This window comes from Henckelia pumila, chromosome 1 (assembly GCF_033568475.1).
Source record: "Henckelia pumila isolate YLH828 chromosome 1, ASM3356847v2, whole genome shotgun sequence".
NCBI lineage: Eukaryota > Viridiplantae > Streptophyta > Magnoliopsida > Lamiales > Gesneriaceae > Henckelia > Henckelia pumila.
The window spans coordinates 149,435,975-149,508,063 of record NC_133120.1 but is presented as its reverse complement, the minus strand read 5'-3'; the positions used below and the strand labels follow the sequence as shown (position 1 = coordinate 149,508,063).

Here is a 72,089-nt window from a genome sequence, read left to right as displayed (position 1 = left end):
ATTATTGGGCCCTTATTGGACATGAGGTAAATACATGGGGGTTGCTTTGGAAGCAATTGGGCTCTACCTTTTGAGAATTATGGTTGGCTGATATTATTCGGGACCATAAGTTTGTCAATTGGACTCCATGTTCTCACTAAGGAAAAAGTTTCCCGTTTTCACTAGAGGGTGGTGAAATCGTTAAAATAGTGGGAGTGAGATTCATAAAATTAAATTCGCCTATTTTATGTCTTAGTAAATTGTTAAACAATCATTGATATATGTCTGTTTTCCTTTTCAGTATTTCATACAATGAATTCGCGAAATCCTTTATTCTCGATCCTCGAACAAAACAAGCTGACTGGCGCCAACTATACGGAATGGTTCCGGAAGTTGAAGATTGTCTTAACTTCGGAGAAAATGCTCTATGTGTTAGAGAAAGCACCTCCGAAGGAAGCACCAGCTGATGTTAGTCCGGAGGAATTGGCCAAGCTTGATGCATGGTGGGACCATGACATCAAGACCAAATGCTATATGCAAGCCTCGATGTCTGATGAACTCCAGAGGCGATTTGAGGACACGGTGAATGCTGCTGACATTCACGCGCAACTCAAGGAACTTTTTGGGGCTCAGTCGAGGGCTGAAAGGTTCTCTACTGTTAAGGAGTTGATGACGTGCCGCATGCGTGAAGGGACTTCGGTCCGTGATCATGGGGTACGAGTGATTTGGCTCATACAGAAGTTAGCGACCCTTGATTTGGTGTTGGAACATGAACTCAATGTGGACTTGCTGCTTCTATCTCTTCCTTCTTCATTTGATGGATTCGTGATAAATTTTAATATGAACAAGATAGAGGCCACCCTTGAAGAGATGGTCAATATGCTCGTTACATATGAATCCACACTTAAGAAGGATAAGCCAGCTTTCTTGGTGGGCTCCTCATCTTCTGCTAAGAAGGGGCCAAGTATGAAGGGCAAGAAACGTTCTGCCCCACCCAAGAAAGTGGAACCCGAGAAGAAGCAAAAGACAAAGGCTTCAAACAATGGAAAATCCAAGGATGTTTGCCATTACTGCAAGAAGCCGGGTCATTGGAAGCGCAACTGCAAGGAGTATCTTGAGCAGTTGGGAACAGCAAAGGGTATGTTCTATATCGAAATAAACATGTCACTTAATACAACTTCTTGGGTATTGGATACCGGATGTGGATCTCACATTTGCAATGATTTGCAGGTGATGACAAGAAGTCGCAGGCTTAGAATGGGTGAGACCCAGCTGAGGCTCGGGAATGGTTCCAGAGTTGAAGCTACGGCCATTGGAGATGTTTGTTTGATTTTGCAGGATGGTTTTAAATTATTGTTGAGAGATGTTTTATTTGTGCCAGATTTAATTAAAAACATTATTTCTATTTCTATGCTTGATAGAGATGGTTATTCTTGTAATTTTGTGAATGGGATTTGCAATATTTACAAGAATGAATGTTTAATTGGAAATGGACAACTTGAAAACGATCTATACAATTTAAAACTAAAAGACGTTCCAGTGAATTGTATTGACAAACCGGCGACAACAAACAAAAGGAAAATCGATAGTCAAAACCCGGCAAACCTTTGGCACGCTAGACTAGGTCATATTTCCTCAAGGAGGATGAACAAGCTAGTGGGAGAGGGCATGTTTGATATGTCTGATATTAACTCTCTACCTACTTGTGAATCCTGCCTAAAAGGAAAAATGACTAAATCTCATTTTAAGGGGAAGCCTGAGCGTAGTCAAAATCTGTTGGATTTGATCCATACAGATGTTTGTGGTCCATTTAGAGTTGGGACTCAACATGGCCACACCTACTTCATTACCTTTACTGATGATTATTCAAGGTATGGGTATTTATATTTAATGAAATATAAGTCTGAAGCATTTGAAAAGTTCAAAGAATTCAAGGCTGAAGTAGAAAACAAGCTAGGTAAAAGTATTAAAGCACTTCGATCGGATCGAGGTGGAGAATACTTGAGTACCGAGTTTTTGGACTATCTAAAAGAGAATGGGATTCTCTCTCAGTGGACTCCTCCTATGACACCACAGCTTAATGGTGTGTCGGAGCGTCGTAATCGAACCTTGTTGGACATGGTTCGATCCATGATGAGCTTCACTGAGCTTCCACCTTCGTTTTGGGGCTATGCGCTTGAAACGGCGGTATTGTTGTTGAACAACGTCCACACTAAAGCAGTGGACAAAACACCATACGAGTTATGGAATGGCAAAGCTCCTAAGTATTCGTACTTGAGGATTTGGGGATGTCCTGCTTACGTGAAGCAGACAGTGGGAGATAAGTTGGATAGTCGATCCAGCTTATGTTATTTTGTAGGGTATCCGAAGAATTCAATCGGATATTATTTCTATTATCCTGCTGAAACAAAGGTGTTTGTTTCTAGGAATGCCACCTTCTTGGAGAAGGAGTTCTTATTGGATAAGAAAGGCGAGATGATGGAACTCGAAGAAGTTCGAGAAGAACCCGAAATACAAAATAACGATCCTACACCTCAGGAACCATTGCTGGACACGCCTGAACCTAGAAGATCCGAGAGGACTTCTAGACCTCCTATTCTATATGGTCTTCTTCTTGAAGGGGATCAAGATGAACCCGACATTGGATGTGATCCAAGAAACTTCAAGGAAGCAATTTCTGATGCGGATTCGAATTTATGGCTTGAAGCTATGCAGTCAGAATTGGATTCGATGCATACAAACCAAGTTTGGTCTTTGGTAGATCCTCCCGATGGAATTGTTCCAATAGGGTGTAAATGGATCTACAAAAGAAAGCTTGGGCCTGATGGTAAGGTATTGACCTACAAGGCGCGATTGGTGGCGAAAGGTTATACTCAAAGGCAAGGAGTTGACTATGATGAAACCTTTTCACCAGTTGCTATGTTCAAGTCCATAAGAATCCTTATTGCCATAGCTGCATGGTATGACTATGAGATATGGCAAATGGATGTGAAGACTGCTTTTCTTAATGGAGACATTAAGGAAGAAATCTATATGAAGCAGCCTGAGGGGTTCACATCCATGGGAAGCGAGCATAAGGTATGCAAGCTTCAGAGATCAATTTATGGTCTAAAACAAGCATCAAGAAGTTGGAACCAGAAATTTGATGAAACAATTAAAGATTTTGGTTTCATCAAGAACCCGGAGGAACCTTGCGTGTACAAGAAAGTAGTTAAGGATGCGGTGACATTCTTAGTACTTTATGTTGATGACATCCTACTCATTGGGAATGATGTAGGGATGTTGCAGTCAACGAAGATATGGTTATCAGGTAGATTTTCGATGAAGGATTTGGGTGAGGCATCCTACATTCTAGGGATTCAGATCTATAGAGATAGATCTAAGAGAATGATAGGACTCACACAATCAACCTACATCGACACCATATTGAAACGGTTTTCAATGGATGGGTCCAAGAGAGGACATCTACCCATGTGTCATGGAGTTTCTCTATCCAAGTCTATGTGTCCCAAGACTGATGAAGAGATAGAGAATATGACACATGTACCATATGCGTCAGCTATAGGTAGTATCATGTATGGGATGATATCTACCAGACCGGATGTAGCATTTGCTCTGAGTGTCACGAGCAGATATCAGTCTAATCCTGGTCAAATGCATTGGAAAGCCGTGAAGGACATTCTTAAGTACTTGCAAAGGACTAAGAATATGTTCATGGTTTATGGAGGACGAGAACTCAAATTGGAAGGCTATACCGACTCTAGCTTCCAAAGTGATGTGGATGACTCGAAGTCAACCTCTGGATTTGTGTTCATGCTCAATGGCGGTGCTGTCTCTTGGAAGAGTTCCAAGCAGGACACCACAGCGGATTCCACCACTGAGGCTGAATACATTGCAGCATCAGCTGCTGCTAAAGAGGTCGTTTGGATGAGGAAGTTCGTCCAAGAGTTGGGCGTCATTCCTGAATTTGTTGGTCCAGTCCCGGTGTACTGTGACAACACGGGTGCCGTTGCTCAAGCAAAGGAACCAAGGTCTCATCAAAGATCCAAACACGTACTGAGGAAATACCACATAATCCGGGAGATTGTGGAAAGAGGAGACATCATTGTCGAACGAGTGGCCTCTGCAGACAATATCGCTGATCCGCTTACTAAGCCCTTGCCAGGACCATTGTTTGACAAACATCGCGAAGCAATGGGTCTACGTAGTATGACTCGTTGGCTATAGGGCAAGTGGGAGATTGTAAGAGTGGGTGCCCAGTGAGCCAACTGTGTGGCTATGGGCTTTAATGACTCTTTGTATAAACAATCTTTTGTTTAATATTATTTACACTTTTATGGCAATGACTTTATATTACTTCATATTGTTATATTGTGATATACTATTGTTGTTTTGATAAAGACCTTGAATATACTATAGTGTATGTAAGATGTGGTAGAACATGGAGATGTCTATCATGAAATACATCTTATAGTCACTGTATATTCTAAAAACCGTTCCTAGTCGATTGAGCCGTCCGATAATAAGGATAAGGATCGCTCGAGTTTGAGACTAGCATTTGCGATGCGGAGTACCACGTTTCATTGGTAGGGAACATGGAGATGTTCGAAGCATGCAAATGGATATTCATAGGATGAATAGTCGAACTACCCTATCCGGACTTTCCAAGTGGTTATCACTTATCGAGTGGATAAAGTCCGCGGTTTTGGTTGTACACCATTAGTCCTTACGACTTGAAACATCATGGAGACTCTATATGCTAGTGCTGTGCTTTGACTCGTTTACCGACTCTATGGGGGTCATCAGGTGTCGAGATTGGGTACAGTTACGACACATATAGGAGTCGATGCATTGTTGTCAAGGATTCACCACATACTTGCGAGTGTGGATATCCTATGCGATCTGAGGAGATATTAGTGTGACAAATCTCTGGCCAGAGTACTTGATGTGATTTAAGAAATGGTTTCTTAGTAGCACATGCGATGTCACTAATTTGATCTTCAAGATGTATTGCATAGTTATCGAATCTTGAGCGACTCTCGATATACCAATGGTTGTTGATTCGATCGGGATATATGGATGAAGGGACCGTACTGTACGCTAACCAAAATCTACTGGTTCTTGTAGGCACTATCAGTGATACCTAGGGAATCATGGGGCGATGTTGCTAGGCGCTTTACCATGATTCGTTGGGCAAGTCGGAAAGTGTTGTTCCGAGTCACAAGGAGTTGTGAGCCCACGGCTAGCTGTATCCCTGAACCATTGAGGGTCACACAGTGTAATGGAGTTTTAATCCCCGTTGAGATAGTTAAATTTAAAGAGTTAAATTTAATGAACTAAGGAGTTGGACTTCTTAAATAAGAGTAAGGGAGTAGGATTTCCTAAAATGACATAGGGATGGACATTTTTGGAAACCACTGAATTCGGATTCAGGAAAATTTATTTTGACTTTAAAATGTGCAGAAATGGTTTCTGTGCACATTGGTGAAATCAGTTCATCAATCGGAGTCACGATGAATTTTATATTAATTTCTGAACGAGCGGGCTTTGCTTGTCGGGCCCCAGCTTATGACTAATGGGCCCTAAGGTGTTAGTGGCCTGCATTATAAATAAGTTATTTTAGTACAGAAATTAGACACAACAGGTCATAATTTTTGAGACAGAGAAAATTTTCGAACCCTAGCTCTCTCTCTCTGTTCGGCCGACCCCTCCCCCTCTGCCCGAGAAAATTCCGGTCTGTGATTTTGAATCGCGGTCAGGAATAACGAATCAGATTCGTGTAATCTCTTCGCAGAAAACTTCTGATAGATTTTCTAGTGCAATCTATCAGAGGGATTAAACCTCTGTTCGTGGACCTGATTGAAGGAGTTCATCGGTTCCAGGGAGAGACAACAAGAGCAGATAAAATCTGTTGGTGTCCATTAATCTCGTTGCGAGATTTAAGGTAAAATTTAATTAATTGTTATTTGAATTTTACACACACAATAATTTAATCGTTGAATGGTTGATACCCACACCATGGAATTGTTCCATGATAAAAATTTTTAAACTTCCGCTGCACCGGGTATCAATCGTGATTGATCTGACCGCCAGTTTTCCAACAGTTCCGAACTCACCAAGATCGGAAGTTCCGATCCTGGATCGGTGGTTCCGATCCCACTCGAATCTTGGGACCCTCCAAACCTTTTTCGAGTGTTCTGGATCCATTTCTAGACTCCGTTAACTCTTCTGGAATTTCCTTAATCATATTTTACTTAATCCAAACATAATTACACGATTAAATACTATTAATCGTTAATTCTGGATACGGGCTACTACATTATTGTTGTTGTTTTATTTAGTTTTAGCATATTTCATGCATTTGTCTGCATAATACTCCTCCTGGTTCATTTTGTAGGAAAACTCAGAAAAATCAAGATTTTGGATAGCTTTACACTCACTCGAGCGGAAGGTTATGCTCGCTCGAGCGAGGCCGAGAAGACAGGAAAAAGTCCAAAAGTATACTCGCTCGAGCGCATATTGTGCTCGCTTGAGCAAGAGATGAGTCACCGAGACAGAGATGCGCCAGGAAATCTTCGGAGCAGAGTCATGCTCGCTCGAGCGCACTTTGTTCTCTCTCGAGCGAGCTGCGCATACAGAATTTTTATAATTGGAAACTCTTTCTCGGGAAGGATATTATATTTTTGGGATCTTGGACACTTATAAACCAGCTCATTCATCAGAGTTAAGGGTTACACAACATTCTTGAAGGCAAGGAGGCGGCCAACATCTTCTTCCATTCTATCTTTCTTCTTTTCTTTTATTTTTGATTTTCAGTTGATGTTTTGGATTAAAAACTCTTGTTTATGAATTATGTTGAACTTTGAGTAGTTTTTCTCTTTCAATCAAGGCCACATGATTGGGCCAGACAAATTTATGTAGAAAACTTGGATGTTTATTTGGGATTTTTCAGACTTTATTTTATTTTATTGATTGTCGAATTTATATTTATCTTGTGAATGATCTGGCCAGTTATTTGCTTGCATGTTAATCTATTTAAAGTCGACAGAGAAGGTATTGATTTTGATCACTTTGATAATCAACACATTGTAAAATTGACTAGAAATAGAATTCGGTTTCAGTGTGCGGTTTAGGTGTATACTGAATTTTCATCGTTCATCATGCATTCAAATTTGATTAGAATTACAAAAGATTAATCCGTCAATATTTGAATAGGTTTGATTATTCTAGAAATAGACCTTTGAACAAGGTAGGAGAATTTTCGTAATCTAAGATTAAAATCTGAATCATGAATCGACTATTTGTTACATAATTTGTCTGGTACTACGTGTGTCCTTGATCGAGTTTTTTCCATATTGAATTTATTCCAAAATCTCTGGTGTGTTTTTATTGAGTTGAATTTTATTTGCAATTTATGTTTTTAGTTTAAAATCTGAATTTTCATCACTCTTATTGATTAGTCTGGATTAAGTAGGAATAATCATATTCTGGTACTCATTCATATACAGTCCCTGTGGGTTCAACATCTGATTTTATTCACTATCTATAACTTGACCTGATGCACTTGTCAGTAGATTTTTTAATCACACCGATTTAAGCGGTCACCATGCTTCCCAAACCCTTCAAGACTTGTTGACACTCTTTTAAGAACTTCGTGAGAGTTTATCATGAATTCTTGAAGTGCTTCTTTGAAATTTTTGATCCGTTCCCTCGTTATTGCTCCTCCTGGCAACTTTAACAGATCCCTTGTCTTCTTATAATATTGATCATTTTGAGAACTATACGTGATCCCATCAAGGGAAATCTTTCAATGGTCTAGGAAAATCACACTCGGGGGCAACCGATTAGCCCAGAATTTTTTGTTCTTCCCAATGTGCAACTCGATGGAAAGTGGTATATGGTGCGGAACAAGAAATTTCCTTTGTCACTCACACATACTCAAAAGAGTATACTTTTTAGGGAGAGGGAAATGGTACGAGGAACAAATAGTGAAACTTCAATGTCAAGCAAGAGCAAGTTTGGTAGAAAGGCAACCGAGGACAAAGAGTTTGTTGATGATGACTTGTTGTCTGAGGAAGGACCAAGTACCAAGAAAAAGGTTAATTTCCAAGTAGGTGAGTTCACCATATCAACGGACTGTGCCACTGGGTTTGTAATTCTACCTGATATGTTCAAGTCCAAGGAGGAAGCTGCCAGTTTAGTGGAACCAATGTAGAGAGATGGTAATGAAGAAAGTGCCTAGAAACTATGCAGTGGTGTGAGTATACAAGGATAAGAACCACATAAGCCAAAGAAAGTGGTGATATAGAAACTTGCCATCGAGATGACCAAGCATATCAGACTCTTGTACTTAAAGGCACATGTGAATAGTCAACCGACTTCAAGCGTACTGATTGATAATGGTTCAGTGGTAAACACTCTATCCCTAAGGGTATTCAGAAACCTTGGGAAGGAGGAAACAGATCTCATTCCCACTGAGGTCTTTATGGTAGCTTTCACAGAGGAAGCCACCAAAACTATTGGAGTGTTCCTTGCAGAGAAATTTTTGGGGAGTAAGACTTCTATCTCAGCATTTTTTGTGTTGAATTATTCTGCCAATTTTTAGGCCTCATTAGGTCGAGAGTGGATACATGCAAATCATTGCATACCCTCATCGATGCATCAGTTCCTGATGTTTTGGAAAGGAGATGATGTGGAGATAGTACAAGCAGATTCTCATCCTTTCCAAGCCAATTCAAGTGTGGTTGGATCCATGTATTACAATGGTGATTTTGGTATAATCAAGTTCTATGGGAAGAAAAAATATGGTCAACCCAAATCAATGTACATGGAGACAATGGGAACCAGTGAAATATTTGGCAGAATCTTAAAGACAACAGTCATTGCGCCTCCTAGGAAAATGATCCAACCACTCATAGAGGGTGTTGATTATTGAATTCCAAAAGAATGAGATGGAGGCAGCTGCAGCCGCCATTAATAAAGCACATGTGCAGCAGATTGTAGACTTTGTAAGAGGGAATTTTTTGTGGGAGATAGATGGTTTAGAGATCATCTATGAATAGGAACCGCATTCTTCCGAAGAGTTGCAGTTTGAGGATGTAGCATTGACACCATCACAGATGGAGGATCACCAAACCCAAGTACAGGATCCATTGGAGGAGGTGAACCTTGGAAACTTGGATAGTACACAACCTATGTACATAAGTCTAGATGAATTGAAGATCAGACTGAAGGAATTGTTGAAAGAACTCAAAGATTTATTTTCTTGGAGTTACGAGGACATGCCTGAGTTAGATCGAAAGCTGGTGTAACATCGTCTCCCCATCAAAAACGATGTCAAGCCATATAAAAACCCTACGAGGAGAATGTATAAAGAAGTTGAGGTGAAGTTAAAAAAATAAATAGAGAAATTGGTGAAAGCAGGGTTCATTAGACCAATCAGATATGCAGAGTGGCTCTCAAATGTGGTTAATGTGGTGAAAAAATGGGAATTTTAGGGTTTTTATTTATTTCAACGACCTCAATTGAGCCACTCCAAAGGATGTTTATGAGATTTCCATCGCTGATATGCTCGTGGATTCAGTTCCCAACAATAAAGTGCTGTCATTCATGGATGGCTACTCAGGGTACAAACAGATTAATATTTCTGAGGGAGACACGACAAAGACTGCATTTAGATGTCCAGGAGCTATTGGCACTTTGGAATGGCTTGTAATGTCATTTGGTCTAAAAAATGATGCAGCAACATAATAACAAGCGATGAATGTCATCTTACATGATATGATTAACCACTTTATTGAGGTATATTTATGATACTATGGTAAAGTCCAAAAAGTCATAGGATCATGTGGATCATTTGAAAAAATATTTGAGCGAATGAGGAACGATGATCTCAAATTGAATCCATTGAAATGTTTCTTTGGGATTAAATCAGGGAACTTATTGGGTTTCTTGGTGCACCAAAGAGTTGTAGAAGTGGATCAAAATAAGTTCAAAGCAATCTTGGAGGTCAAACTCCCAAGGAACAAAAATAACCTGCAGCAGTTCCTCGGCCAGGTTGTTGGAGAACACGGCGATCAGATCAATCAGAATTGATACCCGGTGCAGCGGAAGTTTAAAAATTTTATATGGAACGATTCCATAATGGGTATCAAAACTTTACGATTAAATTGTGTGTGTAAAAATTAAATAACTATTATAAATTTTTACCTCCAATCTCGAATCGAGATTTTGGACACCAACAGATTGCTCTGCTCTTGTTGTATATCCCTGGAACTGATGGACGAACTGTTCTTCAATCAGTTCCACGAACGGATAATTAATCCCTCTGATAGATTGCACTAGAAAATCTATCAGAAGTTTCTACGAAGAGATTAACGAATTTGATCCGTTAAACCAGACTGTAATTCTTAATTCACAGACTAGATTTTGCCGAGCAGAGGGGGAAGGGGGGCGGCCACTACTGAGAGAAAATCACTAGGTTTTCGAAAATTTGTAACTTGTTGTGTGTAATTTCTGTACTGCAATAACTTATTTATAATGTAGGCCGCTAACAACTTAGGGCCCATTAGTCATAAGTTCAAGCCCGACAAGCAAAGCCCGCATGTTCAGAAATTAATATAAAATTCATCATGACTCCGATTGATAAACCGATTTCACCAATGTGCACAGAAACCATTTCTGCACCTTTTAAAGTCAAGATAAATTTTTCTGAATCCGAATTCAGTGATTTCCAAAAATGCCCATCCCTATGTCATTTTAGGAAATCTTACTCCTCTACTCTTAAATAAGAAGTCCAACTTCTTTGTTCATTAAATTTAACTCTTTAAATTTAACTATCTCAACGGGGATTAAAAATCCATTACTCTGTGTAACCCTCAATGGTTCAGGGATACAGCTAGCCGTGGGCTCACAACTCCTTGTGACTCGGAACAACAATTTCCGACTTGCCCATCGAATCATGGTATGAGCGCCTAGCAACATCGCCCCATGATTCCCTAGGTATCACTGATAGTGCCTGCAAGAACCAATAGATTTTGGTTAGCGTACAGTACGGTCCCTTCATCCATATATCCCGATCGAATCAACAACCATTGGTATATCGAGAGTCGTTCGAGATTCGATAACTATGCAATACATCTTGAAGATCAAATAGTGACATCGCATGTGCTACTAAGAAACTATTTCTTAAACCACATCATGTACTCTGGCCAGAGATTCGTCACACTAATATCTCCTCAGATCGCATAGGATATCCACACTCGCAAGTATGTGGTGAATCCTTGACAACAAAGCATCGACTCCTATATGTGTTGTAACTGTACCCAATCCCGACACCTGATGACCCCAATAGAGTCGGTAAACGAGTCAAAGCACAGTACTAGCATATAGAGTCTCAATGATGTTTCAAGTAGTAAGGACTAATGGTGTACAACCAAAACCGCGGACTTTATCCACTCGATAAGTGATAACCACTTGGAAAGTCCGGATAGGGTAGTTCGATCATTCATCGTATGAATATCCATTTGCATGCTTCGAACATCTCTATGTTCCTTACCAATGAAACGTGGTACTCTGCATCGCAAATGCTAGTCTCAAACTCGAGCGATCCTTATCCTTATTTTCGAACGGCTCAATCGACTAGGAACAGTTTAGAACATACAGTGACTATAAGATGTGTTTCATGATAGACATCCCCATGTTCTACCACATCTTACATACACTATAGTATATTCAAGGTCTTTATCAAAACAACAATAGTATATCACAATATAACAATATGAAGAAAGATAAAGTCATTGTCATTAATAAAAGTGTAAATTATATTAAACAAAAGATTGTTTATACAAAGAGTCATCAAAGCCCTTAGCCACAAGTTGGCTCACCGGGCACCTACTCTTTCAATCTCCCGCTTGCCCTAAAGCCAACTAGTCATACTACGTAGACCCATTGCTTCGCGATGTTTGTCAAATAATGGTCCTGGCAAGGGCTTAGTAAGTGGATCAGCGATATTGTCTGCAGAGGCCACTCTTTCGACAGTGATGTCTCCTCTTTCCACAATCTCCCGGATGATGTGGTATTTCCTCAGTACGTGTTTGGATCTTTGATGAGACCTTGGTTACTTTGCATGAGCAACGGCACCCGTGTTGTCACAGTACATCGGGACTGGACCAACAACTTCAGGAATGACGCCCAACTCTTGGACGAAATTCCTCATCCAAACGGCCTCTTTAGCAGCAGCTGATGCTGCAATGTATTCTGCCTCAGTGGTGGAATCCGCTGTGGTGTCCTGCTTGGAACTCTTCCAAGAGACAGCACCGCCATTGAGCATGAACACAAATCCAGAGGTTGACTTCGAGTCATCCACGTCACTTTGGAAGCTAGAGTCGGTATAGCCTTCCAATTTTAGTTTTCTTCCTCCATATACCATGAACATATTCTTAGTCCTTCGTAAGTACTTAAGAATGTCCTTCACGGCTTTCCAATGCATTTGACCGGGATTAGCTTGATATCTGCTCGTGACACTCAGAGCAAATGCTACATCCGGTCTGGTAGATATCATCCCATACATGATACTACCTATGGCTGACGCATATGGTACATGTGTCATTTTCTCTATCTCTTCATCAGTCTTGGGACACATAGACTTGGATAGAGAAACTCCATGACACATGGGTAGATGTCCTCTCTTGGACCCATCCATTGAAAACCATTTCAATATGGTGTCGATGTAGGTTGATTGAGTGAGTCCTATCATTCTCTTAGATCTATCTCTATAGATCTGTATCCCAAGAATATAGGATGCCTCACCCAAATCCTTCATCGAGAATCTACCTGATAACCATATCTTTGTTGACTGCAACATCCCTACATCATTCCCAATGAGTATGATGTCATCAACATAAAGTACTAAGAATGTCACAGCATCCTTAACTACTTTCTTGTACACGCATGGTTCCTTCGGGTTCTTGATGAAACCAAAATCCTTTATTGTTTCATCAAATTTCTGGTTCCAACTTCTTGATGCTTGTTTTAGACCATAAATTGATCTCTGAAGCTTGCATACCTTATGCTCGCTTCCCATGGATGTGTACCCCTCAGGCTGCTTCATATAGATTTCTTCCTTAATGTCTCCATTAAGAAAAGCAGTCTTCACATCCATTTGCCATATCTCATAGTCATACCAAGCAGCTATGGCAATAAGGATTCTTATGGACTTGAACATTGCAACTGGTGAAAAGGTTTCATCATAGTCAACTCCTTGTCTTTGAGTATAACCTTTCGTCACCAATCGCGCCTTGTAGGTCAATACCTTACCATCAGGCCCAAGCTTTCTCTTGTAGATCCATTTACACCCTATTGGAACAATTCCATCGGGAGGATCTACTAAAGACCAAACTTGGTTTGTATGCATCGAATCTATTTCCAACTACATAGCTTCAAGCCATAAATTTGAATCCGCATCAGAAATTGCTTCCTTGAAGTTTCTTGGATCACATCCAACATCGGGTTCATCTTGATCCCCTTCAAGAAGAAGACCATATCGAATAGGAGGTCTAGAAGTCCTCTCGGATCTTCTAAGTATAGGCGTGTCCATCAATGGTTCCTGAGGTGTAGGATCGTTATTTTGTATTTCGGGTTCTTCTCGAATTTCTTCGAGTTCCATCATCTCGCCTTTCTTATCCGATAAGAATTCCTTCTCCAAGAAGGTGGCATTCCTTGAAACAAACACCTTTGTTTCAGCAGGATGATAGAAATAATATCCGATTGAATTCTTCGGATACCCTACAAAATAACATAAGGTGGATCGACTATCCAACTTATCTCCCACTGTCTGCTTCACGTAAGCAGGACATCCCCAAATCCTCAAGTACGAATACTTAGGAGCTTTGCCATTCCATAACTCGTATGGTGTTTTGTCCACTGCCTTAGTGTGGACGTTTTTCAACAACAATACCGCCGTTTCAAGCGCATAGCCCCAAAACGAAGGTGGAAGCTCAGTGAAGCTCATCATGGATCGAACCATGTCCAACAAAGTTCGATTACGACGCTCCGATACACCATTCAGTTGTGGTGTCATAGGAGGAGTCCACTGAGAGAGAATCCCATTCTCTTTTAGATATTCCAAAAACTCGGTACTTAAGTATTCTCCACCTCGATCCGATCGAAGTGCTTTAATACTTTTACCTAGCTTGTTTTCTACTTCAGCCTTGAATTCTTTGAACTTTTCAAATGCTTCAGACTTATATTTCATTAAATATAAATACCCATACCTTGAATAATCATCAGTAAAGGTAATGAAGTAGGTGTGGCCATATTGAGTACCAAGTCTAAATGGACCACAAACATCTGTATGGATCAAATCCAACAGATTTTGACTATGCTCAGGTTTCCCCTTAAAAGGAGATTTAGTCATTTTTCCTTTCAGGCAGGATTCACAAGTAGGTAGAGAGTTAATATCAGACATATCAAACATGCCCTCTCCCACTAGCTTGTTCATCCTCCTTGAGGAAATATGACCTAGTCTAGCGTGCCAAAGGTTTGCCGGGTTTTGACTATCGATTTTCCTTTTGTTTGTTGTTGCCGGTTTATCAACATAATTTATTGGAACGTCTTTTAGTTTTAAGTTATATAGATCATTTTCAAGTTGTCCATTTCCAATCAAACATTCATTCTTGTAAATATTGCAAATCCCATTCACAAAATTGCAAGAATAACCATCTCTATCAAGCATAGAAACAGAAATAATGTTTTTAATCAAATCCGGAACAAATAAAACATCTCTCAAAAGTAACTTAAAACCGTTCTACAAAATTAAATAAATATCTCTCACAGCTTTAGCTTCAACTCTGGAACCATTTTCGAGCCTCAGCTGGGTCTCACCCATTCTAAGCCTGCGACTTCTTGTCATCACCTGCAAATCATTGCAAATGTGAGATCCACATCCGGTATCCAATACCCAAGAAGTAGTGTTAAGTGAAACATTTATTTCAATATAGAACATACCCTTCGCAGTTCGCAACTGCTCTAGATATTCCTTGCAGTTACGCTTCCAATGACCGGGCTTCATGCAGTAATGGCAAACATCCTTGGACTTTTCCATGTTTGAAGCTTTTGTCTTGTACTTCTTCTCGGGTTCGATTTTCTTGGGTGGGGCAGAACGTTTCTTACCCTTTGTACTTGGCCCCTTCTTAGCAGAATAAGAGGAGCCCACCAAGAAAGCCGGTTTATCCTTCTTTAATGTGGATTCATATGTCACAAGCATATTGACCATCTCTTCAAGGGAGGCCTCTATCTTGTTCATATTGAAATTCACCACAAATCCGTCAAACGAAGAAGGAAGAGATAGAAGTAGTAAGTCCACGTTGAGTTCATGCTCCAACACCAAATCAAGGGTTACCAACTTTTGTATGAGCCAAATCACTCGTACCCCATGATCACGGACCGAAGTCCCTTCACGCATGCGACACGTCATTAGCTCCTTTACAGTAGCGAACCTTTCAGCCCTCGATTGAGCCCCAAAAAGTTCCTTGAGTTGTACGTGAATGTCAGCAGCATTCACAGTGTCCTCAAATCGCCTCTGGAGTTCATCAAACATCGAGGCTTGCATATAGCATTTGGCCTTGATATCATGGTCCCACCATGTATCAAGCTTGGCTAACTCTTCCGGACTTATTTCAGTTGGTGCTTCCTTCGGAGGAGATTTTTCTAACACGTAGAGCATATTCTCCGAAGTCAAGACAATCTTCAACTTACGGAACCATTCCGTATAGTTTGCGTCAGTCAACTTATTTTGTTCGAGGATCGAGAAAAGTGGATTACGCGAATTCATCTTTATGAAATACTGAAAAGAAACAGACAAATATCAGTGATTGTTTAAGTAATTTACTAAGACATAAAATAGGCGAAATTTATTTTATGAATCTCACTCCCACTATTTTAACGATTTCACTACCCTCTAGTGAAAACGGGAAACTATTTTCCTTAGTGAGAACATGGAGTCCAATTGACAATCTATGGTCCCGAATAATATCAGCCAACCATAATTTTCAAAAGGTAGAGCCCAATTGCTTCCAAAGCAACCTCCATGTTTTTTACCTCATGTCCAATAAGGGCCCAATAATATGACGTCGTTTATTGTGACATGTCAAGATGACCCATCAATATTAAGTTGTGATGGACGGTCATCATGTGAATTCCCCAATAATATGAGCCGATCCCATGGGAGTTCCACCCAACTTACAACATGTGTCGATCCAATGTACAGCTTTCCGACGAACGGGCCCCCCCAATAATATGAGTCGGACCGTATCCGCGGGTAGCATCTCATACATTGATCGTTGATGGAAGGTAGGAATATTTAAACAAATTTAAATTTCCTTTATTAATCTTGATATCAATTTTAAATCATATTTAAAATGAGGGATTTTAATTATGAAAATTTGTCTCATCATTTTTAAAATTTTGTATGCTTGCCGGATTCACACAATTTTGTCTAAAACATGCATACAACAATAATATCACATATTATATAGGATGATCGATTCCATTTCTAATCGACCCGTGGTTGCCAATCACGAGTCTTAGTCCAATCCTAGGTAATATGCAGTATGCAATGCAATCCTATTACATTGATCTTCCAATTTACACTTCTTCTGTCTTTATTGTCTGTTGGGCCCACCTCCATCTTCAAATCTTCATCTCCCACTAAATCTAATGTATTTACAATAAATAACAATGACAAGTAGGGGATACATTTTTAAGGGGTGGAAACGGGCCATAAACCAAGCCCACTTTTATTACATATGACAATTCATATTGGGCCATAAACCAGGCCCATTAATAAATCCAACAACAATAAAAACAAATGTAAATTCCTAACATACACCTACAAAATTGGTCATGGCAATCGATCATCCTTATCCAATAATATTTAATTTAAAATTAATTTATTGGATAACATGCAATGGCAATTTAAATTTAAAAGGATAAAATCATATTTCATATATAAAATCTTATTTTACATACAAAATCATATTTTATCTTTTTATCAAATAAAATCATATTTTATCTATAAAATCCAATTTTATACATAAAATCATATTTTACTTAATATATCCATAAGATCATATCTTATCATCAATTGTACCAAAAATAATTAATTTCAAAATTCAATTTAACGGATACAATATTTAAATTTTCCAAAAATTCAAATTTATCCAAAAATCAATTTTAAAATTTTCGGACTCGAACAATTCGATCCGACGCCTCGTGGACCAATCAAAAACAATTTTCGATCGGACCAAAAATAGAATTTTAACATATTAAAATTTAATTTAAAAATTAAAAAATTAATTTTTCCGTGGGCCGCCCGGGACATTCCCGGGCTGCCCGCGCCCCAATGGGCTCGGGCCGGGCAGCTCGGCTGTCCCTAGGGCAGCGACGATCGCTGCCCTGGGCAGCGCACGGGTTTTGCCCGAAAAAAAAAAAATTATTTTAAAATATTTATTTTGTTTCAAAAACCGAGGCTTAAAAATTTTTGTACAATCGATTAATTTAATCGCTTGATCTGAGAAACCTGGCTCTGATACCACTGTTGGAGAACACGGCGATCAGATCAATCAGAATTGATACCCGGTGCAGCGGAAGTTTAAAAATTTTATATGGAACGATTCCATAATGGGTATCAAAACTTTACGATTAAATTGTGTGTGTAAAAATTAAATAACTATTATAAATTTTTACCTCCAATCTCGAATCGAGATTTTGGACACCAACAGATTGCTCTGCTCTTGTTGTATATCCCTGGAACTGATGGACGAACTGTTCTTCAATCAGGTCCACGAACGGATAATTAATCCCTCTGATAGATTGCACTAGAAAATCTATCAGAAGTTTCTACGAAGAGATTAACGAATTTGATCCGTTAAACCAGACTGTAATTCTTAATTCACAGACTGGATTTTGCCGAGCAGAGGGGGAAGGGGGGCGGCCACTACTGAGAGAAAATCACTAGGTTTTCGAAAATTTGTGACCTGTTGTGTGTAATTTCTGTACTGCAATAACTTATTTATAATGTAGGCCGCTAACAACTTAGGGCCCATTAGTCATAAGTTCAAGCCCCACAAGCAAAGCCTGCATGTTCAGAAATTAATATAAAATTCATCAAGACTCCGATTGATAAACCGATTTCACCAATGTACACAGAAACCATTTCTGCACCTTTTAAAGTCAAGATAAATTTTTCTAAATCCGAATTCAGTGATTTCCAAAAATGTCCATCCCTATGTCATTTTAGGAAATCTTACTCCTCTACTCTTAAATAAGAAGTCCAACTTCTTTGTTCATTAAATTTAACTCTTTAAATTTAACTATCTCAACGGGGATTAAAAATCCATTACTCTGTGTGACCCTCAATGGTTCAGGGATACAGCTAGCCGTGGGCTCACAACTCCTTGTGACTCGGAACAACAATTTCCGACTTGCCCATCGAATCATGGTATGAGCGCCTAGCAACATCGCCCCATGATTCCCTAGGTATCACTGATAGTGCCTGCAAGAACCAATAGATTTTGGTTAGCGTACAGTACGGTCCCTTCATCCATATATCCCGATCGAATCAACAACCATTGGTATATCGAGAGTTGTTCGAGATTCGATAACTATGCAATACATCTTGAAGATCAAATAGTGACATCGCATGTGCTACTAAGAAACTATTTCTTAAACCACATCATGTACTCTGGCCAGAGATTCGTCACACTAATATCTCCTCAGATCGCATAGGATATCCACACTCGCAAGTATGTGGTGAATCCTTGACAACAAAGCATCGACTCCTATATGTGTTGTAACTGTACCCAATCCCGACACCTGATGACCCCAATAGAGTCGGTAAACGAGTCAAAGCACAGTACTAGCATATAGAGTCTCAATGATGTTTCAAGTAGTAAGGACTAATGGTGTACAACCAAAACCGCGGACTTTATCCACTCGATAAGTGATAACCACTTGGAAAGTCCGGATAGGGTAGTTCGATCATTCATCGTATAAATATCCATTTGCATGCTTCAAACATCTCTATGTTCCTTACCAATGAAACGTGGTACTCTGCATCGCAAATGCTAGTCTCAAACTCGAGCGATCCTTATCCTTATTTTCGGACGGCTCAATCGACTAGGAACAGTTTAGAACATACAGTGACTATAAGATGTGTTTAATGATAGACATCCCCATGTTCTACCACATCTTACATACACTATAGTATATTCAAGGTCTTTATCAAAACAACAATAGTATATCACAATATAACAATATGAAGAAAGATAAAGTCATTGCCATTAATAAAAGTGTAAATTATATTAAACAAAAGATTGTTTATACAAAGAGTCATCAAAGCCCTTAGCCACAAGTTGGCTCACCGGGCACCTACTCTTTCACAGGTAAACTACTTGAGAAGATTCATTTCCAACTAGGCAGGAAAAACTCGGGAGTTCTCTCTGTTGCTGAAGCTCAAGGACACCAGAACATTTGTGTGTGGATCTCATCATCAAGAGGCCTTTGAAAATATAAAGGAGTATTTATCCAAGCCACCAGTCCTAATGCCTCCAAGGGATTGGGTTCCTTTAAAATTATATATTTCGTCCACTCCAAAATCAATAGGGTGTTTATTAGCCCAAAATAATGATGATGGAAAGGAGTAGATCATATATTATTTAAGTCGTTCACTCAATGATGGAGAATATAAATACTCTACAATTGAAAAGTTATGTTTATCGTTGTTCTATGCATGTACTAAGCTAAGTTACTATTTGATGCAGTCAACAATGTTTGTTGTATCAGAAAAGATTTGTTAAAATATATGCTCAATAGACAAGTGTTGTCGGGTAAAATAGGAAAATGGTCATTAGCTTTAGTAGAGTTCACTTTGGTTTATTATCCTCAAAAATCTATAAAAGGAAAATTCATTGCAGATTTTTTAGCACACCATCTAGGTGCAGATGAATCAATACCAGAGGAAATGGAAATCCCTGTATACGGGCTAGAAGTGAATCCATGAATATTGAATTTTTATGGATACAGTATGGAAGGAACTTCGAGCGCTGAAGTGGTGATTGATAGGTGGTTCTTAGACAAGTTGCGGGTGAATACAAGTGTGACAGTTTGTTTTTGACCCTATATTTTACAGCCACTTCACAGCTGGCTGATGAATTCGAGGAAATTAATTTCCAACATGTGCCAAGACAACAAAATTGGAAGGCCAATGAACTGGCAGAAATCGCCTTTGGATTGAAATTTTTTGAGGAACTTACCCACCGATTGGTGTTAGTCCAGAAGAATAACCATACCTCCATCACCCAAATGGGATTACAAGAAGAAACTTTAAATTTGGATGTTAATTTGGCAGGTGATTGGAGAGAAGAATTGAAAGTGGCTCTACAGTCTCTTGAGAATATGATCCCATATGGTATGAAGATGAAGTCTCTCAATTATTTATTACTTGAAGGAGATCTATACATAAAAGGGATGGATGGGTTGCTGCTACGATGCATTGGATTCTCCGATGCATTGGAAGTCATGACACATGTGCACGAATGGATTTGTGGTGCTCACCAATTGGGGATCAAAATGTGATTGCCCGTTAGAAGGAATGGATAATATTGGAAATCAATGTTGAATGATTGCATTAGGTCTTCCAAAGGATGTAAACATTGCCAAAAACATGGCAATATTCAACGGGTCCCCGCGGATGAAATGTATGCAATCGTTAAGCGTCACGCTCCGCTCTTGGGGTTGGGTGACATCGGCGTTGCTTTCAAATAAAATTCAAAAACAACCAGTATCTTAGTATAGAATTTAACTAAAACCAGTCTATTTCATAAATAAACTCCAAATAAATCTTCTACACAACTCAAAATTCCTAAATATGGAATAAATTTGCGGAAGCATCTTACAACTTAAAAATCAGAATAATAAGTATAAAATCTAAAAAAAATATCTTCTTCACCGTCTCCGAAGCACGTCACATTCTTTTCTCTTCTACTTGTTCATCGGTATCATATGGGAGAAAAGTAAGGGGTCAGCGATTTGGGTGTCGCTCTGCAAGTGGGGGCCGATCGATCATAGATTAAAATATATATACATATATATATTTGACAAAAATTCATACTTGGAAGTTGCATTCAAACATGACATCTTTCAAAACATATTTATACCATACCATGTCTTATCATAGCAAAACATCATAACAAAACTTGACTTATCATAACATGACTTGACATGACTTGACACAATTTGGTCAAACAATGAAATTCATCTCATTATTCGTGGCTAACTGATCAGTCCACTATATGTAATTATTCTAATGGGTGAGGCCATTGGTCGTTTATTATCGCCCACCGCATCAGGGCCTTAACATAATATGGTTCAAAAATTTTCTTTCCACTCTTAATTCGATTCATAACAGTGCCAAAACATACTTTTAACAAAATCGTATCAAGAATAGGAGTACTTAACAAGGATTTCAAAATATTATGAACAATCAAAATTTTAAAGCATATATAGGATTTTAAAACGTAAAGCCCACTTACCGAAAATTAAATCAATTTTCAAAAAGGTCAAAGATATATTGAACCGTTGGATCGACATTGAATTTAGTTTGGTCATTCATAAAGATGTTATCGAAATTTTGAATGGTGGAGATCTGGTTTGGAAGTCATTTGATTTCGTTTATGATCCACGAACAGAAGCTGATTCATTCCCGAGTAGAATCTATGCAAAGCTGCTTCCCCAGTAGAATCTATGCTAAAATATGAATGGTGGAGATCGGATTCTGATCTCGTTAGCATTGCCAATAATTTCTGGGCCAAGGCTGCTTTTTCGAACTTACGAAAATCTCTGGAGCGTTTTGCCTACTCTTCCCTCTTGTCTCGCACGAAATTTGAGAGAACTTGTGGTGTGATTTTTCTGAGGGTTTGAGAGTTTATTTATAGGCTCTAATAGTATTCAATATCAGATAGGATAACTAGATTTCAAATTTTGAATAGGACTCTATCTCCAAGATTTGATTCTTTCAATATCTCAGATAATCCAATCTACTAATCTTGCATATATTTTATCTTGATGTGAAAACTTCAAAATCTAATATTCTTGATATTAATTTACCTTGGTAAAATCAACTTCAAGATAATCATAGAAAAATCAAGATTTTAATATATTGTGTAACGCCCCGTTTTTATCTTAAATGAGTTTATTTGAGTTAATCGGAGATTGCAGAGTTCACGAGCCGACTTGATTTTGATCAGGGTCCTTTTTGCAAATTTTGGAAATTTCAGGGACTAAAATGCAAATTTGGAGTTTAATATATTATCTACTCTTGTTTTGACTTTTCTCATCATCCTCCCTCCTCCTCCCAACCGAGATCCACCATTAGAGGCGCCCAAAACCTCTTCCAAGCTTTGTGATTTTGATTTTCGGTCTATCCGTCCGTTAGAAATTATTTCTGAAGGCAGATTAGCGATCACTGCAACGAGAGCTCCGTTATATCGTAAGCTTTTCTACGATCGGATACATTCAAGTTTTTGGATGTTGTTAGAATCGTTCTAGATTCGATTATGTCGTTCTCTACAGAGTTCTGGTCATTTATTATCTGTCAGTTTTGAAATAGAGCGACGTTCGGATTTGTTATGATTTTTGGAAGCCATTTTCGAAAGTTTGAGTTTTGAGATTTGTTGGGATTGCCTTGTTGTTGTTGTATTAGCATTGTTATGAGATTATATCGGTATTGAACTGCTGTCTGCGTTTCCGGTTTGTTCAGTTTATAGCCGTCGGTTTGAGTTTTGGGGATTTCGAACCGTCTTTGAGTTTTGATCTTGGCTTGTAAGTTGATCGTGGTTATTGATCATTTATTTGTATCTGAACAGATTTGTTTGGAGCTTGTCAAGCCCAGGGTTAACAGCATTTTGATCGTCAAGAGTTGGACGAAGAACGGTAAAGAGATTACCTTGAACCGTTGTCTTGTTGTTGGATTGTTTAGTTTTTGATTAAACCTTTTGTTGTAGCTTATTCAGAGTTGGAAATACTGCATTGAAAGGTAAAAGCAGTCATCGTAGCGGGATAGCATACTCGGGACTGTTGGTTCTCGAGTTTTCCTTTCAAATCACATATTGCTTCAATACTAGTTCTAGCATAAGGAACTTGTATTTTGGTTGCTATTTGAGTTGTTTATGTGGCTTATACTTATGTTTCTATTATGCATTCATCTTGAGCCTACTTGATTTCAGCGGGCAGAACCGCCCTTTTTGTTTAGACGTTTGGGGACTATGACTGAGTGGCTTAGGTTGTAGCCGTTCGCCTAATGCTAGCATACTCATTATAGTTGCTCAAAGTCTAGAGGAGTGGGATACGTGGCACCACCTCGATTGGGAGAGTCGGTGAGTGGTTACGTGATCTCATCCTCGGGATCCCAAAAGCACAGCAGAAATCCCTCGTTTATCAGATTTGATATCCCGGTCTAAAGACATGCATTTCATTACGTTGTTATTGATTTCGTTGTTGTTTTGAAAGCATGTTTGTTGTTGTATTGCTTGTATGTTGCTTTTACTGGGGTTATCAATCTCACCGGTCATCCGGCTGTTGCTTTTTTTTGTATGTGTACTTGGAAACAGGTGGGGCAGGATCAAGTCAGAAGAGGCATGGTTAGCTTTGAGGGAATGATGTAGAAGTAAGACTCGGTTTAGAAGTCTTGTTAGCATGACAATCTAGTTTATGTTTTGAAGCATGTTAAGAACTTGAACTTGGATTGGAAGTGGTCTTGCTTGTGGTTAGAACTCTTGTATTCTGTATTCGGCTTGTAATAGCTAGCATTGATGCGTGTGAAAGAGTGGGTGCCCGGTGAGCCAACTTGTGGCTAAGGGCTTTTATGACTCTATGTATAAACAATCTTTTGTTTAATATAATTTACACTTTTATAATGGCGTTTACTTTATCTTTTATCATATTATTATGTTGTGACATACTATAAGATGTTTAGATGAAGACCTTGAATATACTATAGTGTATGTAAGATGTGGTGGCACATGGGGATGGCTATCATGAAACACATCTTATAGTCACTGTATATTCTAAACAGTTCCTAGTCGATTGAGCCGTCCGTTAATAAGGATAAGGATCGCTCAAGATTGAGACTAGCATTTGCGATGCCGAGTACCACGTTTCATTGGTATGGAACATAGAGATGTTCAAAGCATGCAAATGGATATTCATACGATGAATGATCGAACTACCCTATCCGGACTTTCCAAGTGGTTATCACTTATCGAGTGGATAAAGTCCGCGGTTTTGGTTGTACACCATTAGTCCTTACTACTTGAAACATCATTGAGACTCTATATGCTAGTACTGTACTTTGACTCGTTTACCGACTCTATTGGGGTCATCAGGTGTCGGAATTGGGTACAGTTACGACACATATAGGAGTCGATGCTTTGTTGTCAAGGATTCACCACATACTTGCTAGTATGGATATCCTATGCAATCTTAGGAGATATTAGTGTGACGAATCTCTGGCCAGAGTACATGATGTGTTTTAAGAAATGGTTTCTTAGTAGCACATGCGATGTCACTATTTGATCTTCAAGATGCATTGCATAGTTATCGAATCTCGAACGACTCTCGATTTACCAATGGTTGTTGATTCGATCGGGATATATGGATGAAGGGACCGTACTCTACGCTAACCAAAATCTATTGGTTCTTGCAGGCACTATCAGTGATACCTAGGGAATCATGGGGCGATGTTTCTAGGCGCTCTTACCATGATTCGATGGGCAAGTCGGAAATTGTTGTTCCGAGTCACAAGGAGTTGTGAGCCCACGGCCAGCTGTATCCCTGAACCATTGAGGGTCACACAAGTAATGGATTTTTAATCCCCGTTGAGATAGTTAAATTAAAGAGTTAAATTTAATGAACAAAGAAGTAGGACTTCTTATATCAGAGTAGAAGAGTAAGATTTCCTAAAATGACATAGGGATGGGCATTTTTGAAAATCACTGAATTCGGATTCAGAAAAATTTATCTTGACTTTAAAAGGTGCAGAAATGGTTTCTGTGCACATTGGTGAAATTGGTTTATCAATCTGAGTCACGATAAATTTTATATTAATTTCTGAACATGCGGGCTTTGCTTGTCAGGCTTGAACTTATGACTAATGGGCCCTAAGCTGTTAGCAGCCCACATTATAAATAAGTTATTGCAGTACAGAAATTACATAACAGAGGTCACAAAAATTTTCAAAAACCCTAGCTGTTTTCTCTCTAGTGGCCGCCCCCCTCTCTCTCTGCTCGAAAAATTCCAGCCTGTGAATTTTGAATTTGCAGTCTGGTTTAACGGATCAAATTCGTTAATTCTCTTCGTAGAAACTTCTGATAGATTTTCTAGTGCAATCTATCAGAGGGATTAAACTTCTGTTCGTGGACCTGATTGAAGAATTGTTCGTCCATCAGTTCATGGGATATACAACAAGAGCAGAGTTATCTGTTGGTGTCCATAATCTCGTTTCGAGATTCAAGGTAAAAATTTAATTGTTATTTAATTTTTACATGCACAATTTAATCGTAAAGTTTTGATACCCATGATATGGAATCGTTCCATATAAAATTTTTAAACTTTCGCTGCACCGGGTATCAATTCTGATTGATCTGATCACCGTTTTCCAACAGCGTGTTCTTCAGTTTTATGTATTTAAATGCTATGTTGTTGGATATATATTAGTTGGATCATGTTAGAGTTCTTTTGGTTATGTTATTGCACTTTTGGAGGCTTGTTTTGAGTCAATTCAGTAGGCCATGCGCGCCCGTGCCTCGGGTGGCGCGCCCGCGCGTTCCGCACTACGTTTCGGAAGTTTTGGGCAGAGCTTCAGGAGCACCCATGCCTCGGGTGGCGCGCCCGCACGAGGGCTTGGGCAGGACGCCATGTGCGCCGGCGCCTCAAGCGGCGCGCCCGCGCCCCCCTTTAAAAAAAATGATCTTGGCTTTTAATTGCTTACTTATTGAATTACTCCTTTAATTGTTGTTTAGAACCGAGGTCTCACATTAAGTGGTATCAGAGAGTTAAGATTTTTGGTCGAACTAGAGTGAGGGGGGTAGATCGAGTCTGCGTGTATTGGCTCCTCGCATGTGTTGAATTATTTAACTGTGTACTTAATTCCATGCGAGCATGCTTTATTGTTAAGAATTATTGAATTACATGGTTTTGTGATTTAATTTATAAAGCATGATTTACTTGAGATATAACTGTTTCTGTTATCGACTGGTATCCGGTATTCCAAGCGGTTGTAAGGGCACTGATTGTAGCTATTGAGATATCTCGTGTCCTAACCTTTGATTATCAGATGGGTCCTCGTCGAGTGATAAAAAGAAACATACCGCCAGTTATCCCTACAACTGAGCAAGCTAGTACTGAAACGGTTGAGATGGATGCTACAACGACGCCTATGGAAACCTTGCTGAAGAGGTTTCAGTCGTCCAATCCGCCGTTGTTCATGGGTTCAAAAAATCCAATTGACTGTGAGAGTTGGTTGGATGATATTGATCAATTGTTCGATTCCATTGACTACACCGATGACCGCCGAATCAGGTTAGTCATTCATCAGCTTCGTGGGGTTGCTAAGAGCTGGTGGATCATGACAAAGAAGGCAATGGAGAGCAGAGGTACGGAAGTTACTTGGACTCTTTTTAAATCTGAATTTTATAAGCAGTTTTTCCCAATCTCGTATCGCAAGGATAAGGGAGCAGAGTTTGCCAATCCGAGGCAAGGGAACCTGAACATTGAAGAGTACGTCGCCAAGTTTGATAGTTTGTTGCGTTTTGCACCGCTAATTGCCAGAGATGAAGAAACTAAGGCAGATCAGTTCATAAACGGGTTGAACCCCGATGTCTTCACGTTGGTTAACACCAACAGGCCTAGCAACTTTGCGGATGCCATGAATCACGCAAAGGGAGCAGAAGCAGGCTTGTGGAGGCAAAGAGGTAATCAGGTAGCACCTCAGCAGCAGAGGTAGTATCAGAACCAACCATCTCAGTATCAGAATCAGCCACCTCAGCATCAGAACCCGCAGCAGAGGTATGAAGGTGGTAACAGTGGGGGAAACAGAAAGGATCAGTACAAGGCAAGAGGTAAACAGTTCAAAAGGCAGGGGAACAGTTCGTCTAGTTCCAGTGGTTCCCGACAGTTTGGTTCAGGGCAGAGTTCTGGATCATCATCCTTGTACTGCAGCAAGTGTGGAGGAAGACACTCACCGGATCAGTGTGTGGGAGTCTTCGGTAATTGTAACACCTGTCAGCAACCGGGACACTTCTCTAAGGTGTGCCCTCAGCGTAACAGAGATCGAGCTCAGAGTGGGAGTTCATCTCAACCTACAGCTCAGCCGGAGAGGCAGTCTCCTGCAGTTCACTCCTTCCAGCCCCAGCAGCAGAACAGACAGGGAGGTAACCCTACTGCAAACCAGCCCCCGAGACAGCAGGCACGAGTTTTCGCCTTGACAGAGGATCAGGCACAGGCCGCACCTGATGATGTTATAGCAGGTAACTGTTCTATTTTTGGTTATTCTGCTCATGTCTTGATAGATACGGGTGCTTCCCATTCCTTTATCTCTGAAAAATTTGTGTTATTACATGCTTTGCCAACTGAATTGTTGCCTACAGTAGTAGCTGTTACTTCACCTTTGGGTGGAGGAATTGTTTCTGTCAGATTAGTCAGGAACTGTGAACTGTTTTTTGAAGGAAATTTGTTAGAATTCGACTGTATTGTACTTGGATTGTCAGATTTTGATTGTATTGTCGGTATAGATGCTTTAACCAAGTACAGGGCAACAGTCGATTGTTTTCTGAAAGTTGTCAGGTTCAGACCTGAAATGGCAGACGAGTGGAAATTCTTTTGTAAGGGTTCTCGATCTAGAATTCCTTTGATTTCAGTGTTATCTATGACCCGTTTGCTACAGAAAGGTGCAGAAGGATTTTTGGTGTATGCAGTTGATGTACTGAAATCTAGCCCAGCTTTGGTAGATTTACCGGTGGTTAGAGAATTTGTTGATGTGTTCCCAGAAGATGTTCCAGTTTTACCACCTATTCGAGAAATCGAATTCAGCATTGACTTAGTGCCAGGTACTCAACCTATCTCAAAAGCTTCGTATCGTATGGCACTTATTGAATTGAGAGAGTTGAAGGAGCAGCTTGAGGATTTGATTGCCAAGGGATACATCAGACCTAGTGTATCGCCTTGGGGTTCTCCTGTTCTTTTTGTTCGGAAGAAGGATGGTTCTATGCGGCTCTGTATCAACTACCGTCAATTGAATCAGGCTACAGTTAAGAACAGGTATCCTTTACCCCGAATAGATTACTTGTTTGATCAACTGCAGGGTTCTTCTATCTACTCTAAGATTGATCTGAGGTCAGGTTATCACCAGTTGAGAGTGCGAGAGGAAGACGTTCCTAAGACCGCATTCAGAACAAGGTATGGTCATTTCGAGTTTATAGTCATGCCGTTCGGTTTGACCAACGCTCCAGCGGTTTTTATGGGTTTGATGAACCTTATCTTTCAGCGTTATTTGGATGAGTTTTTCATTATCTTTATCGATGATATTCTTATCTACTCGAAGAACCGTACTGAACATGCAGAGCACTTGAGGACCGTATTGCAAATTTTACGAGTTGAGCAGTTGTTTGCCAAGCTATCGAAATGCGAATTCTGGTTAGATCGAGTTGTCTTTCTCGGTCATATTATTTCTGAAGATGGGATTTCTGTCGATCTCAGCAAGATTGAAGCGGTTATGAATTGGCCTAGACCGACATCAGTACCTGAGATCCGAAGCTTCATGGGTTTAGCGGGTTATTATCGCAGATTCATCGAGGGTTTCTCGTCTATTTCCAAGCCAATTACCCAGCTGACTCAGAAGAATGCGCCTTTTGTCTGGACTACAGATTGCGAGGCTAGCTTTGTTGATCTGAAGAGGAGACTGACCAGTGCTCCAATTCTTTCTATTCCGAAGGGTACTGGAGGTTTCACAGTGTATTGTGATGCTTCTAACCGAGGCTTGGGTTGTGTTCTTATGCAGAATAAGCATGTGATAGCGTATGCATCGAGGCAGCTGAAACCGCACGAGACTCGTTATCCGGTTCATGATCTAGAACTAGCTGCGATTGTATTTGCTCTGAAGATCTGGCGTCACTATCTTTATGGTGAGTCTTTCGAGATCTTTTCTGATCATTAGAGTCTTAAGTACTTGTTTTCACAGGCAGAGCTGAATATGAGACAGAGAAGATGGTTAGATCTGTTGAAGGATTTCGACTGTGAAATCAAGTATTATCCGGGGAAGTCAAATGCAGTTGCAGATGCCTTGAGCCGAAAGCTTTGTTCTTTATCTCTTTCTACTATCGGTGTTTCTCAGTTGATCGATGATTGTTGCACTTCTGGTTTAGAGTTTGAAACAGATAGGGAGACTATCAGAGTGTTTGCTATTCAAGCCGAGCTAGAGTTGTTTGTTGCAATCAGAGAAGCACAGAAGTCTGAGCCGAGCATCCAGATTTCAGTAGAGAAAGTCAGATCGGGTCATCAACCTGAATTCCAGGTTAGAGATGATGTTTTGTTCGTGAATAACCGTAATGTTATGCCTGATATTTCGGAGTTGAGACAGCATATTCTCTGAGAGGCTCATTGCAGTCGGTTTAGTATTCATCCTGGAGGTCGTAAGATGTACAACGATCTGAAGAACCAGTTCTGGTGGAAGAAAATGAAGAGCGACATTGCTAGGTTTGTATCTCGGTGTTTGAATTGTCAGCAAGTGAAAGAAGAATGGAAGCAACCAGGAGGTCTGTTGCACAGTCTATCTGTTCCTGAATGGAAATGGGATCACATTTCTATGGATTTTGTCACGAAGCTATCACGATCCGTTCGAGGATGCGATGCTATTTGGGTAGTGATCGACCGATTGACGAAGTCTGCTTGTTTTATTTCGTACAGGATGATGTAGCGTCATGATCAGATGGCTGAGTTGTATGTTAGCAATGTTGTGAGATTGCATGAGGTGCCGAAGTCGATCGTTTCAGATAGAGACCCTAGATTCACTTCGCACTTCTGGCACAGTCTTTAGGAGGCACTTGGTACTCGATTGCATCTGAGTACAGCTTATCATCCTCAGACAGATGGACAGTCAGAACAGACTATCCAGACGTTAGAGGATATGCTACGAGCAGTAGTGCTAGACTTTGGCACTAGTTGGCAGGATTCTTTGCCTCTTGTTGAGTTTTCTTACAACAACAGCTTCCAAGCGAGTATCGGTATGGCGCCTATTGAGGCATTGTACAGTAAGAAATGCCGATCTCCGTTGTTTTGGGATGACTTGTCCGAGTCACCAGATTTGGGACCGGATATGCTTAGGGATATGGCAGAGCAGGTTAAGATCATTCAGACCAGAATGAAGTCAGCTCAAGATAGACAGGCAAAGTATGCGAATGTCAGGCATAGACCTCTGAGTTTTGATCAGGGAGACCGCGTCTTTCTGAAGATTTCACCTTTCAGAGGCACTGTTAGATTTGGGAAGAGAGGGAAGTTATCTCCGAGATTCATCGGGCCGTACGAGATTCTCGAGAAGATAGGCGATCTTGCCTACAAGCTTGCACTTCCTCCGTCTTTATCTGGTATTCACGACGTTTTTCACGTCTCTATGCTGCAAAAGTATCATCCAGATCCTTCTCATATCCTTCAGTCTGATGAAGCCGAGTTAGACGAGACTCTGAGCTACTTTGAACGACCGATTCAGATCCTTGATCGGAAAGAAAAGCAACTCAGAACCAAGTTGATTTCGTTGGTGAAAGTGCATTGGAGCCGTCACAGAGTCGAGGAAGCGACTTGGGAGACAGAGTCTGACATGAGACAGCGTTTTCCAGAGTTATTCGGATGACGTGAGTTCTTCTTACTGTCTTTAGTTCTTTATTCTATCTTATGAGTTGTAGTTCTTGTTGATTTCGAGGACGAAATCTCTTCTTAGTGGGGGAGAATTGTAACGCCCCGTTTTTATCTTAAATGAGTTTATTTGAGTTAATCGGAGATTGCAGAGTTCACGAGCCGACTTGATTTTGATCAGGGTCTTTTTTGTAAATTTTGGAAATTTCAGGGACTAAAATGCAAATTTGGAGTTTAATATATTATCTACTCTTGTTTTGACTTTTCTCATCATCCTCCCTCCTCCTCCCAACCGAGATCCACCATTAGAGGCGCCCAAAACCTCTTCCAAGCTTTGTGATTTTGATTTTCGGTCGATCCGTCCGTTAGAAATTATTTCTGAAGGCAGATTAGCGATCACTGCAACGAGAGCTCCGTTATATCGTAAGTTTTTCTACGATCGGATACATTCTAGTTTTTGGATGTTGTTAGAATCGTCCTAGATTCGATTATGTCGTTCTCTACAGAGTTCTGATCATTTATTATCTGTCAGTTTTGAAATAGAGCGACGTTCGGATTTGTTATGATTTTCGGAAGCCATTTTCGAAAGTTTGAGTTTTGAGATTTGTTGGGATTGCCTTGTTGTTGTTGTATTAGCATTGTTATGAGATTATATCGGTATTGAACTGCTGTCTGCATTTCCAGTTTGTTCAGTTTATAGCCGTTATGTCGTCGGTTTGAGTTTTGGGGATTTCGAACCGTCTTTGAGTTTTGATCTTGGCTTGTAAGTTGATCGTGGTTATTGATCATTTATTTGTATCTGAACAGATTTGTTTGGAGCTTGTCAAGCCCAGGGTTAATAGCATTTTGATCGTCAAGAGTTGGACGAAGAACGGTAAAGAGATTACCTTGAACCGTTGTCTTGTTGTTGGATTGTTTAGTTTTTGATTAAACCTTTTGTTGTAGCTTATCCAGAGTTGGAACTACTGCATTGAAAGGTAAAAGCAGTCATCGTAGAGGGATAGCATACTCGGGACTGTTGGTTCTCGAGTTTCCCTTTCAAATCACATATTGCTTCAATACTAGTTCTAGCATGAGGAACTTGTATTTTGGTTGCTATTTGAGTTGTTTATGTGGCTTATACTTATGTTTCTATTATGCATTCATCTTGAGCCTACTTGATTTCAGCGGGCAGAACCGCCCTTTTTGTTTAGACGTTTGGGGACTATGACTGAGTGGCTTAGGTTGTAGTCTTTCGCCTAATGCTAGCATACTCATTATAGTTGCTCAAAGTATAGAGGAGTGGGATACGTGGCACCACCTCGATTGGGAGAGTCGGTGAGTGGTTACGTGATCTCATCTTCGGGATCCCAAAAGCACAGCAGAAATCCCTCGTTTATCAGATTTGATATCCCGGTTTAAAGACATGCATTTCATTACGTTGTTATAGATTTCGTTGTTGTTTTGAAAGCATGTTTGTTGTTGTATTGCTTGTATGTTGCTTTTACTGGGGTTATCAATCTCACCAGTCATCCGGTTGTTGCTTTGTTTTGTATGTGTACTTGGCAACAGGTGGGGCAGGATCAAGTCAGAAGAGGCATGGTTAGCTTTGAGGGAATGATGTAGAAGTAAGACTCGGTTTAGAAGTCTTGTTAGCATGACAATCTAGTTTATGTTTTGAAGCATGTTAAGAACTTGAACTTGGATTGAAAGTGGTCTTGCTTGTGGTTAGAACTCTTGTATTCTGTATTCGGCTTGTAATAGCTAGCATCGATGCGTGTTCTTCACTTTTATGTATTTAAATGCTATATTGTTGGATATATATTAGTTGGATCATGTTAGAGTTCTTTTGGTTATGTTATTGCACTTTTGGAGGCTTGTTTTGAGCCAATTCAGCAGGCCATGCGTGCCCGCGCCTCGGGTGGCGCGCCCGCGCGTCCGGCACTACGTTTTGGATGTTTTGGGCAGAGCTTCAGGCGCGCCCGCGCGAGGGCTTGGGCAGGACGCCATGCGCGCCCCCTTTAAAAAAAATGTTCTTGGATTTTAATTGCTTACTTATTGAATTACTCCTTTAATTGTTGTTTAGAACCGAGGTCTCACATTAAGGTGAGTATGGCTAGGCTAGAGCAGAGCCTGAGAGATGGCAGAGCAGAGGCCCAGTCCATTACATATTGTGACCCTTAAAAATTCAGGGTTTCACTCATTAAGACGTTGCCATTTTGAGGGTGGGCCATGGATTTAATTGATAAAATCTACTCGTCATCATCTAAAGGAATAGTTTTATTATTGTGGCCATTGATTTCTTTACTAAATGGATAGAAGCGATACCATTGAAAAAAGAGGAGCAAAAAGATGTCGTTGATTTCATCAAAGAACACATCATACATCGATTTGATATCCCAAAGTCTATCATTACAGATCAAGGAACTATGTTTGTGTGGTTTGAGGCGAAAAACATTGCAATGGATTACGACATCAAGCTACACAGTTCCTCGCCATATTACCCTCAAGCCAATGGACAAGAAGAAGCGTCCAACAAGTTGTTGATCAAAATCTTGTAGAAGATGATGGAGGATAATCCAAAGGACTGGCCTAGATTATTGTATGGAACTCTATGGGCATATAGAACCTCAAAAAGAAGTGCAACTGGGGCAAGTCCCTTCGCATTGTCCTTTGGCCCCAGTCCCTTCGCATTGTCCTTTGGCCCCAGTCCCTTCGCATTGTCCTTTGGATACGAAGCTGTGTTACCCATGAAAATTATGGTCTCATATATCTCTAAGAGTAGCCATGCAGAACCATTTGGTTCCCGAACTGTACAATGAGTCCATGATCACAGGATTGGAGGACCTAGATGACATGAGGACACAAGCACTTAACAACCTCTTGATTCAAAAGGAAAAAGTTGCTCAAAGTTATAACAAGAGGGTAAGGAGAAAATCATTCCATGGAGGGTATATGGTTTGGAAGGCTATACTACCTATATGAGCAAAATACAAAGAACTTGGTAAATGGTCCCCAAATTAGGAAAGGTCATTCAAGGTTCATCGGGTTCTTGACGGGAATGCATACTAACTAGCATGTTTTGAGGTGGAACTATATAAAAGGTGCATCAATGGAAAGTATTTGAAGCAATATGTTCCCAGTATCCGTGAAGAAACTAAACTGGAGTCAACGAAGATGGCTAGGAGGGTCATCTTTGTAAATATTAAGCCAAAACATGATTATGCACTCTTGTAAATAAATAACTAAAGAGTGGGCTAATAGCTACTTTTTGTGCTAGTGTGCATCTGAAATACTTCAAAGAGAGTAACAATCAACAAAATCCATAATGGGCCACGGTGGTTCTCAAAGCCCGACCACTCAGTTCATCAGAGTTCATTGTGCTCCATTCTCCCAAAGAAAGCCCAACATGAATCGAGGATTACAATCCAGGCCTGATGTCCCATTAAACCATCAACCTGCAGGGGCAATATAAAATTACTTTTCGTCCCAGATTAAGAAAATGCACTAAGCCCAATTGCCGAGAATATATGGATGGCCTAGGCTGAAAGAAACAAAAGCCCAAGAAAAGAAAGGAGGTAGCCCAAGCAGAAACCAACGGATAGAAAGTGGAAGGGAAAAGTGGAGAACGTGTCATGTAATGGAGAGAGTGGAGAAGTGGGAAGTTGCTCCAAATTGCAAGAAAAGAAGACGACAGACATTCAATCTACAATCACTCACTCGAAAAAATTCAAAATTCTCTCAAATGCTCAACAGCTCATCTGTAGAAAATTTTCGAAGCTTCAGTATATTTCGTATTTTCCAGAATTCCAGTCTATATTTCCAGCATATATTTCTTTGGTTCCTCTACATTTCCAGCACTGTATTTTAGCATTTTATGACAATCTTTGTCAATATCTAATTTCTTTTTGGCAAAGTGAATTCTCTATTGTTGATATGAAATTTTACTCAATTCATTTTTGTGTTTTTCGTCATTTAAACTAACGATGAAATCGAGGCTCATAATTATTTGTTTTAGAAATTGGATATATTTTTTCACATTTTCTCATATTTTGGTACGGAACACCCACTCGCCAATTTTTTCTTGCAAACACTATGAATTATAATATATAGATTTCTATTTTATTGTTTGAATAAATTTATGTTGGATGAATTTCAAATTCTCTCTTGCCAACTCATGTTGATGTAATGCATGTACATATTCAAGATAGATTTGATATACACTCAAGATGGATGTCTATTTCAAATTCATCCGTCATCAAATTTAAAAAAATAAATAAAATCCGAGTCAAATTCTCCATCTAAACGCAAAATAAAAATATATTTTTTAAAAAAAAAATTACATGCGTTTTTGGTTTTATTTATAAAATAGGATTCTAATGTTTTCTCAATCAACTTCAGAAATTCTCATAAATAAACCTTAAAAACTTAAAATAGAATCAAAATGTTATTATTTTCAACCATTTTTCTTATTTCCCAAAATATAATCGGCGATGAATTGCTCATTTTCAATCAATTTTCTCAAAATGTATTTTTATCAATTTCGACGCTTCCGCACATATAAGTATTTAATTAAACTTTTTATCATTTTTTCCACAAGTATTACATTACTTCGAAATATTTTTATCACATATACTATGTTAAATTTTAAAATACCTAATTTTTTAATATGATTTTCTTAAAAAAAATTCTAACATGATTTGCCGTAATACCAAACACACTTTCTAATCCCAAATTTACTTTTCTGTTTACAAATAAGTAGTCAAAACTCAAAAGTATTATGTTGAGAGATATCTGAAAGATGGAAAATGTGCTTAGGAAAAAGAAATTAACAGTGATGTGTGTGGGGTTGTGTGTGTGTGTGTGTGTGGCCATTCAGTAAAATTAAATTTCGGAAATGGAACGAACAAGTCTCTTTACTTCTGTTCTTTTGCCTAACATCAAGGAACAGATCCGCAGCAGACTATTCTGTCACGAATCAGAACTTAACGAACTGAATCTAAAAGTTAAAATTATTTATGTTTCAATCACAAAAGATTACAGGATCTAAAAGAGTGAAAGGACATTTGCAGATCACAACTAATAAATATCTACCTGATTTATGCTAAGATACAACATATATTGATGTTATTCCGAGGAGAGCGAGAGACACAGTAAAGTATGATGTACATATACGCAAACAGACGGGATATAAATTCAAAGATGAAATAGCATGAAACCTGCCGTAAGTTTTTGATGATCCAGGTCTGTCAAACGAGAAGAATTTTTGACATGGAAACCCAAAGAAGATGTATACTTGCTTCCCCTATGTGCAAAAGCTAAATGAGATGTTGGAATTCAGGCCACCACTTTGATAGCCTCATCAAGGGAATCGACTGTGGCATTTTGTTGTGCCCAAAGTTGTGCATATCTCCCATTCTTCGATAAAAGGACTTCGTGCGGTCCCTGTTCTAAAACCCGTCCATTTTCCAAAACTACAATCTGAAATCCATTGAAGAAAACATTTGACATAATGCTGATTGTTAAGGAACACTAGCAATGAACATGTGAAATAAATGAATAAGTTAAGAGGAATCTAACAAGGTACCCATCATAGATTGCAAAATTACGGTAAGATATCTATGAGGCATATGGTAAGGAACCACAAGAGATTGCCCGTAAAATATCTGTTACCCACGGTTACGACATCGTGTCAGCATATGAGAAACCATGGATAAATTTACCACAAAAATATTTTCTTATGTTTTAAAGTGTGGAAAATGATCATACTTTCCAGCATCCAAGTGGGAAAAGAGTTCATACTCACAAATTGGTATATTGCGTTGGGTAACAATCAACTAAAAAAAAACGTAGTAAATATATGGGTACGTTAAGTAAGAATTGGTGCAGCATATGTACCTGATCACACTGCATTGCCGTTGTAAGCCTGTGAGCAATAAATATGGAAGTTCGGCCATTAGCTAGGGATTTCAATGCACTTAAAATTTCTGCTTCTGTTGTGCTGTCAAGAGCACTCGTAGCTTCGTCACAGAACCTAAAGGCAAAAAAGTGAAATAAAAAGAAGCACTCAACATCACTTGTGGATTCGTCAATCCTCATGAAAGCTTTATTTTGTGTTAATAAAGAGAGAAGGCTCTACCGAACCCCATCACAATGCTAGCATTTTTTGGAAACAAAACAAAACATTTAAGTTCTCATGAAACTTCAACATGTAGTTCATTATATTATTGAAGTGTGAATTACTTTTACCTCATACTCATAAAACTTACCACACAACTTTTACCTCAAACTCATAAAACTTACCACACATTAATCATAATTCATATAAACTCCCTTAACGCTATTGACTGTTAGAAAAATAAAAAGACCTTTAATTTTAGAAACAAGAAGATTTAAAAGATTTAAACTTGGAAAAATGCCTAATAGTCAGCCAGAAATTGATTTGTTACCAACCCAACCCCAAACCTTAGCCGGTAGCCCTGAGCACCAATAATGCCATAATTAGTTTATCCTCTATGAATAGGGTAAATCAAGAGAGAAAATATTTTAAAAGAGAGGCTAAAAGCGGGTCGTTAAATGAATCGGGTCATGTAAAAGTTAGGACTTCGGAGGCACTGGTCTGCAATTATGATACCAGTCGTGGTAGAAGCAGCATGTGGTGATGGATCCAGCTGTACTGGTGAGCAAAATAAGGAAGAAGTCACAGGCAGAGGGCATAACGATGGTGCAATTAGCTGATGTGAGGCTAGACTTGTCCAAGGAGCAGAACAGAGGGAAGGAGGAAGAAGTGAAATGGTTGAATCATGATGGGTCAAGGTTGGTACCATAGTTGTTAAGGGCGCAAGGCGCAAAGGGTCCTGGAGCCTGAGGCGCAAGGCTCAAGGCGAGGCGCGCGCCTTATCGAAGCAAGGCGTAATATTAATTTTTCAGAAAAATATATTTATTTAATGATATTATATGACAAAAAAAAAAACTATTATTGAAATAACTAATCTAAGCAAAAATATATCATATCACAAAAAATATTTATCTATTACTGCTATTTCATAGTAAAGTACATTTATTTTGATAATGTAGTAAGAAAACCTTTCATTATTCGTATATTTATGCCTTACTTTTACTTTTCTAATCCAGAATACTGATATATTATTTTTAGTATGATGTGTGTAGTTAAGAAATCTGTTATTACTAGCAGATTTTTTCTTTACTTTTATTTTTCTTTTTTGCCATAATAAGTGTAGGGATTTTCTCTACTAACTTGTCCAGTGAATTAATTTAGATTCTAGTTTAATGCAGATTGACAATTTAGATCCTAGTTTATAGTTGTTATCAATCTATCAATATATCTAAATTTGAATATTTTAGGAAATAGAACCTCAATTAAATGTTTTTTAAATTAAAAAGGGAAAATATGCGACTTTCCTTAGGCCCATTTATTTTATTCTAGGGTTTGATGGACTTTCCTTTCTTATCTTAAAATTTAAAACACAAAAAAAATTATAAAAAACAGAAAAAAGACTGAGGCGCGCCTTAGGTGCGCCTCAGTGGGCTTCATTCGCGCTGCGCCTGGGAACATCCCAGGCGCAGGGGCTGAGCCTTGAGGCGAGAGGCGCTCGCCTTTGACAACTATGGTTGGTACGATCATTCCATGTGGCAGTCTTGATGCCTTGGGATGTTTTTGTGTTTGCGACCATAAGCAGAAAACAGGGGAGAAAAATGAAAGGGTGGTGAATGGTGATAGAGCGAAACACAGAGATGGTGGTGGAATTGGATATAGGTAGGTTGATTCACAGTTTGCAATGGACACCTCTTTGGCAGATGATTTCTAATGAAGTGGAGGACATAGAAAGAACCGAGGCAACCGAGAAAGAGATGGTGGTGCCAGTACCAGCAAAAGGGAGGAACGAGTGAATGAAAACATGGAAAAAGGTTATATATTCCAAAAAATTGTAACAACTGACATAAAAAGATAAAATAATTTGCAAATCAAAATAATTAATTAACTTCAGAAATCATTAAACATACACACATAAACGTATCTTAAGAGGTGTCCTCCCCACAGACCCTAGCAGCTTAATCATAGTCCCCAAACTCGTTGGGTTTGGGCACATCTATTAGAAAGTAATCCCCCCGTGCTCCCAAGTTACTTCAGCCAAGCATACATTGTCTAAAACAAGTAACAGTGATTACATCATTTTGGAAAATATGAGAACAACTTAGAAATAAAAATTTATTTCACTCTTTTGAATTCAGCAAACCAAGAATACTATAAGAAAAAAATTGCACTTGCCTTTTTCTAAATATAATTTATATTTTTTCAAAAAAATATATATGTAATTTATTTAACCCACAGCACTCTGCTAACTCGTATGGAACAAGCATGTCAAACAATGGGTATGCATGGACAACTTAATTACTGAAAAGTGGTGCAATTAAATTGGCATGTCAAAAATGTCCTCCTGAAATGTTGGAATTATTTGCAATAAGATATGGCTACAATTGAAAAAGGTAACTGGAGCAGGCTACCATGAGATAAGATCTTCTTTCTGAAGAGATTATATGGGTCCGTGCAGCATTTCCACGATATTTTTATGATCAATTAATGGGGCTTGGTTGGAAGGTGCATTTGCACGTATGTAAACCAGGTGGAAAGTGAGCATAATCATGATTCTCAGTAGTGGGATTTTGGAAACAACCTTGAAACGTTTAGAGAGAGAATTTCTCTCACTTCTCTCCCCTTGAGAAATAATGTGGGTTTGGAGTTTTTGTGTTGATTCGGTGGTATAATTTCTGGTGGTGGACAACTTCAATGTAATCGTCCGGCCACTTTCGTCTCCGGTAGCAGCTGCGGTGGGTCTTCTCCGGCGAGCTAGGGGTTCAAAATTCAAATTTTGAAACTCCCGCCTTTCTGTTCCTTCACTTCTTCTCGGTTGCACAGGCATGGGGTAACTGAGCAGGAGTCTTGCGGTGCTTTAGGGCTGCTTTAAAATCTTGCATTGGTGTTGGTCGAGCTCGTTTTCTGTTGGGCTCTGGTTTTCTTCACTCTCCGCTATTTCGAGATTGCTTTCAGTACTATTGAGGTATTTGGCTGATACTATTTCCTTATCTTAGCTTCGGCTCAGGTTTTTTTTTTTTTTTCTTGTGTGAACCTTCTTCTCGTGTGATTGGTTCTTGCGTGATTGTGGTTGGTGTTTGGTGGCTGGAGAGGTTCACCGAGCAAGGTTTATTGTGGTGATTATAAAGTATTCGACAAAATGACTGTATCCGTGAAGCAAACGAATTTGAATACAATGGATGATGGTCCAGTGAACACGATGGGTGATGATGTTGTTACAGCTGATATCTCTGTTAACCAGACAAATACTGAGAACTTGAATGGGCATAACAATCGACAGAGTGATGCTAAAAGAATGAAACAGCGCCGATCGACACCATTTGCTAACTTGTTCAAGTCAAATCGATTCTCTGGGAAAAATCAGAAGTTGGAATTTGTTGAGTTCAATGCTGAGGAAGATATTCATTTTGACTACGATGTTATTGATACGGTGGACAAAGCGTTTGGCATCTGTTTGTTGGGATTTGTTGTAGGAGGAAGGCCACCGACTCCAGCTCTTGTTGATCTTGTGCGGCGATGGGGTGAGGGTATTCAATTCCAAACTTATGACTCGGATTGGATTGTATTCACGTTCCCGGATGCTAGTGCTCGTGAGCGTATTATTCATGGGGGCAATTACATGGTATATGGATTTCATCTTTACTTGAAAGAAATGCCACGTTGTTTTCGTTTCCGTGAAGAGGACATGATTGGGATACCAACTTGGGTTCAATTTCATGGGTTACCTCCGGACTGTTGGAATGCTCACATCTTGAGTAGGTTGGCTTCGATAGTTGGAACCCCTATACATACGGATATGCTCACAAGTAGTAGGAAAAGAACTCGTTTTGCTCGAGTGTTGGTTGAAGTGGATCTTGGGAAGGAACAACAAATTGAGAGGTTGAATGTTAATCTACCAATTGGGTTGGTGGAAGTAAAGATTGTCTATGAAAACAATCACTTGATTTGAGAAACTTGCAAGAGGGTGGGTCATGACAAGAACTCTTGTGTGCTTGAGGCTGTGGATGAGGCTCATCGTAGAGAAAGAGGTAGTGTTTCGCAAAGAAGATTCCGATCTAAGAGTGTTACGTGGAAACAAGTTGGGCGAAGGGGTCGATCCATGCATACTAAGCCAAGAGGACACATGGATAGGCTACGTGACAGTGGAAATAATGAGGAACACAAGACCGTTGAGGATGTCGAGATTGCGCAGATTGATGATGATATAATAGAAAGTGGTGATCCTGCAACCAACAAAATTGATAAAGGGAAGTCTATCATTGTAGAGGAGAGTGTACCAGGTGGTTACATTCCTTAGGAAGGGACTTCGAGGAGTGCTGAAAATTTGCATGAAAATGTAGATGAAGAGGGCTTTAAAAAGGTCGTTCATAAGAAAAAAAACAAAAGAAAAACTCGAACAAGAAAGGGGGATACATCCTTAGATGAAACTTTAGCCCAATTCCTTGAAGGGCTGTATGATAACGACAGTGGAGGGAAAATACCTTCAAAACCAGATAAGAAGGTCACTTGAGGGAGTAACAACAACAATAAAAAAAATGAGGATAAGAAGAGTAATAAGAAAGGAAATGGGGCTGATGGTGGGGGTAAATCGGGTTATCAATAAAGGTAGCATCTTGGAATATAAGGGGATTCCACAAACCCCTGAAACAAAAGAGTGTATCTACTTTTATGTACACTCAACATGTGGATGTTTTTGGTATATTGGAGACTAAGTTGGAGGAAAAAGATTTGCATCTTGCCATGAGACTCCGGTTCAGTGGCATGAAGGTCCTATCTAACCTTCTATGTTGTAATAAGATTCGCATTTTGGTTATTTGGAACCCGAATAATGTAAGAGTTGAGCTTTGTGGGATGGGAGAACAACATTTACACGTTCTCGGATATTAGGAGTAACAAAAATTTTTTGGCCACCTTTGTTTATGGGATGAATAAGTTGGTGATGAGACGTTTACTTTGGGAGGAGCTTTGTCAATTTGGGCACAACCTGAATGAACCTTGGACGGTTCTTGGAGACTTCAACAATGTCTTGTCCTCGGAGGATAAATGTGGAGGACTCTCGGTTCGTAATTATGATACCAAAGACTTTGTGGACTGAGTGAATGAGCTCAATTTGGTGGATTTGAGATATACCGGGAACCGTTATACTTGGATGAGTCCGAGTGTCAAATCGAAGTTGGGTCGTATTCTTGTGAACCCAACCTAGTTCGCTGGTTTATTTGGGGCGGAAGCGGCTTTCTTGGCGCCGGGTTGTATATCCGATCACTTCATTGGTGTTGTATCTTTTGATAAAGACAATCATAGCAGATGTACTCCTTTCAAATTCTTCAATATGTGGACTTTAAGTGATCGGTTCAAGGAGGTAGTGGAAAGCAATTGGTATGCGAAGTTAGTGGCACGGCACAATTTATGTTGAAAAAGAAATTGAATAGATTGAAGATACCGCTTAAATCCCTGAACAACAAAGAGTTTGGACATATCTCTTCTAGGGCACACAAAGCCAAGGAAGATTTGATACTCATACAAAATCATATCTTACAAGGAGGTAGTATGGATAGGGAGTATATGGATATGAGAAAGAAAGCGGAGGAGGTACTATTGGAGGCGGAAAGACTTTTTGTGGCACAAAAAGTGAAAGGAGATTTCATCAAGCAAGTTGATCGATGTACTAAGTTTTTCTATGATTTGATTCGAAGGAATAACAAGCGAAATGCAATCTCCTATATTCGAACTCAAGATGGGGGTGAGACTCGTGAACCCGATGAAATTGCCGAAGCATTTGTTAATCATTTCAAGGGATTGTTGGGTACTACTAGTTAGGGAAGAATGGAATTGGATTTGGATGCTATGAATGAAGGTGCCAAGGTTGATACAAGCAAACATGACTTGCTTGTTGCCCCGGTTAAATTGGATGACGTGAAACATGCTCTGTTTGATATTGAAGGTGAGAAAGCCCCGGGGCCGGACGGTTTGGATCACATTTCTTCAAAGAAGCTTGGGATATTATTGGGGGAGATGTATTCAAAGCGGTGCAAGAGTTCTTTGTGAATGGTAAGATACTTAAGCAATGGAATCATGCCAGCATTGCACTTGTGCCCAAAACACAAAGTGCGAAGGAGGTGAATGACTTTAGACCTATTTCTTGTTGCTCGGTGTTTTATAAGATTATCTCAAAAATCATGGTGAAATGACTCAAGGAGCTGATAGGGGACCTAGTGAATCCGGCACAAGCGGCTTTTGTCAGGGGAAGATCGATCGTTGATAATGTTCACTTGGCCCAAGAGTTATTACGGGGGTATACTAGGAAGAAGTCCGCAAAGAGATGCACCATCAAAATTGATCTACAAAAGGCTTATGATATGGTTGAATGGGACTTCTTGAAGGAGACTTTGGAGGTGTTAAATTTTCCAATGAAGTTCATAGCATGGATTATGGAATGTGTGACTACTACTTCTTACTAGATTCATTAAGGGCCAATTCCATGGTTTCTTCAAAGGGATGAGGGGTTTAAGGCAAGGAGATCCGTTGTCACCGTTGCTCTTCACTCTTTGTCTTGAGGTTTTTTCGAGAATGATGGGTGTTATGGCACGTAATCCGAGCTTCAAATTTCATGCTAAATGTTATGATCTCCGCATCACTCATTTGGCATATGCGGACGACTTATTATTGTTCTCAAGGGCGAAGCGACAAAGTGTACTCCTGATGTTTGAGTGCCTTATGAAGTTTGGTAAAATGTCGGGCATGAAAGTTAACTTGAATAAATCCAATGTATATTTGGCAGGGGTTGATCATGACATAAAAGAAGACATTTTGGAAGTATTGGGAATGAATGAAGGCATGCTTCCTTTTCGATATCTTGGTTTACCACTCTACTCTTCTAGATTGAAATCGTCAAATTTTTGTGTACTTGTGGATGCAATACGGAACAAAATTTCGGCTTGGCCTACTCAATCACTATCCTATGCCGGGAAGTTGGAGCTTGTGAGATCGGTCCTTCAAGGGGTACAATGCTTTTGGTTATCTATTCTACCTATCCCCGAATATGTACTTGAGACAATCTCCAGGTTGTGTCGGAAGTTTGTTTGGCCTACAAAGCGGCCACCTATTGCATGGGAGAAAGTTTGTGGGCCAAAAGAGGATGGAGGCTTGGGCATCAAGGATCTTTCTATTTGGAATATAGCACTGCTTGCTAAAACCTTATGGAAGATTCACATGAAGAAAGATAGCCTTTGGATTCAATGCATTAACATCGAGTTTTGGAAATATGGTGAGATTTGGGATTGGCCTTGAAGGGAAGATGAATCTACATTGATTAAGAAATTGCTTTTCATCCGGGACTTGATTGTGGAGAGAGTGGGTTCAGTTGTTGAGGCTAAAGTGGTGCTTGAGAGTTGGTTTGATAGGAAAGGAGGATTGAATAAAGCTTACGTCTTCCTTAAGGGTAACCGGGGTGCGTGGCCGTGGAAACCTCTAATTTGGAAGAGCTGTATCATTCCGAAGCATAGGATTATTCTTTGGCTTTTTGCTCATGGAAAGCTACTCACCAAGGATCGGCTTGGGTTTGTGGAAGATTGATTATGCCCATTGTGCAAACAAAAAGATGAATGTAATGCTCACCTGTTCTTTGAGTGCAAAGTCACTGCCATCCTTTGGAACAAAGTGCGGGATTGGTTGGGTATGAGGAAGAGAATGGCTACTCGGCATACTATTTTGAAGGCATTTCGTGGCACATATAGGGGCAACTCTAGGCTTGCAAAACTACGAGTTGTGGCTCTAGTTGTATGTATCTATCAACTTTGGATCTCTCGCAATAGGGCGGTATTTGACGATGAAAAACCATGTGTTGAGAAGATGCTGGCTAAAGTGCAAGTGCTGGCATACATTTGTACTCCTTATTAGATGGCGATAGAATGATTATACTGTTTCTTTATGTTGCATGATCTTTCTCCTGGGGATGCCCAGTGTTTTTGATTCCTTGGAATATTATTGATTTTCTCCTGGGGATGCCCAGTGTATTTGTATTATTCTTTACCTTTTAATGAAGTCATTTTCATTAAAATAAAATAAAATAAAATAAAAAATAAAAATCATGATTCTCAGTAAAGACCATATTATGTATACACTTCATCATATTACATGATTTACTAATAGTCTACCATTCATTATTTCTCAAATACAAATTTAACAGCATTTTTAGAACCATGAGCCAGGCAACAAAATATAACAAAAAAAACAGATGAGTGGACAGATCGATATACTTGCAGCAATGATGCTTGAGAGTTCAATATCTAAGAAGATACTTACATTATGGGAGGTGCTTTCAAGAATGCACGAGCAAGTGAAACACGTTGCTTTTCACCACCGCTTAACTGCACAATAGGACAAGGAACTTTTCTAAATAGAAATGAAAAACTGATAAAACCTAAGAGCCAAAGCATATATGAGTCTACTGTCAAAGGCTAATGTGACTATTTGTTTCCAATTACCAGGCATCTCGAATTACTAACCCATCCATCATTAGAGAATGGCCATGCTAACAGCAGATGATAATGTGAAGATGAAATAAAAAAACCTTCTGAAAGTAGTCAGGAAGAGGATGATACAGAGTTTATGATTGAAACATACCGCAGGTTTAGAAATCAAAAGTTGCTGCAAAATATTATTTTCTGCCCAAGTTATTCTTGAAATATGACTTAGGTCGTAAAAAGAAGAATTTTGCGTGCAAAAACTAGAAATATATATAGGTTATAAATAAATATATAATCAAGAGAAAAATGTTAATTTTAACAATAGGTTCAGTGGAAGGGTAAAAATAGAAGCCATACCTTAAGCCCTCTCTCCCCAACAACAGTTGAATATTTCTCTGGAAAATTCATAATGGTGTCGTGAATTGCTGCATGACGAGCTGCATCATACACCTGATACAAGAAAACAATTGGAATACGTGAAGAATTATGAAATGTGCAATCTGACAGCTCAAAACCAATATAAATTTAACAAAACCTCTTCCTCTGTCGCTGAAAGGCGGCCATAATGAATGTTGTGGAATATGGTATCATTGAACAGTACCTGCCAGCAAAATACAAGTCCTTCATACAAATCATAGAACCAGAAAGCTTTTAGTTCTACGGACCTAGATTAAAAATCACGAGTAAACAAAAGACACTTACAGTATCTTGAGGAACAACGCCGATGGACTTTCTGAGGCTCTCAAGAGTTACCAACCGAGTATCTTGACCATCTATTTTTATCTGTCGAATAGCAAGGTGCTTGCAGCCTTGAATAAAGTCTAGGACCCAATTTGGTGAAATAAAATAAAGAAAGTGTTGCAGCTCTTATTTGACAAATAACTAGCATGATTTTATATGCTTCTGCTTTTTAATTAATCCTGGTAAATCGGAATGTATACACATTGCTGCTATAAGCTACAAAACATAATGACCACAGACGGTATGAGAAAAAAAAAAGCTGTGTAACAATGAAACTTAAAAATGGAAGTGACCTAAAATTCATCATAAAACATCATGCAGAAAATAAATGTTAAATCTACTTATTGTATCAAAGAAGGATTCAGAAAAGGAAATGGTTGCATTCTTACATGTCCAGAGTGGGCATCAAAAAACCTGAAGAGCAATCTAAGAATGGTAGACTTTCCTGCAAATAAGCAGCAACCAGCTTATCAATCTTTTATGAAAAAAGATAACAAGAGCAGAACTTAAAATGTAAGAATCCAGAATGAATTGGCATCTGTCACAAGATATATATAACATAAAAACAGAAATAGCATGGATATCACCAAGAACTGAACCTCAATCCAACTATCATACATGTAATCAATACTATTTGAACAATTTAACTAAGAAACATTGTCAGTGTTGTACTGAACAAACACCGGCTTGGATCAAAACGCAACAGAGTACTAGGAAAACAGTATGCAGAAGAGTATACAAGAATTGATAGGAAAACTGATTGCCCATAGATAAGATATGCATTGGCTAAATTCTGTGAAACATGCATATACTTAGAATAATTTAAGTTGCGTGAAGGTCTCAAAACAAAATTTTCCCAAACTCATACAAGTTCAGCCCATTTTACCTCCATAGGAAACAAAAACACCACATTATTTTCTTATAACATCAGTATGTATGTCAGTTTTCATAGATGTCTCTGGTCCAGGGACTGAAATACATATTCTCTCCCAGGCAAAAACTTCAAGCAACCTAACAAGTGAATCCAAACTGATAAGCATGTATCAAAAGTAAGTGGAAGAATAAAAAAAATATTTTTTCAGCAACTATATCGCTAATAACCAAACATGAAGCACGCGGAAGCCAACCATCATCAAATACTTAGAAAAGACAGATGTTAAATGATGCACAGTCAATTTCAAATTATCTAATTACCACTGCCACTTGTTCCAACAATAGCCACACTTTTCCCCGCTGGCACAACAAATGACGTTCCATCAAGAATCTTCCTTTCTGAAAGATAACTGCACGAGCAGATCACAAAAGAAACGTAAGAGATGTACATATACAAAAATAAGCTATAAGATATGATATCACTGAACCGTTTGAGAGAACCCAATCATCATGGTCGTTTAGAGTTTTTCAGCAAACCAAAGTGTTGAAGGTAAATGATTGTGATGTCAAGGTAAATATTTTGTCATTTAAAGAGAATACCAACACTTTAGTTTCAAACTTCTATATCAATATACGAAGCATAAAACTCTGGAATGAATCAATGCCTAAGTACATGAAAATGCGGAAAATGCAACGACTTCCAGATTGTATCATGCTCGACACTTTTAAAATCCTTAGCAAGTGAAACACAAATCACTAAATGTTTCAATGATAATTGCAGAAGTATATATATAATCTTTCGTCGTTGTTTTCTGTTGTTTCAACGGTGACATGATCTGAACACAAGTATGAACACTTATGCATGTGCATCCAAGTTTAGATTACAGCAGTTAGATCTGTTGCAATCCACACATCCTCTTTCTAGCTGCATAATAAATACCCACAAACTTTGCGGTACTTTTCTTCGATATAACACAAGGACCTAGAGTTTCATGTACCATTTCTGCAGACATTATTTTTATATATCGTATTTTTCTACTGTGTACATAAAGAATTCATTTTGACAGCAGAATGCTGACCAGAGATTATAAAGTGAACCTGAAGTGAACGTTGTCAAATTCAATGCCACCCCCAGTTAATTTCAAAGGCTTGGCATCATCCATGTCCCTGATTTCAGCCTTCTCCTGGAGGATGAATCAGAAAACTTGTCAGGATTTTAAGAAATATAAATTATATACAACACAAGTCAATCACTTGACATGAGTGACTGAAAAAACTATGAACTTAATGCAGGCAAGTAAAAACACATATACCACACAAGACTTTATTGCAACAAAAAACATTGCTCACTACATGATTAAATTGTTAAGGTTCAAGGTAAAATCATCATTGCACACACAAAACTACATAAGTTAATGAAACAAGAATAATTATTCTGTAAAATCTTGCTTACATTTCTATTGATAATGAACAGCATTTATACATCTTACATACCTAGAATAAAAGGTCACTAAATCAGTTAATTGATCTTATGATCATTTCCAATTCTAGATAACACAAAAAAGGAATGAGTATACAAACTAATATCTCCTAAATAATTTCTGAAATCTACAACATTCCCCTCAAGCTTAGGAATAGATATCTTTCATTTCAAGCTTGCTCCGAAGATTTTCATGACTTGGCCTTGTGAGGCTCTTGGCAAGGATATCAACTTCTTGATCCTGTGAGGAGATATAACATAATTTGATGCCTCCCTCATCCATTTCATTCTTGATAAAGCTTTGGTCTATCCTCACATGTTCCATTCGATCATGTTGGACTGGATTGTTCACAATGCTAATGGCAGATTTACTGTCAGTGTACACATTGATCGGTGTGCTGATGGTAATTCTCAGGTCTTGCGTTAATCTTTCTAGTCAAATAACTTCAAACATCCCTTGTGCAATAGCTCGAAATTCAGCCTCAGCACTACTTCTTGTTACCACGGTTTGTTTCTTGCTTCTCCACATAATCAAATTTCCCCACAGCTTCGAGCAAAATCCAGAAGTTGATTTACAATTATCACTTCCATCCTAGTCTGCATCAACAAATCCTTCAATGCTCCGATTATCACTTTTCAGGAGCCCGAGTCCTCTGCCAGGAGTTCCTTTGAGATATCTCAAACTATGATTCACTGCTTATAGATGACTCTGAGTTGGGGAATGCATGTAATGACTCACGACACTAACAGCATATGCAATATCAAGTCGTGTGATAGATAAGTATATTAATCTACCAATCAGACGTTGGTAGCTTCCGATGTCTGTACAAGGTTCATTCTCCTTAATCCTCCTCTTCCAATTTTTCTCTAACGGGGTTCCAACCGGTTTGCAGCACAATTTTCCGGTTTCTTGTAGCAAATCAAGAGTATTTTTCCTTTGAGAAATGAAGATGCCCTCTTTACTTCTAGAAATCTCCAATACCGAGAAAATACTTCAAGGATCCCAAATCTTTGACCTCAGATTCTTTCCTCAATTTTTTTGAGTTGATAAATTTCAATACTGTCATCACCTGTAATTAGAATATCATCCACGTACACAATGAGGATGGCCTTCCTTCCATCTTCTCTTTCTTTGATGAAAAGAGTATGATTTGTCTTTCCTTGACGATATCTTAATCGCATGAGAGCGGAGCTAAATCTGGTGAACCAAGCTCGTGGGAATTGTTTCAACCCATATAATGATTTCCGCAGTTTGCAAACTTTATCTAGCTCATGTTCAGACTGGAAACCAGGTGGAATCTTCATGTACACCTCCTCATCAAGGTTACCATTCAAGAACGCATTCTTAATATCAAGCTGGTGCAATTCCAAATCCAAATTTGCAGCAAGAGATAACAACACACGAATTGAATTGAATTTAAAGCCTTGTGCCACCAACCGAGCCTTGTATCTTTCGACTTGTCCATCAGCTCTATATTTCACTAAAAAACCCATTTACTTCCAACCACTTCTTATCTTTAGGTAGATCCATTATATCCCAAGTTTTGTTGTCTTACAGAGCTTTCATTTCTTCTTGCACAACGTGTTCCCATTTTCTGTCCTTCAAAGCATCATCAATATTTTTGGGGATTTTCACGCTGTCAATCTTTGCTGTAAAAGCTCAAAACTAGGAGACAACTTTGTACAGGTTAGAAAATTCGCAATTGGGTGCATAGTACAAGATCTTATCCCTTTCCGTTGTGCAACTAAAAGATCCAAATCAATGCTCATGGCAGGTTCCCATTCTAGGGTCGATGAATGGTTGTACTAAGAAGTCTTTGGTTTGCGTGAGTAAGTATGAAGTGGTTTCCTTGCAACTACCTCCAGTACTTTCTCCATTTGTTCGTGAATCTAGATAGGGTTAGAAACAGGTATTGGGGCTGAATATAGAGGGTGAGACACGTCTTCTGATATGGGTAGTGACACAGTACGATCCCAACTACTCTCCCCAGTATTATTTTCCCCCTGGAGACCAGTAGAAGAGTAGAAAAAACATTTTCAAAGAAGGTTACATCCAAAGAAACAAAGATTTTTTTTTGTGAAGCCCTGAAGGGGAGTAACACTTGTATCCTTTTTGGGTAGGGGAATATCCTACCAAAACGCACTTAAGTACCTTGGGATCAAGTTTACTCCGGTTTGGTTGTTTATTGTAAACAAAAACCGTACACCCGAAGACTTTCGGGGAAAATGAGCTGAAAAGATTAAGGTTGGGAAGGCAAGCAACTAAAGAGCTCAAAGGAGTTTTGAATTTGAGTGTTTTCGAAGGTAGACGATTTATCAGATAAGTAGATGTGAGAATAGCTTCCCCTAACAGGAATTAGGAATAGAGCTAGTGAGGGACCTAGCAACTTCTAACAAATGACATTTTTTTTCTCAGCCACCTGGTTTTGTTTGTTGTATCGACACAAGATGTTTGATGGTTTATCCCATTTTCTCCCAAGTATTGGCTAAACTCACGTGATAGGTACTCCTTCCCATTTCTGTGCGAAGAACAAGAATATTGGACTGGAACACATTCAAAACAAATTTATGAAATTGTTTGAACCAATAGAAAGTTTCAGATTTTTCTTCAATAAGATATACCCAACATAACCTTGTGTGATCATCAATGAAGGTGACAAACCATTGAGTTTTAGTGAGATTAAAAGTCCTAGTAGACCGCATATATCACTATGGACTAGCTCAAATGGTTTTGAAGGTTTATAAACATGTGCAGGGTAATTTGTGCGTGATTATTTTGCAAGCACACTGGTTCATACTGAAAAGAAGTTCCATTTTATTGATAAAAAGATGGGGATTCAAAATATTCATATATGAGAAACTAGGGTGTCCCACGCGTTGATGCCACAACATTACATCAAAATTAGAAACAACTGACAAATATATGGAATTTAGAGACTTAGCAGGGCTGGAACTTTTTCTCCCAAACATATAATACGACCCATCTCTTTTCTTAGCAACTCCAATCATCTTCCCTAAGAATTGTCCTGATATTCACAATGAGAAGGATAAAAGGTTACAACACAATTCATATCCTCTGTAAGCTTGCTAATGGGACAACTTTGGCATAAACAACACTGATTTTAATGTCATATTTAATAAACAAACCGTGCCCTTTCTTACCGTAGGTGACACTTTTCTAGCTGCAACCCAAACATTATTCTGCTATTGCAATTTTTTTATAAGTATCAAAAACTTCTACTGACCCAAACATATGGTATGAAGCACCTGTGTCAAAAGTCCAACAATCTGGTTGAGATTTTGATAGAAAATCGTGATGGATTATACCTGTCTTTGCCATGGCTGCAGTAGGCGTTCTTGGGTTTTGATTACCAGGTCCCATGACACTCTAGTTTGTTGCAATAGCTAGCTCAACATGTCCAAATTTTCGCTGGAAAATTCAGAAGCGACATTAGAAGTAGATTCCGCGATATTGGCTGACTAAGGCTGTTGTCGCTGTTTCTTGGACTTCCAATCGGTGGGCTTGCTGTGAATTTCCCAACAATTGTCACGAGCATGGTTGGGCCTCTTACAAATATCACACACAACCCGATCCCGATTATTTGATTGATACCCACAGGCTATATCTGGTTTATTGGGTCTATGCTTGATGTCATGCACATAGTCCTTTTTGTGCGCGACCAGGGCCGATCCTTGGGTGTCTAAGGTGAAAGTATCCCGTCGCAAAGAATTCAGCATATCTCGGCGTCTACTTTCCTCCATTCGGACTTCAGCGAAAGATTCACGAAGTGAATGAAATGGTTTTGTGCCAAGCAATCGGCCACTTCGTCTAATTCTGGATTTAAGCCCTGTAAGAAATCGAAGGTCTTGAAGTATTCGGTCACATTCAGGTTGTCTTGCCTCTTGTTTCGATTTTTCGACCGAATCTCGAAGCATTGAGAGGTATTTTCTAGTTCTGAATAGATCTCTAGTACTGCGTCCCAAATCTCCATGGTTGTGTTGTAATAGAGATACGTTCGGCCAATGGACGGCTCCATAGAATTGATAAGTCAAGCCATTACAATAGAGTTTTCAACTTCCCATGTACTGAATTTTGCGTCAGTTTCTGAAGGAGCTTTGACAACACCTGTAAAATATCCAATCTTCCCCCTTCCCTTGATTACAAGAATGACAGATTGAAACCATTCTCGAAAATTCAATCCATTCAACTTGTGTTGGGTGATTTGCAGTGATTGACTGTCAAATGTGGGATTAGATGATATGGTTTGACATGAAGTGGCCTGAGTTTTTCCATCAAGAGATGCTTCTAAGACCATTGTAATTTAGGGTAAAAAACATAATATGCGGGAGGCATAAACACCTTGGATCGGTGTCTCTGATACCATGAAACAAAAATAATTATTCTGTAAAATCTTGCTTACATTTCTACTGATAATGTACAGCATTTATAGATCTTACAAACTGTTGCAACCCAGATTTCATAGATCAAATATAATTCTGAACGCCGAATTGTAAGTTTATATATATCAAATATAAAATGTAAACCCAGAGTATTAACTCTGTAAAAGAGCTCTTGCTCTACCCTAGCAATGTTACAAAACTTCTCAAGGAAAATAACAAAATGTCCTAACAGTCCTCTCCTACTTCACGTTTTATTCTGTTCTCCGCACGTCTAGATTCTTCTGAGGCCTGGGGAACTCTTGGGCCAATGCGTTTTATATTAGGACTCATATTAGGCCCATTAAATATTGAGACACGTAACACATACCTAGAATAAAAGGTAACTAAATCACTTAATTGATCCTATGATCATTTCCTATTCTAACAGAAAAAGGAAAATATACAAACTAATATTTCCTAATGTAGTGTTTGGTAGAGCTTTTAAAAAGCACTTCTCAGTTTTTCCTTAACAAAATATCAAAATTTTGGAAAATTTTATTAAGGAAAAGCTGATAAGTGATTCCTAGAAGCTGTCTCAAACACTACCTAAATAATTTCTGAAATCTTCAACAGTTAAAACATATGATTAACACTTTTACGCAACCCATTACCCATCATGTAGATTGAATCAACACATAGCAGTAAATCAAATTATTATCCGAACTCAAAATAATTCAAGAAAAGAAAAGGAAACAAACACGATATCAACAGGTAGAAGTATAGTAAGGTCCTAAGTCGAATCTCAAGATTTTTTACTTCATTTGGTGCCACATAGCCACCAGCTATGAAATCAAGCATATTGGAATGGAGTAACAAGAAAAGCAGTACAATAAGCTTCACAACAAATAATTGATTTCACCTAAGCTAGCTGTCACAGAAACCTTCCAACTTATCTCTCATCATGTAGCCATGCTTCTTTGAATCACTTCTTTATTCCTAACTTCCCTTAACACCTAAACTTAATATCTAGTAATGTTGGCTGAAAACCTCGCTATATCTTTTACGTGCATTTAGATTACAATTACAAACCACAAAGAAATTGCTGTCTTTTGATAAAGAAGCTAGAATTGAAAGATTGAAGCATTACCAACACCACAAAATTGTTTTAGGGTTTGTGAAAGAGACATTTTTGTTACAGGACACACATAATTCTCACTCGAGCCTGTTGAACAAGCTGAGCTAAGAGCAACCCTTGAGAAAAGTAAAACAAGAAGATTAAAAACAAAGAACGATACAACAACTAAAATTTTGAAACACTAGCAGAAAAATGGAATGGAGAACTTCCAATTACTGAGACAATACCTCGAGTAAGTGGAACATGGCCTTCATGTCAACCAAACTTTGAACTGTTTCTCTATAGACACTTCCAAGGAAGTTGAGCGGAAGAGAAAGCTGAAACAATAGCCCGTTTACCATGACCTAGGAAGAGATGTTTGGTTATGGTTCTATAAAGTCACTAATATAATAGTGCATCCTTTGCGACAAAAAAAAATCGATTTTTTACCAAGTCTCCAACAGTCATACTGCCATTCATAATCCCATGTGAACACAAGACCATAGCTGAAGAGATTGCTGCACTGAATATCAAACTCTGGCCAAAATTTAATATGGCAAGACTTCTTTGAGTTTTTAATGCAGCAGATTCATATTCTGAAAGAATTTATGAATTTAATTAACTTGATATCAGTAAACATGTTAACAATAAATTAGCATATAATAATTAAATATATATACGAGAAGTAAATAATCCTCAACACATCAAAATTGCTGAAAATGAACTGTTTGTTATACTTCGCAATGTTTGAAGTTAGTTTGAGAAAGAAACAAGTGTTTCAGACTTTGTTTCCTTAAAATATCAGCTTCATTGCACAATTAAGCCTTTAGGAACATCAACCAATGAAGAATGGTTACAGTTTCTAAACCAAAAGCATAATCAACCACAGCAGTTTCATAGTTCAAGAGCAAACAGTTTATGCTGAAGGCAAAAGAGTCAATCTGATGCTATACAGTAAGTTATATCACAAATACATAAGATCAAGAAACAAGAATAGAAATGCTGCTTTAATATGATTCATGAACCCAAGTTCTTTATATCTCAGTGTTCTAAGATTTAAACCGGATAACACATCTTTTTGGCAAAACACTTGCATACAATAACAAGAAGTCCTATGTTTGTAGTTAGCCAGTTTAAGATGTTGGGGGGGGGGGGGGGGGGGGGGGGGGGGGGGGGTTGGAGGGCTTTCCTACTAAAAGAGAACTTTTTAAAGGGGAAAAAACTTACTTTGTAGAAACTCATCATACTTGTCAGCTTCAAAGGCCTCATTGTTAAAATACTTCACGGTCTGAAAAGAAATAGCAATCAAAAGCAATGTTGTTAAATTCAAGCCGCTAGCAGCAAATAAAAGTGTACACCAATTTTCAACAAGATTTGAAAGCCACCTCGTAGTTAATTAATGAGTCAATTGCCCGTGTACCAGCGTCATTATCTGCTTTGTTCATTGCCTTCCTGAACTTGGTTCTCCACTGCAAAATGATAAAGAAAAGCAATCCCTTGATTGTTAACAAGTAACAACTCAGCTAGAATTTTTTTTTTAAAATGGTGATCAAATAAAACTTCACATCAAGCACCCAAGAAACAGAGCCGTGTCTTTCATCAGTCACCAATAAATCGTAAGAAAGGTGGACGAAATGACAAGGGATTGATACAGAAAATATCTATCATTTCCAGAGGATGGCCATAAAATCCTTTAGCATAAAGTGAACATCTCATCGGAGGCACTACAACGAAAGCAAAAACAGTCCAGGCTATAATTTAGACATCAAATAAAACAAAGAAAAACACACCTGAGTCACAGAGAATGTGAAGATCACATATGCTGCAACAGAAAGGGAAGTAATCCATGCAAATGGTGCTCCTAATTTATATGCAAGTATACCGGATACCATTGATATCTGAAAACCATACGCTAAATCTGTTCAAAATGTATTAAGAAACAGGCACTGGAAGCAATAAGATAACCGAAACTCTTACATAAATAGCAGAAGAATTTTGTATTGCGTTAAAAATAAACCAGAAGATAGACCAATAAAGAGAAAAAGGACCACACCTCAAGTATAGTAGGCACAACATTGAAAACCATGGACGAAAGAATAAAATTTATAGCACGGCTACCACGATCAATAATTCGACTTAGGGCACCTGTTTCGCGACTACAAAGATAAGAGGTGAATGAAAGTTCATATTAGCAAAAGAAATGCTTCATAACTAAGACCATGGACAGTAGCACAACTCTAGCAGTCTAGCTCAAATAAAATGAAAAACTAGAAAACAGGAGGAAAAAACCTACAAAAACTAACTATATTCAGATCATTTGAAAGCTTTAAGGTCTTTCATTAAATTCAGTTATGAGTCGTTATAAACAAGAGTTACCGGGCACCTAATGAAAAAATATTTGCTAAGAGAAAGTTGTTGTGGAAATACCTAAGGTGATATCTCAGGTCAAGCTCATGCAAATGTGAAAACACCTGCAGGTGGACGCATCAATAGCATAAGCCAGGAAAAGCCTAAAATTTGAGTAACAATGCTGAATTATCAACTGAACATTGTGGTTGTAGCAAATATGTAATGGGTCAAGTCTAACCATAATTAGTTCATAGTTGTTACATGTGCATAACATCCGCGATTTTACTATCTGCAGTGCAGTTATTGAGATTTCTACTTGTGTTAAAATAGTTAATGTACAGGCAAGTTTGGGAGTGAGAGTCTTCTATACTTAACTGCCAACTGCATATCATTTATTCCTACAAACCAAATGCCCCATGATATAGGATAACATTATAACACATAATTGACTAGCTTGCACGTTTGTTGATGGCAATTCATAAAAGAACATATATAAATAATTCTATCATGTTGTGCATCTTTGTATATGGATAGCCTTACAGTTTGACACATTATTTTTCTTTCTTCTCGGAATCCTAATCCTATACTACCATGTTAAAGTAAAGAGCATAGTAGAAACTGTGTTTGCTTGAGGAAAATTATTGTAAAACAAGTCTAAATATAAGTTGGCAACCCTAAATCTAGAACAAAAAAATAGAACTATAATTTATTTATAGTTAGTACCCTAATTTATATTGTTAACTACAACAAATAGAAAATTTAACAGCACCTTCTTATAAATGAGAATATAATATTGTCTATCTAAAGTGAGATATTACAATCATGGCATGCTCACAATTTTAGCCTCCATCACAGGCTCACAACTCCATTAACTGTGGAATAAAAGGATTTATGCCCATTTACTGAATGAGGTCAAATTAAATTAGGAACTGTTATGGGGCCGTGGGTGGAAAGAATGCCAACTGGCTTGTGGGAGGCCAAAAGGTGAAAGCATGCATGATGCAATCAATATAGAAAGGGCACCAATAAAACACAGTCCTAGAAGGTAGAGCACCCATCCCACATATGCATTATTTCTAACAAATGAAGCACGCATTTGCCAAAAAACAGAAAAATCATAGCATAATTTTAATAGACAATATCATCAACAATCAACTATTACAATTCATTGGGACGTAACAAACAATTTAGATGAATGATTACTCAGTTTAAACACAAGGAAAACAATGAAGCTAGAAACTTCAGTCCTATACCTTTCTAGAAACCTGTCGAATAGTTCTCAATGCCACCTTGGAGAATATAGCAGTTCGTAGTTCTACAGCAAAAGTAAATTGCAAATAAACAAATGTCATATGTTTGACGAATCTTTAAATCAAACGTAGAAAACCAATGGGCGTGGAATACTGCAATGACTTACCATTAAAGGCAGCAGCCCCTGACCGAGCTATCCCATACCCAATAAGAACTGCAACTGGGGTAGCAAAAAGAGCTACAGCAGATGAATTAGCAACCGTAAACTCGCCAAGAGCACCTGCATTTCCAGTGGCTGTCGTTAACCAATCGACAGCTAACTTAAACAAGAAGGGAACCTGAACATTGATCACCTACAAGGTACGCAAAATAAATCAAAGAAAAATACGATATGGAATCACGGAAAAATCAACCATTTGCCAAAAATATATATATCGAAGAAACAAATTGTGTAGACTGTTTCTAATTACTTTGGCACCAATAAGGAGAGCCAGTGCAGCGATGACGCGTAGCCTGAATTCGACATTTTCTTTCATCCATAGGTATTTCGCCAAAGTGGAAAAGATTTTAGAGTCCGTAACTAGCTCCCCTGAAACTTCAACTTTCTTCAACGACGCTGTTGACTTCTGCTCTGTTTCGGAAGAAAACGGTGCATATCCATTTGGCGTCGAACCCTGAAAAAACAAACAATTCCAAAAAACACAAAAACCCTTTAAGAAAACTAACTAAAACAACCTCGATAAAAATGCAAGATGGAGAACAATTGATATGATTACCGGTTTTTGAGGCGGTTTCGCGGGAAAATCGGAGAGAAAAGCGTGGACTGAAAACGAGGTCGGTCTGGCGGAGCTCCATACTTTGCTGTGTCGACTTGTAGATATGAAATTCCGATTGAATGAGGAAACACTTGGTAAACGATTCAGGCATCGAGAAGAAACTGGCAGATTCATGATTCTTAAACACCTCGACGCGAATGTAGCCTGCATTTCTACTTTCTCTTTTTGCTTCTTCTCCTTTCTCTTCTTAATGCATTAAAGTACAAATTTACGGTAAGACAACATTGGCCGCCCTGCCAAGTGTTCGACGAAATGCTCGAACGTGGGCTCAGCAGAATCTTTACGACGCTCAATTCTGGCGTTCGTTTGTTTCTTTTGCTGACGTTGATTTCTGTTCAAACACGCTTCCTTTTTTTTATTTTTGTTTTAAATCTTTGGATGGTCAAATTTTACAAGTGGATCACGTATTTAAAGAGTTATTTGCGTCAAATAGACTCGTAAAATATTGAAAATTCATATTTTTTGTAAAAATTTTAATAGGTATCTTTAATTCTGATTTTTTATAAAATTAGCACACTCGTCTCATTAGATTAGTGATTGTTGCGCACGCGCCCTCATACGCCTGGACAAACATTTTGATAATTTTTTTACACCAAATACCCCTTTGAAATATTAAAAATGCATATTTGACCCCTCGAATGTATAATTTTTAAATCTATTCAACTCATAATACACAATTTTTATTAAAATAAAATTATAAAATATTTAGCAAACACTTTTCGTTTTATTAATTTTTATTTTAAATTTAAATTTATTATGATTAATTAATTTTTTTTAAAAAAAATATTATTACTTTATCTTGCTATCATTATTTTATTAAACTCACTTCGTGTTTCCAAATTCTCCATTAAACATGCATTCATAAACGAGATTTAAATAACTAAAAGTACCAAAATATTAAACCAAAATAATAAGTTCGTGCATATTACTTTTCAATTTAGGAGTATATATTTTTGAACCTGTAACACCCGAAAATTTTAATACGTAAATTCGCATGCATAATTAGGGAAAATAATTATTTAAAAATTTATATTTGGGTTAAATGACATTTATGTGTTATTATGTAAATTATATGCATGATTTAAATTTATTTTATCATTTAACCCGCAGTTATGGTATTTTTGGATTTTTGAGAATGTTTATTATTTTGATCGCGTAGACGGGACCGTGGACGGACGAGATACCAAAATTCTTAGCCAAAAATATTTTATGAGTTTATGAGCCTTAAAATCTTATTTTAAGGTATTTTGTCAAGAAAATTTTAGTATTTAATTATATATTTATTTAAGAGTTGATTTTTAGCCAAAATAAGTCATTTTAATGACTTTTATTAATTTTTAAAAATACTATAAATTAGTATTTCGGGATTTTTTTTATTAGTTATCAGATTAGTAGGTATTTTTAAGAGTTTAAAATCTTATATTTATGTTATATTATCTATCTAATTATTTTATACTAGTTATTATCCTAAATTATTCCTAGTTACAAAAATTTAAAACAAAAACCTACCCTACCCAAACCCCACTCAGCCGACAACTCCCATCTCCTCCCACCCCCATTCTCACGTTCAGCAGAAAGCAATCTCCATAGCCGATCCTTCATAGATTCTTGGAGTCTTTGGTTCGTTCGTCGTCCCGGAGCGTCGTACACGCGATTATTGTCTCGTTTCTCAATCTATGTTCGTTTAAGGCATGTCTAAAACTTTTATTTGGCCACCATATAAGCTATTATTCATGCATAAAGTTTTGTTTCAGAATTTTCATTGATTTTCGAGTTTTTGTGCAAGCTTGAATGATTTGTTGCTTGTTGTTGGTGATTCACGTTCATGAGCCTTTTTTTATTAGCATGGGTCGGTCCAGTGGATGGGGTTCGGTCATGGGGTGTTCCAGAGTGTCATAGGGTCGAGCAAGTTCAATGGTGCAGGCTGGTTCGAGACAGGGGGCTAGCTGGTTCAAGTTTGGGTCAAGGGAGTCGGCAGTTTAGGGTTTAGTGGAAGGGGGGCTCGGCTGGTCATGCTAGGCCATGACCCAGCCGAGCCAAGGCTGGGTTCGAACTGGCAGGACCCTGGGAAGGTCCTGCCGGCGGCGCTCCAGCCGGCCAGGGCCGGAGCAAGGCGACAGCAGCCCTGGAAGGGCTGCTGCTCGCGTAGCCGAGGGCAAAGGAGAGGGGGGGTGTCGGGTAGGGGGTTCTGGGTGGTTCCGGGTCGGGTCAGGGTAGTGGTTCGGGTCAGTAAAGTCTAGGGTCGGGTCAAGTGAGTCCGGGTCCGGGTTAGGTGGGCCGGGCTCGAGTATTTTAATTTTAAAGTATTTTATGTTTTAATTGGTTTTTGGGCCAATTAATTTGAAATAAAATTATTTGGGCTTCCAAATAATTTTATTTGGGCTTTCAAAAAAAATTTTTTAAGTTAGTCCAATGATTTTTATGGGCTCGTGGGCCCATAGAAATTTTTGGGCCAGTCAGTGATTTTATTGGGCCAGTCCAGGAGTTTATATGAGTTAATTAGTTAATGGGCCTAAATATTTTTATTTAAGCCCAATAATATTTAAGTATTTTATTTTAGTAAAAATTATAATTTTAAAAATTAATTATTTAATTATGGGCTTTAAGTTAGTTAACAGGCTTTAAGTCAGTTAAGGGGTTTAGTAGAGAGACCAGCAGTCTGGACCAACCCATGAAAATAAACTAAGTTCGGAATATATATTTAATTATTTTTATGCATGAAGTCTATTTTAAGTAAAAGTATATTTATTATTAAAAAATTAATTAAATATATATTACGGACATATTTTAAGTGCATGCATACATGAAATATTTTATGATTTGTTTATGATTAAGAATTGAGCATGAAAAATATTTTTATGGAAATTGAAGTAATGTGACAGCATAGAAGTGGTTTTACCACTGACACAGAGGTAGTTCTACTACCGGCATAGAAGTGGTTTTACCACTGGCACAGAGGTAGTTTACTACCAGCATAGAGGTGGATTTATCCACCGCCACGTACGATGGTTCTTTAGACTGATCAGTCGGCACAGTTATTAGTCACATTCATGGATATGACCATACTCAGTTTTATGTTTATGACATGCTCAATTATGTTATGTATGATGAAGAAAGTTATGTTATGTTTAAGATTTATGATTCAGCATTTATGTTATGAAAAATGTTTCCATGCATGCTCATGTACATGTATATGTATTAGTATCTACGTGATGCATTATTTTTAACCTTGTTATAAAGGATTAGACATGTTGAGCCTCTAGGCTCACTACGCTTATATGGTGCAGGTGAGCATGATGACATTTATGTAGCTCCTACCGGTGGTGAGGACGTATGAGCTCACGGAGCAGTGGACCCCGTGACCGTCGCAGTTATTTAGTCTATTATGATGGAATTTTGAAACATGTTTTATTTTATTATTATTCCGCATATGAGATTTTTCAGCAGCATTGTTTATCATTTTAAATTGATGCATGAAACATTTTTAAGGATTTATTTATTTATTTAATATTTTTCAGGTTATTTAAGAAATATATGTTATTTTTATATACATATATGTATGGGCGTATATGTATAGTATTATTAAAAAAAAAAAGTTTTTCCGCATTTTATTAGTAGTAGGCGTTTCAATTGGTATCAGAGCGCGGTCCTTGGAGGGTGTCTACTGTCACGTGAAGCTCAGAAATCCTGCTACCGGTCTTTAAGTTTTAAATGCTTTATTAAGATTTAGAAGGAGCTTATGTATTAATTTTAAGTATTTCATGTTCAGTAAGATTTTTGAAACCCTTAGTTATGCATTGCGATTTACGTAAAGAAATATGTGATGGTACAGAATGCCTCCCAGACAGATGAATAGACGCGGAGGACCTCCACCTCCACCTCCGCAGAACCCTCTCTCAGCATTGGAGCAGGCCAATGCTAACATGATGGCAGGGATCACTGCTTTGTTAGAGCAGCAAGCTACTCGTCCTAGGCTCACACACGATGAGGATGTAGCTGAGCGGTTCCAGAAGAAGGGACCAAAGGAGTTTACAGGCACCACTGATCCGCTCATTGCTGAGGGGTGGATTCGATCATTGGAGTCTATATTTGACTATATGGGAATTACAGATGCTGATAGGGTCAAGTGTGCGGTGTATATGATGAGAGGGGATGCAGCCTCTTGGTGGGAAGGCGCTGTTAGGGGCGTGAACCTACCTACTTTGACGTGGATAGAGTTCAGACGTATGTTCTATGCCAAGTATTTTACTGAGGATGTGCGCAGCCGCATGATCCGGGAGTTCATGAGTCTCCGTCAGGGGGACAAGTCTGTTGTGGATTACATCACCCAGTTCGAGAGAGGGTGTCGTTTCGTGCCTCTTATTGCTGACAGTGCTCCGGATAAACTGAGGCAGTTTGTTGATGGATTGCGGGCTGACATTAAGCATGACGTTCGTATGTTGGATGTCGCTACTTATGAGGCTGCCGTTAGTAGAGCATTGCGCTCTGAGGAGGGGAGAAGAGATATACAAAAGGAACAGCAACGTAAGAGACAATTCCAGCTGGAATCCTATCAACCATATTCGCAGTCATCTGCGAAGAAACAGTTCACAGGGCCATCTAAGGACCTTAACCAGCAGAGTCAGCAGGTTCAGCCACAACAGCAGCAGAGGGGCGGGGCCTCTAAGTCAGGAGGAGTACCAATTTGCCCGAAGTGTCAGAAACCACATTCGGGTCTGTGCCTGAGTGGGTCGAATGTGTGTTTCCATTGCAAGGAGCCGGGGCACATGTCCATGAATTGTCCCAGGAAGAAGAGCACCACAGGAAGGGTGTTTGTCATGCAAGCAGCGGAGGCAGACCCAAACACCTCTTTGATCACCAGTATGCCCTAACTTATTCTTTTAAGGGACCTTTAGTGAAGCAAAAATATTTGGTTTATCAGAGTGCGCAGCAGAAGCATGACTTTTGGGATATCGAAACGTGGGAACTAGATATGTGATAGTGGGTTTAGTGAAGTGGATTTTGAAGAACTCCGTTATTAGAATTGGATCAGTCGAATTTCGAGGACGAAATTCAATTTAAGGGGGGGGGGGGGAGAATTGTAACACCCGAAAATTTTAATACGTAAATTTGCATTCATAATTAGGGAAAATAATTATTTAAAAATTTATATTTGGGTTAAATGACATTTATGTGTTATTATGTAAATTATATGCATGATTTAAATTTATTTAATCATTTAACCCGCAGTTATGGTATTTTTGGATTTTTGAGAATATTTATTATTTTGATCGCGTAGACGGGACCGTGGACGGACGAGATACCAAAATTCTTAGCCAAAAATATTTTATGAGTTTATGAGCCTTAAAATCTTATTTTAAGGAATTTTGTCAAGAAAATTTTAGTATTTAATTATATATTTATTTAAGAGTTGATTTTTAGCCAAAATAAGTCATTTTAATGACTTTTATTAATTTTTAAAAATACTATAAATTAGTATTTCGGGATTTTTGATTAGTTATCAGATTAGTAGGTATTTTTAAGAGTTTAAAATCTTATATTTTTGTTATATTATCTATCTAATTATTTTATACTAGTTATTATCCTAAATTATTCCTAGTTACAAAAATTTAAAACAAAAACCTACCCTACCCAAACCCCACTCAGCCGACAACTCCCATCTCCTCCCACCCCCATTCTCACGTTCAGTAGAAATCAATCTCCATAGCCGATCCTTCATAGATTCTTGGAGTCTTTGGTTCGTTCGTCGTCCCGGAGCGCCGTACACGCGATTATTGTCTCGTTTCTCAATCTATCTTCGTTTAAGACATGTCTAAAACTTTTATTTGGCCACCATATAAGCTATTATTCATGCATAAAGTTTTGTTTCAGAATTTTCATTTATTTTCGAGTTTTTGTGCAAGCTTGAATGATTTGTTGCTTGTTGTTGGTGATTCACGTTCATGAGCCTTTTTTTTATTAGCATGGGTCGGTCCAGTGGATGGGGTTCGGTCATGGGGTGTTCCAGAGTGTCATAGGGTCGAGCAAGTTCAATGGTGCAGGCTGGTTTGAGACAGGGGGCTAGCTGGTTCAAGTTTGGGTCAAGGGAGTCGGCAGTTTAGGGTTTAGTGGAAGGGTGGCTCGGCTGGTCATGCTAGGCCATGACCCAGCCGAGCCAAGGTTGGGTTCGAACCGGCAGGACCCTGGGAAGGTCCTGCCGGTGGCGCTCCAGCCGGCCAGGGCTGGAGCAAGGCGACAGCAGCCCTAGAAGGGCTGCTGCTCGCGCAGCCGAGGGCAAAGGAGAGGGGGGGTGTCGGGTTGGGGGTTTTGGTTGGTTCCGGGTTGGGTCGGGTCAGGGTAGTGGGTCGGGTCAGTAAATTATAGGGTCGGGTCAAGTGAGTCCGGGTCCGGGTTAGGTGAGCCGGGCTCGAGTATTTTAATTTTAAAGTATTTTATGTTTTAATTGGTTTTTGGGCCAATTAATTTGAAATAAAATTATTTGGGCTTCCAAATAATTTTATTTGGGCTTTAAAAAATTTTTTTAAGTTAGCCCAATGATTTTTATGGGCTCGTGGGCCCATAGGAATTTTTGGGCCAGTCAGTGATTTTATTGGGCCAGTCCAGGAGTTTATATGAGTTAATTAGTTAATGGGCCTAAATATTTTTATTTAAGCCCAATAATATTTAAGTATTTTATTTTAGTAAAAATTATAATTTTAAAAATTAATTATTTAATTATGGGCTTTATGTTAGTTAACAGGCTTTAAGTCAGTTAAGGGGTTTAGTAGAGAGACCAGCAGTCTGGACCAACCCATGAAAATAAACTAAGTTCGGAATATATATTTAATTATTTTTATGCATGAAGTCTATTTTAAGTAAAAGTATATTTATTATTAAAAAATTAATTAAATATATATTACGGACATATTTTAAGTGCATGCATACATGAAATATTTTATGATGTGTTTATGATTAAGAATTGAGCATGAAAAATATTTTTATGGAAATTGAAATGATGTGACAGCATAGAAGTGGTTTTACCACTGACACAGAGGTAGTTCTACTACCGGTATAGAAGTGGTTTTATCACTGGCACAGAGGTAGTTTACTACCAGCATAGAGGTGGATTTATCCACCGCCACGTACGATGGTTCTTTAGACTGATCAGTCGGCACAGTTATTAGTCACATTCATGGATATGACCATACTCAGTTTTATGTTTATGACATGCTCAATTATGTTATGTATGATGAAGAAAGTTATGTTATGTTTAAGATTTATGATTCAGCATTTATGTTATGAAAAATGTTTTCATGCATGCTCATGTACATGTATATGTATTAGTATCTACGTGATGCATTATTTTTAACCTTGTTATAAAAGATTAGACATGTTGAGCCTCTAGGCTCACTACGCTTATATGGTGCAGGTGAGCATGATGACATTTATGTAGCTCCTACCGGTGGTGAGGACGTATGAGCTCACGGAGCAGTGGACCCCGTGACCGTCGCAGTTATTTAGTCTATTATGATGGAATTTTGAAACATGTTTTATTTTATTATTATTCCGCATATGAGATTTTTCAGCAGCATTGTTTATCATTTTAAATTGATGCATGAAACATTTTTAAGTATTTATTTATTTATTTAATATTTTTCATGTTATTTAAGAAATATATGTTATTTTTATATACATATATGTATGGGCGTATATGTATAGTATTATTAAAAAAAAAAAGTTTTTCCGCATTTTATTAGTAGTAGGCGTTTCAGAACCAAAATCTAAATTTTTTAAAATGCATTGAAGAATTTGCATTAAATAATAATGCACAATATTTATTAAGATCCAATTATAAAAAAAAATTCAAACATTTTTTATTTTATTAATTTTTTATTTTTTATTTCAAATTTATAATTCTTAATTAATTTGTTTCTAAAAAAATATTATTACTTTATCTCGTTTCATTATTTTATCAAATTATTTCATGTTTTCAACTTCTCCATTAAACATGATTCATAAATAAAGATTTAAATGTCTAAAAGTACCAAAATATTGAACCAAAATGATAAGTTCATGAATATTACTTTTTCGATTTACAATTATATTACCATGTTATTTTTTGTAATTTATTAAAAATTGTGCAATGCATCTTCTCGAAAAATTTAAATTTTGGTTCAATAATATATAGTCCTAAATCGAAAAAAAAATATGTTTGAACTTCTCATTTTAGTTCAATATTTTGGTACTTGAAATTATTTAAATCTTTGTTTATGAATGCATGTTTAATGGAGAAGTTGGAAATACGAAGTGAGTCTAATAAAATAATGATAGAAAGATAAAGTAATAATATTTTTTATAAAATAATTAATTAATGATAATACATTTAAAATAAAAAATAAAAATTAATAAAACAAAAAATGTTTGCTAAATATTTATAATTGGATCTTAATAAAAATTATGTTTTATGGGTTGAATAAATTTAAAAATTATATTCTAAAGGGGTCAATTATGTATTTTTAATATTTCACAAGATATTTGGTGCAAAAGAAATATCAAATATTTCCTCAGTCGCATGAGGGGCACGTGCGCAACAATCACTCATCTGAAGGGGCGAGTGTGCTAATTTTATAAAAGGTCAGGGTTGAAGATGCCTATTAAAATTTCACAGGAAAGAAGTGTGCATTTGCAATATTTCACAGGGGTGTTTGGTGCAAATAACTCCATATTTAAATATGAGTGATATATAGTATCCCAGATGGAGGGTCACCTCGGACAACGGCTAAGCTCGATGAGGAGGGGGTCCAGGTCATCACAGTTGGGGGACACCAACTCCCTCGGTACCCCTCGGACCTCGGCTCACCTCGGACCTCGGCTCACATTGGTTCATCTCGGTACACCTCGGACCTCGGCTCACCTCGGTATACCTCAGACTTCGTCTCACCTTCTCGGGCTACCACGGCTCGGAGCTACCATAGCACAAGGCTGGTTGCTTGGACTTGGTCACATGAGGAGGCCAGGCGCAAAAGTGGGAAGAGGAGTGGGAAGAGAAGATTTGTGTGAAAATCTTATTCCTTGTTTGAATAAGATTTGATATCTTTGCAGATAGGACAGAATCCTGGATAAGAAGGAAATAATATCTTGTATTACGAGAATGGTGGTGTTTTATGTTATGGAAACTCTCTTAGGTTCTCTTATAAATACCAGTTTTGTGTATTGTTATTCATTCATTATCATATACTCTTTCATATTGATTTTCCTCTCCAAATAAGACCTATTCTGATTAAATCGGCCCAGAAATGGTTCACACAGTTGGAACCAGGTATTATTACCTCTTTTAAGGACTTCAGTGTTATGTTCTTGCACAAGTTTACCAACAGTAAGAGGCACAAGAAGACGTCTCTCAGCCTGTTCGAGATCCGCAGGAAGGAAAACGAGTCCCTTCGTGACTTCGTTAAGCGTTTTAATTTTATGGCATTGGAGATCCCGAGTTTTCCATCTGAGGTTCTGATCAGTGCCTTTACACAAGGACTCAAGGGTGGAGACTTGTTTAGATCCCTGGTTAAAAGAGCTCCATCCACATATGATGATCTTTTGGCTCGGGTAGATAAGTACATCAATGTGGAAGAGGCGCAGAAACAACAGAGGGAGGACAAGAAAGGAGAAGGGAAAGGAGAGTGTTACACTTGGTTAGGGGAATAGAGTCCAGGAGCAAAAGGAGAATTGGGTCGGTTCTCTAGATACACTCCCTTGAAGGTATCTAAAGAACGAGCTATGGAGATTTGTGAAGAGGAAAATGTCCTCAATCGTCCTCCTCGCGCAGATGAGGGAAAAAAAGATACACCTCGGGAAGCAGATACTAGTAAATATTGCAACTTTCACAGATGTTACACCTTAAACGCATACAAATCTCATAAATGAGATTAATATTTTTAATGCGATAACTTATCTTCTTTTGATAATTACAAAACTAGGTTTTTATTAATAATAGTTTAAAGCGAGACCTTGCAGATTAGATCCTTATTAACAAATTAAATTCATGTGCGGAATATTCTAACAATGGATTTGAGTAGAAGTAGCAAGCAAAATTATGGAGAAAAATCTAGCGAAAATTGCTGGGAATTTTTGAGTCATTCAAATCCAATCTTCACCAGTCATAATAAATTTTAGGATGCTCAAAAGCTACGGTACAAATCTCAGCTCAATCCAACGGCTAGATCATGAGAAATGAATTTATCAAATGTGTCGCACAGAACATAAAGCAAAAAGATAAAGGAACAACTTCAGAAAATTACTGGAATCATTTGTTGCAAACAAATCCAATCTCTACCGTCCACAAGAAGTTAAGGATGTTTGAAATCTGCTGTCTGAATTTCAGATCGATCCCAACAGTTAGATTGTGAGATATGATTTTTTGATGATTGTCGCGCAATTTGCACTATGAAGAACGGACACAACGTTCATATTCAAAAACGTGATCCAAAGTTTAAGGAAAAAATTCGTCCGACCATCGTTGCAATACGTCCGTTCATGCACTGGCACCAGAAGAATTAAATGTGCGTCGAACGGACGCAACGAACCTGCCCAAGTTTGCAACTATAAATAGAGGCCATTCCAAGCCATTTCAAGCATCCAATTCACTCTCATATATTGCAAGCATCTCCTCTCATTCAAAGTATTTTATCAAGAGTTATTCGATATATTCGCTCAAAAATCGAGAGTTGTTTTTAAAAATCATTAGTGAGTTGGTTGTGCGATCATTGTAAACACTTGAGTGTGAAGCCAAGTGTGTTGTGCGATTGTTGAGGCTATTCTTGGAGCCCTTAAGGCCAAGTGTATCGAGTTGTATCGGCGCGGTGATCGTGTTGAGTTGTACGGATATCCTTGGAGTCATCAAATCCAAGACGTTGGAAGTGCTAGTGGATCCTTGGTTAATCGACCTTAACTAAGAAGGGGAGACGTAGATAATTTATCGTCGAACTTCCATAAACATATCCTATCTCATTTATCGTTTTATTTATTTTACGCATTTATTTACCGCATTTATTTTTGATTGCTTTAAGTCTTCCGCTTGCGTATTTGCATAATCGCTTTAAATTGCTAAAGTTACGAGTAGAACCTAAATCTCCCCCATTAGGTTCTAACAAGTGGTATCAAAGCCACACTTTTGAAAAAAATTCAAAAGGTTCTAATGGCAAATCTAGCGAGTGATTATGCTCAAGGGAAATCAATCAATAGTCCTCCTCTTTTCAACGACATAAACTACGGCTATTGGAAAAATCAAATGTTCCTATATATCTAATCCGTAGATTATGACCTTTGGAAATTAACAGTGAAAGGTCCCTATATACCTATGAAAGAGGTTGAAGGAGTTCAAATTCCTAAGGGAATGGATGACTTTTCAAAGGAGAGTATGCAATTAATCTCTCAAAATGCTAAAGCTATGAATATTTTGCATTGTTTCCTAGATATGAACGAGTACAACCGGATCTAGATGTGGTCTTCCGCAAAAGAGATTAATTTGGGACAAATTGGAGATATGCCACGAGGGAACCAACCAAGTCAAAGAAACCAAAATTGATCTCCTACAGCTCAAATATGAGACCTTCGAGATGGAAGCCAATGAAGACGTAGATACAATGTTCCGGAGGCTCACTCAAATCATCAAAGCTAGCCTAACTTGGAGAACAATATTCATCCAAGAAAGTTTGGAGGAGAGCTCTACGCGTCCTACCCAAGGAGTGGGATGCCAAGAGAACGACCATCCACTACAACAAAAATGCTTTTTCGCAGCACGCAAAATGGATATTCGCGTTGCGCATCGCATGCTGCACAACTTAAAGCTGTTAAAACTCATGGTTTATCGACAGCGCGTGATGCATGCCGCAGAAACTCCAATCGACAGCGCGCGATGCACGCTGTGGAAACTTCCGTCAACAGCGCACGATGCACGCTGCGGACACTTCCATCAACAGTGCGCGATGCACGCCGCGAAAAATCACATCGACAGCATGCAAAGAACGTCGCGGAAACTCACATCAACAACACACAACGCACACTGTGAAAACATTATTGACAGCATACATGTGCACGCCGCGAAAACATTAAGATAGTGATAGTGCATAATTTTGATCATTGATAGCCTTATATAATTTCAATGCAACAGAAACTTCAACAGATAAATTAAAATGAAGAACTAAACAAAATATTCCAATTTTATTCATGAAAACCGGAAAAATCATATCTTTACAACAAATTAAACTCAAGTTTTAACTCTATACTACACAAAATAAAAGACACTTTTTTGCAGATCATACCAACATAAAAGTCTCAACACCCAAAACAAGATACATAATCTCTCACAAACTAGCTATACATAACAATTATTAGAGTTTCAATCCACGCAAATCAGTAGAATATATGTCAATCATACAGAAGCTCCAATTTTTGATGGTGTAACTCCAAAGCCCATTATGTGCACTCTACCTCGAGCTTCCTTGCCAATCAATAACCCACATGGAATCAGAAACCATAATCAGTGTGCAATTAAAAACCATGCCAACAAATTGTTAACTCCCCAAAATGTGAACTTTATACTGAAATCATGGATAAAATAAAACATCTGCAAAACATACTGTCGAAAAATCATGTACCTTGATCCGTGAATTGCTGCTAGCATGAGGGACAGTCACTACTAAGCTGACTGGGATTGGGGATACAAACACTACAAAATCCAGAAAATAAAATTTCAAAATGAATTCTTTCAGCGTTCTATGCATGGAAAATTATCTAGTTAGAAATATAATGGAACAAACTGGTGTTTAATAAAGTTAGAGCTGTGAAAAACAAAGTTCAAGTTTAAATTGGCTAAGGATGGAGATGCTAAAGCGAACTATTTTGTAATTTCATAGAAAAAGCCAAGATAATTATATAAATTGGCTAATTTCATAGTATTTTTTCTAATGATATAAATTTCACAAAATTTAGTGCAAAGGGAAAATTCGAAAAACATTAACAATCAGATTAGTGTCCTAAAATTATTGTTCTTTGTTATTTTCTTAAAAATCGAGTAATCTAAATTTTGGCTGAGAATTAGTTAATGTTTTTATTCACTACTTGACATCCAAAAACAACATAGAGCCAACCCTACATGTTTAAAGAAACATGTTAAGCATTGAAACTGCATTTCTCATAAAAACAAGCATCTTTACAAACTAAAAGTTTTTCATAGAATATGCAAGTGAAGAGGGGAAAAAAACCTAACAAAACAATAAAATAATCTTTAAATTTAAATTAGGAGATTTACCGAGAAGAATCTTGAACATTTACTCAAATACAAGAACACTTGGAGAATTTCATGTCTCATCTGAAACTGCAATAAATCTTAAATAATCAATACCTAAACTCAGCGGAAACAATTGAAACTTTCTCCTCAAATTCAAAGCCACGCACGCACACTACAAAAAATAAAAAATTTCAAAGATAAAATTTGAACAATACCATGAAAATCCAAAGAAAAGGGGATATGGGTTTCTAATTTTACCCCCATGTCGTAATAAAACACTGGATTAGCATGACTTCATCCATGTTACAT

General features: G+C 38.3%; 1 protein-coding gene across 2 annotated transcripts; it reads right to left on the bottom strand.

Moving 5' to 3' along the window:
- Positions 1-35,915: 35,915 nt before the first annotated feature.
- Positions 35,916-58,863, bottom strand: LOC140877784 (ABC transporter B family member 25, mitochondrial). Of its 2 annotated transcripts, XM_073281363.1 has the most exons (20): positions 58,460-58,863; positions 58,154-58,357; positions 57,850-58,036; positions 57,686-57,747; positions 56,511-56,554; positions 56,137-56,239; positions 55,874-55,981; positions 55,469-55,552; positions 55,311-55,371; positions 54,534-54,679; positions 54,332-54,448; positions 48,208-48,293; positions 47,431-47,519; positions 46,626-46,681; positions 46,198-46,278; positions 46,031-46,096; positions 45,853-45,945; positions 45,332-45,396; positions 36,814-36,949; positions 35,916-36,396 (listed from the first exon to the last, which is right to left on the bottom strand). In XM_073281363.1, the coding sequence occupies exons 1-20, from the start codon at positions 58,667-58,669 to the stop codon at positions 36,253-36,255; spliced, it is 2,142 nt and encodes a 713-aa protein (XP_073137464.1). In that variant the 5' UTR covers positions 58,670-58,863; the 3' UTR covers positions 35,916-36,252. The 2 variants fall into 2 exon arrangements, with proteins under 2 accessions (XP_073137464.1, XP_073137468.1); XM_073281367.1 differs by lacking the exon at positions 58,460-58,863 and having other exon boundaries at positions 57,850-57,963; positions 58,154-58,352.
- Positions 58,864-72,089: the final 13,226 nt, after the last annotated feature.

Coding starts and splice junctions, on each gene's coding strand:
- LOC140877784 (XM_073281363.1), bottom strand. CDS start 58,669: ATGCAGGCTACATTCGCGTCGAGGTGTTTAAGAATCATGAATCTGCCA. Junction 54,680..55,310: donor GTATGATGAGTTTCTACAAA/GTAAGTTTTTTC, acceptor AAATTCTTTCAG/AATATGAATCTGCTGCATTA. Junction 45,946..46,030: donor TTTCAGCGACAGAGGAAGAG/GTTTTGTTAAAT, acceptor TTCTTGTATCAG/GTGTATGATGCAGCTCGTCA.